Here is a 71701-nt window from a genome sequence, read left to right on the forward strand (position 1 = left end):
GTCTTAAGTATGACAGGGCTCAGCTGCGGGGGGCAGTATTGGCGGTAGATCAGCAGCTTCAAGACTGAGTGAGTCCCTAGTGTAGCAGGAGCTGAGCTCAAAGATAGGACTTTATTAGACTCCCCCAGCCATGCTTGGGCTCCATCCTGGGCTCTTCCTGCAGAGGGGGAGCTCTGGCTCTCACACTCAAACACAGGTATGCTCTGTGTGCACCTGGGATGGGGGAGGTGGGGTCTGCAGGAGGGCCCCTCCTACCTCCAAGTTCCCCCTCCTCCTCAGCAGGCCCTGTTAGGATCAAGCTTCAATGGTCAGACTCCATCTTGCTTTGGAGAAGGAGTCCTGGCCAGCTGCTGCTGCACATTGTCCTGTCTAGTGTGACATGGATGTGCACCAGTGGGACAAGAGCAGACCCAGCAGAGACTCCTTCCTCCAGAGCATGCTCCTTAGCATTCTTGTCAACCCTGGAGTACCTTGGTTGGAAGCCAAAGCACCGGATCTGGCTACCTTTCCTCTCCCTACCTCCTACCACTCCATACTGGAGCCCCAGCCAGTCCGTGCTCTGTGTCCCATGTTCTTTCCCCACTGCACAGTCTGCTCCCTTGAGGGACATTCTTCCCCCCTTCTGGGACTAGACCCAGTGTCTTTCAAGGCTCTGTTCAGCTGTTACCTTCTAATATGCTCTTCCACTCCATACTAGTTCTGCCAGCTCTCAGCTGTGTCCCAGTGTACGCCGAGTGTACCCACATTGCTGCTGCCACACTCTATGGCTTATGTCTGTCTTGCCATCAAGACTGTGAGCCCACAGGAACAGGGCTCTGCCTTATTCTCTTTAGGTCCTGCAGAGCCTGGCGTAGCTCTTGTGCTCAATTTTCATTCAGTCCGCTGGGTCTTAAGTGGAGAGACCAAGGGCCATGTCTGAAGAAACTGCTGGCTGCTGGCAGCTGAAGAGAGAGTCCAGGTACAAAGCAGAGCCAACGAGGCAGGTATCATCTTCCTTAAAGGGAGGGGAAGGATGCTCCACTGGAAAAGAAGCCCCATAGATGGCTGACCTACACCCCCCATTGAGCATGGACCACAGCTGGTGACTTGTCTGGGTGCACATCTGCCTACTGAGGGAGACCACCCTATGCCTTCTGGCTGGCCCAGGTTGGGCAGTATAAACTGAACCATCATGCACCTGGGAGCTGGGCCCTGGGAAGCTCTACCTGAAAGCAGGTCTTGACAACAGCAGGTAAAGGGCTCTGGAGGTGAAGCGTGACAGAAGAGACTGGACATCTGAGGAATTTTCAGGAAGCAGATTTATTGACTGCAGGGTCCAAAAGGGCTAGTGCCTAAAATTTCTCCCCTGGACCACGAGTGAAAGGAAAGCGAGGAACCGGGAGATGGGCAAGCAAGAAATGAAAGATAGGAGACGGTAGGGTCCTTGCTTAGCATCTGGGTGGCCAGCTTAAGTGACAGCTGCCATTTTAAGGCTTTCCCACCCAAAGGCCTTTCTGAGAAAGACTCACCACTCAATCATACCAACCCCACCCTTAATGGCCCACATTAGGACCCGCCAGGCTCTAATCCCTGAGCCACCCCCAAAAATGTCCCAAACCCAAAGCCTGTATTGCCTCTCCCCATCTAGGGAGAGATAGCCTTTATCTATCAGCTCTGACAACTAAACTCTCCTGTGTATCTCTGCCTGGTCTCCTTCTTTCATTTCTCGCTCATCTATCTCCTGGTTCTTCGCTTTCCTTTCAGAGACCAGACAGAGATGCACAGGAGAGTTTAAAGGGCATCTCTCCATAGATGGAGAGAGGCAAAACAGGCTTGAGTTCTGGGATTTTTATGGGACAGGCTCTGGGATTAGAGCCTGGCGGGTCCTAATTCGGGTGGATAAGGGTGGGTGGGGTTGGTATGATAGAGTGGTGAACCTTTCTCAGAAAGGCCCTTGGGTGGGAAAGGGCCATTCTTAGGATGGCGGCTGTCACTTAAGATGGCCATCCAGATGCTAAGCGTGGACCTTACAATGACTGTTTTAGAAATTCTTTGAACTTTATACACAATGGGGGGAGGGGGGCTAGGTGGTCACTTGACAAGTGCTTTACATTCCATCCTCTAGACAGAGTTTCACAAGTTTTTTTTTTTTTTTCTGCAAACCAGGCATTTACAAGAAGAGGAAACTACCATAATGCCCTTCTGCAGAAGTTTTTGCTGATAAAAAGCTTTCTGATAAGCTAAGAGGAACTTACATGCCACAAAAATGGTGAGGGTTTTTGGTTTATTTTGGTAAGGTCTTCTGGGTAGAGCTCTCTGGCCTGCTTCAGAGCTTTAGCATTTCGATACCCTGAGGCCATAGACTTTGTCCTGGAGTGAAGTGGATGTGTCCCGAAGATATTAACATTCCATTCCCTTTGAATCAGCTTCCATCTTCCTGGTGAGATCTTCTAGCTACACTGCCTGACCTTTGTTCCTGCTTCACTAGAATGGGGGTATCCGTGGTTTCTGGCTGCTATAGGGAAGGAAGAGCCTCCCAGAGGCACAGTGAGCTACCCACCCCAGGAGCAGGGTTCTGAAAAATTCCCCGGTATAGGGCTTCCTTCCCAGTGGGCTGTGTGCTCTCAGCAGAAATGTTGCAGGACCTTCCATTATGGGGAAGGTCTCCCTGGGCCTTTCTCAATGAAAGCCACTTCTTCAGGAATAAGCTGGAATCTGTTCTCAGACAGCCAAGTCTATAACTCAGATGTGGAAACTTTCACATCCTAATTTAGGCCAGTTGCTAAAAGATTAAAATGTAGTTTGAGATACATACACATTATATTCATTGAACATATAGTAATTTCCATCATGTGTGATGTGGGGTTAATAGCACAGAACTCACAGAGCTACTGTAAAGAGTAAATCCAGCACAGGGAATAGGGCATGATTTAAGTGTTCAGAAAATGCTGGACATCCATAATAGCTAGTATTTATTTAGAGGTGAGTTAAAGCTATGTGATTTCCACATATTATCTCATTACTTACTAATGGGGGGCGGGGAGGAGTTTCTTAACCCAAAGGTCTAGGAGAATGTAGAGAGAGCTTGCAGGGGGGATCCCGGGTGTTGAGGGGGTTCCCTAACTCTAATACTCATTTGGAAACTCATGTGTTCTGTGTACTTTATAGCAAAACTATCTGTGGCTTTTAATTAGCTCCTCAAATAATGAAGAATGGGTTTCTAAATTATTTCTGTGCTGTTCAGCTCGTGCACAGGATGACATGTTCCCACAGGTAAATAATCCTATCACAGCAAGACTATGGTGTTTGTAACCAAATGTTTCCTGACCTTGGATAAAACTTCCCTCCCTTGAACTTTGCAAAAATATCCCTCAAGTCATTTCCAGTGTCAGAGGCAATGTGATCTATTTCAGGCTAAGGCGAGCACTTTCACCTCAAAGGCGTTGAGGCTCTGCACTTGGCAAGGGAGAGGATGACTAGAAGTAGGGAGGGCTAAGGGAATTCCATTTGGTGGCCCTTGCTTCTTTGGACCTGGGACTTGCGGTGCGCACCCTCATCCTGCCTGAGTGCTGCGCCTTTAAGGTCCACTGGGGGCGTGATGTCAGCGGCCCGGGAGCACTTTCAGAGGTGAGCCGGCAGCCTGCGCAGCGGGTGACTTGGACACCGGGTTAGGAGTAAGACCCGCAGAGGGCTCCAGACTCCCACTTTGATCAGAGCACTTGGCCCCCGAGGGCCATGTCTTGCAGGCACTGAGTGAGCACTGCCCTGGCTCTGGGAGGGCGAGCGGCGCTCCAGCAGCCATGAGCAGCTTCCAGCTGGAAGACTTTGCCGCGGGCTGGATCGGAGGTGAGTGCCGAGGGGACACTCGCGGACCAGAGCGTGAGCTACTGGCACTACACCGGCTGTTTGCACGTTGTTTTCTGGCTTTGGAAACTTTGCCCCCGCACTTTCCTTCACGCGCCGTGGCTGCCGCGACGCCTTGGTGCGGGGAGCGTCCCCGGTCCGAAGCCCTCGAGTCCTCTCGGGTGGTCTGGCTACTCAGTGGAACTCCTCGAGTTTCATGATTGACCCTGAGCTGATTTGCTTCAACCTTAGGATCCGAGGAGCTTGATCTGGTAATGATTAAGCAGTCCGTAGAGCTCACAGCCAATGGAGCCTCCCTGGCGGGCACCCACCCTTCAGCGACGGGTTTGCACCTGAATCTGGGGACGTGGCTAGCAGGAACTTGGCTGCGAGTTGGCGCTTGGCCCCTGAATCCTGGGCGCGGGATGGTGAGGGGTTGCAAGGTCCGGCTGGCTCTAGGGGGCGCCCGGATTGGAAGGAGCAGAGCGCAGGGAGAGGAGCTCCAGATTGCAGGTGCTCAGTAACAGCTGGCAGAAACCCGTCCTGTTCTCAGCAGTGGTCAGCCTTCAGCCAATGCGTTCCTTCAAGGTCCTTCCTGGCACTATTGGGCCTACTGGTCCCTTCGCCATCACTCCCTGAGCTACTCTGCTGGACCTCAGGTGGGTTGCTTGGGCCAGAGGGGCATCCAATTTCCTTGCTTCTCCCTTTTAAATACCTGTATTCCTCCTTTCTCAGGTATGAGGGAGTAAGTGTAGACGTTTGATGGACCTTGTTGATTGTAAAAAAAAAAAAAAAAAAAAAAAAAACCCTTTATTTTGACCCGCCCAAGATGAAAAGAGATGCTGTTTAAAAATATAAAAAAATTAAAAGAGATGCTTTTGAAAGAGATGCTGTTAAATTCAGCCCCTCCCCCAAAGGCACTAAGTAAAAAGATCAACAAACCAGATAAGACTCCAGGTCCTCCCCTCCCACCTACTCTGATCTTTTCCCTGGTAGCTGGCAACTGGTCCTGCACACACCTTCCTGGACAGAGGTAGCTTTTTCCACAGCACCCAGTCTGTTGGCACAGGAGCCTCTGGGTGGGGCTGAGAATTGCCTCTCCTAAATTGACCAGCCAGAGGCCTATTTGACATACCCAAGCCCTCTTTGAACAGTCCTTCAACCACTTGAAGGGGTAGACAGAGGGGGGAGACCCCTCCCTGTATGGCCCCTTTAGTTTTCAGTAGAGTTGCTGATGGCTGGGTTTGAGAACTGCCCTGGAGGGTGGGCTGAGGCAGAGGAACCCAGTCCTCTGATAAGACAATTCTGAGATTGCCCTTATTTTTGTTTTGTTTTGTTTGTTTATTTGTTTTTGCCTGCATGAAATGATGGTGAAGGTAGTCACATGAATGCTTACTAGGTGTAACTTTACTGAGGTTTATGCATAACTAATTGAAGTTAATTTTACCTATCATAAAATTCATTTCAAATGTACAATTGAATGATTTTTAGCAACTTTACCAAGTGGTGCAACTGTCACTATAAATTAGTTATTGAGCATTGTCAACCCCCAGAAAGATCTCTCAAGTCCATTAACAGCTGAGCTTTGCTTCCCTTCCTCCCCCTAGATAACCACTAATCTGCCTTCTATAAATTTGCCTTTCCTGGATCTTTCATAGCAGCTAAATCCTGAAAAGTGGGGTGTCTTGCATTTGTTCGTACATATTTCTTTACTAATAACCCTAAATGAAATGGGTACTATTACATTCTCATTTTACAGATTGGAGGTACAAAGAAATCCTAAGGCCATGCATCTAACATGGGCACTGGTATTCTGACCCAGACAACTGGGCACCAGGGTCTGACTGCCAGGGTGGTAACTCCCAGACTTGTCTATACTTGTTGTCTTTGTTAACAACCTTGTATGGAAAAATTTCCCCATAACAACCTCCACGTTTTATTTGGAGTTATATAAGTCTTTGAGATCCCAAGATCTGGAAACTACTGACCCCCAAATCCTATTTTTAAAAATCTGGCACCTCTTGCTTTCCAGATGGGTGGGCTGATGAGTGTGAGCAGGGAGACGCTGACCCAAGACCAGAGCTGAACTGTGCTCAAGGCAGACGGAAGCCAGCACTGGTTCTGGGGGACTTGCCTCCCAGCCTGAGGACCAGAGCTCCTTCCACCTTGCTGGGAGGGGTCCTGCAAAGTGGGACTGAAGGCTCCAGGTTTTCTTCTGACCTCCACCGACCATCATTTCTGTGCCACTGCCCAGTTCAGGGAGAAGGATGAGGTGAGAGAGGACAGGAAGATCTGGACCAAAGGATTAGCTAAATTCTCTGTCCCTATAAATACAGAATATTCCAGGGCCCTGACTTAGCTGACTTGGTTAAATCACTTCTGCTGGCAGAGCCATTGTCTCTTAAGTCACTGGACTGGAAAATTTATTTTGGAAGAACAGCTCCTGTTTGAATCTCAGTCACCAGCTTCCACAAGGGCTTCTTTATCTAGGCATCCTTGCTCTTCCCGGAATGGTACAGGCCTCTGTGAAGACAGGTTTTTTTTTTTTTTTTTTTTTTTTTTTTTAATGAAAAGGTCCATTGTATCCATCACCTTTGGATCTTTAAAAGAACATCATTCAAAAGTGACAGTATCTATGGTGCACATCTGTAATCCCAGCTACTCGGGAGGCTAAGGCAGAAGGATCACAAGTTTGAGGCCAGCCTTAGTGACTTACTGAGGCCCTCTCAAAAAAAAAAAAAAAAAAAAAATGGACAGGGGATGTGGCTCAGTGGTAAAGTGCCCCTGGATTCAATCTCCAGTGCCTGTCCCCAACTCCTTCAAATAAAATGAAACAAAGAAAAGTTGAATAACCTACAGATAACTTAAAAGTTGCTGGATTTTCTCTTCACCCCCTTGCTTTTTGAGTTGAAATTCACATAATGTAAAATTAGCCATTTGAAAGTGTGCAATCCAGTGGCATTTTTTGTACCTTTACAATCCTGTGAAACCATCACTTTTATCTAGTTCTAAACCATTTTCCTCATGATGATTAAAGTGAATCAGGACACACCTGAAGAATCCCTGGGCAGACAAAGTTAGTGAGGTCTCAAACAGAGACCTTAACATTGCTTAATTTGCAAACGTGAGTAAAACGACTTGGGCTATTTCTTGTAAATTCTTATATTAAAGAAAAGCAGAATTGATTCTTGATGATTCAGAAGTAATTAGCTAACTTACATAACTAGGGACTTTCCAACAGGACATACCTAAGACAGCACCTGTGTAACCAATCAAATACAGTCATGTGCTGCACATCGAAGTCTCATCTTGGTCAGTGACGGACCATGTAGTTGATGGTGGCCATGCCACGTAGCTAGGTGTGCAGTAGGCTGAACCCTCCAGGATCCAGGTTTGTGTAAGTACACTCTGGTGTTTGCCCAAAGATGAAACCACTTAACGATGCATTTATTGAGCCTGCACCCCATCATTAGAACTCACATGATCATGATTTCCCTGCTGCATCTCTGTATCTAGAAGCTTCCTCTGTCATTCTCTTGTGTGTGGAGCTTCTGAACCACTCCTTCCTTGCAGTTGTCCAATTCATAAATGTTTGTTTGCTCAACAAATGCTTTAAATTTTTATTGTGTTTCAGTTTACTTTTTAACATGGACAAAGAAAGTCCTGTACCCATTAAACAGCCACTCCCATCTCCCCTGCCCACAGCCCTGTAAACCCACTAATCTGCTTTTTTTTCTTTACAAATTTACAAAAATATTGTTCTAGATAATTCGCATAAGTGGAATTATACAACATGTTGCCTTTGTGTCTGATGTATTTCACTTAGCATGTGTTTTTTGAGGTTCATCCATATTGTAGCATGTTCAGTACTTCATTCCTATTTATAGCTAAATAATATTCCATTGTATGAATGGACATACCACTCTTGATTCATTGGTTGGTGGACATTGGGCTTTTGTAAATGATACTGACATGAACCTGCATGAATATGTACTTGTTTTTGGTTCTTGGATATATCTCTAGAAATAGAATTTCTGGGTTGTGTAGTAATTCTATAATTTGATGTTTAATTTATTTTAAGGAATCATCCAACTGTTTTCCGCAATGGTTGCACCCATTCACATTCCCACCAACAACATACAAGACTTCCAATTTCCTACATCCTTGCCAACACTTATTATTTTCCTATCAGGTATACAAGGGAATGTCATTGTGATTTTGACTTGCATTTCCCTGAATGTTGAACATCTCTTCATGTCTTTCTGGGCCATTTGTATATCTTCTTTAAAGAAGTGTTTATTCAAGTCCTTTTACCCATTTAACAATTTTCTTAGTTGTCAGAGTTCATATATTCTGGATACTAGACCCTTATCACAAACATGATTTGCCAATATTTCCCTCCATTCTGCAAGTTGTCTTCACTTTCTTGAGAATGTTTTTTGATGCACAAAAGCTTCTCATTTTTGTGAAATCCTGTTTATATTTTTTCTTTTGTTGCTGGTGCTTTTGGTATTATACTTAAGAGTCCATTGCAAATCCCAGGTCATGGAGTTTTTTTTTCCCCCTATGTTTTAGTTTAAGTGTTTTATTGTTTTAGCTCTCCCGTTTAGATTTTTGATCTATTTTGAATTAATATTTTGTATGATATGAGGTAGGGAACTAAATCAATTCTTCTGCATATGCATGCCATTTTCTCAGCACCTTATTTTTCTTCTCTGAGGTGCTTAAGTCAAGGTTTAGGTTGGCTCCATTTTCTCTGCCTTCCTTGGTACTTGGACTAGTGTACATTGGAAGCTCTGTAGCAACTGATCATCGACTGAATGAGTGAACCCATATACGTGAGTCCTCTGTCCTGTTCCAAGAGCCAGCTGATACAAAAAGGAGTCCAAGGTATGAGTGACCAGATATTATTCTTTGATCCACAGGTGCAGCCAGTGTCATTGTTGGCCACCCTTTGGACACAGTCAAGGTACAGTTCCCATGTTTCCCATTACATCTTGGAGCCTCTGGGTCTGTGCCCATTCTTTCTGATTCTCCTGAGATTCTCTAGTCCAGGGAAGGCTCTCTGCTTCCAGCTCAGAGGTCTGGGGGGTGCCAGAAGTCCTGGTTTGGAATGGCTCTCCCCTTTCTGCTTGATGGTGAATTTGTTCCTGTGAATGTCCCATCCCTGCCTCAGGTTCTCATGAGTTGATGAAGTAGAGGACAGGACAATGGCCAATATCCTCCTCCAAGTCCCTCTACAGCTGAACAATCAAGAAAGGCTTCAAATGTGAGGTTGCAATTGAGCCCAAAATGAAAGGTTGAATTTCAGATAATTAGGAAAGATGTATCAGGCACAGGGGACAGCACGGGTCTAAAAGGCACTGCAATAGAGATGTCAGGTAGGAACCATGCTTGGGAAAGGCCAGATGGCCAGTTTGGCTGATATGTCAGGTTCCTGATGCAGCTTTGGGTCAGAATCCAGGTAAATCAATCTTCAGAGAACTCAAATGTCAGGTTAGCACCTTGGACCTAGTTGGGAGTGGGAGCCATTGTCACTTGATCAGGCATAAAGGATGTGAAGACTCTCAAGATAGCAGGGCCATTCTGACATTGGGATTTATCTCTGACAGGGGACAGTGCTTGCCTTAGGTCACATAAGTTCAAATCTGAGGAGTGAGATGCTACAAAAGAGTGCTCTTTGACCCCACCCTACCTCTGTCTTCTGTCCCCAGAGGTGAACAGGACTCGGTCACCTGGGAACGAGGCCATACATAATGTCTTCTCACTCCTGACTTCCAGATCTCCCTGGGTTGTGCAACAATTTCCTTTCTCACTATCTTCCTCCCTGTATGATAATGGGCCCCTCCGAGGTCAGAGCTCAGGCCCACTCTCTTCTCAACTGAAAGATCATCCTATTTGTCTTAATATACATAGAAAAGCAGGGTATGAATATTCCATCCCTGCCTGCAGATTCTCATGAGCTGATGGGGGTGGGGGTAACAGAACACTGGCTAATAGCCTCTACCAAGAAGATGGCAGGCAGGGCCAGTGCTGGACAGTGGGCATTTGTGGTAGTGAGCCAAGCAGTATGAGCTTTCCATTGTAGACACAATGAGAGAGATAAAAGGCCAGACTTTAGAGAGGGACTGTATTAGGGCTGGGACTCAAAGTCCCAAGTGGACTTAGCCTCCAGGAAGCCTATCTCACTGGTCAGTGTTTTCTTTACATTTAGAGCCCCTGGAACAAACTGGGGCCCAATATAGGTTTCCCGAATGAAGGACAATGGCCCAGAGCCACTTTTTCAAAACCACCAGTCAGCTTGCTGTGGGTTTGGCCCCGGGATGAACAGCACCCCCAATACTCCTGGCCAAAGTGGTCAGAACTGGGCTCTGGAAAGGCCTCCCTTTTGGAAACCATCCTCGAGGCCATACCTTGTCCATGGTCAGCTGAGGTCCTCTGCTGTTTCAGTTGAGGCTTCCAAGATCAGTGCATTCTCCCATCTGCCTGGGTGTTCAGAGCAGAGGGACCCAGAGGAACAGGAGTTGGGACCAGGAGGCCTGGGGGTCAAGGTGGCTTTTCTGAAGGGGGTGGGGGCTGCTGCAGATAGATGCCAAGGATGGGGTCATCCTGGGGGCTCTGTCTGTCCAGCCTCCCCAGTCTCTTTTCTGGGCACAATGGCTGGTGAAAGATGGGCTGCTGGGGTCCATCTTTCAGGGGGCCAGAGGAAGAGGAGGCTGCAGGCCCACAGAGGTGGACGTTTTGTGGCCATTGTCTTTGCACACTCAGGACTGCAGGATGGTAGGTCCTTAGACTTCAGTGGGGAGTCCCAGGTTTCGCTTCCCCAGGGAAGTGAAAAGCAGCCTGGAGTGAGGCTGTAATGTGTGGAATACACACTAGGGCATCACGGGATTCTGTGTCCGGGATTCAGAGGGCCTTACAACTATCGCTGAGGCCAGGGGGAAGCTTCGAGGCCTACCAACTGAGCAGAAGCAGCAGCCAGTCTCAGGCTAAGAAGAATGTTTGCTCCAAGGAGAGCCTAGACCTTTGCTGCCCACCCTCATGAGAGGGTGGACGAGGAAGGAGCCTCTTGGATTGAAGAGGATAAAGAGTCTGACTTGTTCGAAGCACTTCTTTGCCAAGCACTTGTTTGAGTGCCTGAGAGAAAGCCATGCAGGGAGGTTGAGAGGACTGTGTCAGGAGCTTTGCTATTGTACGTGGGTGGGCCGGGGGTGGTGGGTGTCACAAGAGGAAGGTGCCAATGGAGCCAACTGGAGACACTGAGGGAGGGAGACTGGGCACTTGTCCACCCATCCAGTCCCCATCTGCAGAAGCCATTAGCTGACCACTAAGTCTGATGATTTAGCAGTGAGGGAGGCAAGTGAGGGGACAAACATTCAAAAGGGACAATAATTAGGGAACATGATACACGCACAAGGCATTTTTAGGCTGTTGTAGGTGCGAGAGAGACAATAACGCAAGGTGATGAGAAGGAGTCACTAGGGGCTTCTCTATATTGGGGGAGTCAAGATGGCTTTTCTGAAGGGGAGGTGGTCAAATGATACAAAAAGCCACCCACAGAGAACGGAGGTCAGAGTGCTCTGACAGAGGCACAAGCTGGTAGAAAGGCTTATGCAAGAGAGGGTGAGGGCTGCTTCAGATGCCAAGGAGGGGGCCATCTCAGGGGCTCTGCCTGTCTAGCCTCCCCATTCCCTTTTCTGGGCACAATGTCTGCTGGGGTCCATCTTTCAGTGGGCCAGAGAAGGTGGAGGTTGCAGGCCCACAGAGGTGGATGTTTTGTGGCCATTGTCCTTGCACATGCAGGACTGCATGGTGGCAGGTCAGCCAGTGTGTCCATTCTTCCCATCAGCCCTGCACACCCAGGCCCTGGCTCCCAGAGTCTACCCAGGAGAGCTCTGGAGTAAGTTCAGGTCTGGAGTGGACTGACCAGCATCTTAAGGCTGTGACCTGCTGTCCAGATGTAAAGCCCCCAAGACTCTCCAGAGCCAAGCCAAGCCCTCTGGAGGGTCCTCCACACCTCTGTGATATCTGAGGATGCCCACTGGGTTCTCTCTGGTCTCCCTGAGGACAGGCCAGGTATCCCAAGAGTGTATGACAGCGAGAAGGGTGAGCTTCCTAGCCAGTAGCTTCCAACTCTGCCCTGTTCAGAGCACAGCTTAGTTCAGAGCAGGGCACTGTCTTGAGAGAGAGCACCTGATAAATAAATGGCTATCCAGGATCTCAGCCCAGTGCAGGGAAGCTGCTATATACCTCTCCTGGACTGGGCCTTGTGAAGACTTGGAAGACTCAGATGCCATTCTTGATGACTTTAGGAAGAACAGGCTGTCCCTGACCTCCCCATACTTTCCAACTTGCCTAACTCTCCCTATTCTGTTCCATCCCAGGATGTAATTGACAGGCCAATTGACAAGGTGATCACTGGCAGGCAGCAAAGCTGAGCCTCGAAAGCACAGGCTTTGGAATCACGCAGGCTCTGGGTTTGAACCCTACTTTTTTTTTTTTTTTTAGAGAGAGAGAGAGAGAGAGAGAGAGAGAGAGAGAATTTTTTTTCAATATTTCTTTGTTAGTTTTCGACAGACACAACATCTTTGTTGTATGTGGTGCTGAGAATCGAACCCAGGCCGCACGCATGCCAGGCAAGCGCGCTACCGCTTGAGCCACATCCCCAGCCCCTGAACCCTACTTTTTGCCATTTCCTGTCTGTATAGCCTTCTGTTAGGGCCCAAATCCCTGGTTTAAATATAAGGCAAGAATGTTGCTCCTGGTACCCAGCAGATATTTCAAATTGGTAGCTACTATTTTTATCAACATTGTTCTATATAAATTAAGTTTTTCTCAGTTATGATATTGTGTGAAAATAGGTAGCTGGGTGGAGGAACTAGCCTCTGGCTCCTCAGTAGCATGAAGTTGGGATTTTTGGCATCTAGAATTGTATAAGACTAAACCTGTGTTGCTTCAGCCACTTCCAAAGCAATATGAAATTAATACAGAGAGTCAGCTTTCTTCATCTGGAAAATGTGGTTGGTATTTTGCCTCTCTGCATGGGTGGGATTCAGTGAGGTGACTTCTGCGAGATGCCCTGTGTGTAGTTGGTGCATACTAAATGCCAGCTCCTGCTGTAACCGGTGATCCTAGGGCCATGGGCTTTGCCACTTGCCTCAGGGCCATGCTGAACTCAACATGCTAGGAAGACCTTTGTTCATGGCTTTGAAATTGTCCTATGGTCCGGGTTCTGCTCTGGTTCAAGTCCTCCCATGTACCATTTTCTTAAGGAGTTTTAACACTCAACTTTAGTAGAAACTTGATCCTTCTGGGGACCCTATCATTGCGTGGATCCATTATCCAGGGACAATGGGACAGCATAGGATCTCAAACCAGCTTTTCATGGGGCATAGAGAAAGATCTACATCAAGTCATCACTGTCCTCATTGGGGACACCCCACCCTAAGGTAGACCTCTGCTTAGCAAGGAGAACATGACAACCCAGTTTCCATCTTGCTCTTTCTTCCCGGTGTCCCTCTTGCCACACAATTTAGAAGTGAGTCTCTTCATCACCACCCGGCCTTTCCTATCTGTGGTTTGTCTCCTTAGCATATCACCATTGAACATACATATTTACCTTTGAATTATTTTTTTATTGACTATTTTTTCCAGCCCTAGTAAGTTCCATGAGGTCAGAGACTTGGTCATCTCTATTGAGAATTTCCTGAGGTTGGAACAGACTCCTTAGCTGCAGACACTCAACAAATATTGAATGAGTCAATAAATACATTTCCTGTCCCTAATTATGAAAGTAATACTTATGAACAATGTGATACCCTTTCCTGCTTATTTTCTATGGCTACATGTGTTTATAAAAATATATGGATGCCAATCAAACCTTTGGCCATGCTACTCGTCATGATTATTGCTCCTGGGAGGGGCAGAGGGAGAGAGAGTGGGCCAAAGGAGGATTCACCTTTATCCGTAATATTAAAACTTTTTAATTGAGAGATTGTATTCATTCCATATTAGTTGTATACTTAAAATTATCTTTAAAACCATATAAGCTAAAAATAATGAAAGTCACCCTTGCTTATTGTAGGAAAGTTGGAAATGGAGAAAAGTTCCATGCCCCAAAGCATCACTTAGGGGACCACCACTGTGAGACGGTGTTCCTCCTGGGTCCTCTCTACTTGCCTTGGTGGTGAGCTCAGGAAGTTTGTGTGAAGAGTCTCCATCTTCCCTGGGTCTTAGCTCCTCAGTGTGCCTGGGTGCTGTGGGAACAGGGCCAGCATCTCCGCCTTTGTGACTCTCACAGCTCCCTTCCTGCATGGGTGTAGCATGCCATAGTTACCGCCAAACCATTTAATAAGCTACGCATCTTTAAAGAAGTGAAATCCTCTGAGACCAGGGTAGGAGGTGACCTGGAGAATTTTGTGGGCTTCCTCAGACCCTCTGTTTGTCATTTGCTGTCCCTAGTCACCAAAGCCAGCCTTCCTTAGAGGACACCATGCCTTCACCTTCAGCCCCTCAGTTAGCCAGTGCAGAGCAGCCATTGTGCCAAGGCTGTGCTCAACTCTGGGGACAAAAGGGGAAGGTAGACAGATGGCCCTGCCTTATTTGGGTAATCCAACATAAGCCCTATGTCAACAAGCAGATAAGGTCATTGCTATGGTCAGACCCAAGAGAACAGGAGCTGGAGGAAGAGTCTTTGAAGGGGAGGGAACAGTCAGAGAAAAGTCTAGAGGTGGGAGAGATTGGCTACTCCAGAGATTGGGAATGTGTGTGTGGTGGGCATGGAGGCCAAGGCATGGGCAGGAAATGGCCTGTGGGGTAAGGGGCAAGCTCAGGGGTCCCCTACCTTGTACCCGAGGTTTCTCTAGGTACAGGCAGAGTGTAGAATTTATTTTAAGTTTGGTGGGAGTCCACTGGACAGCTTTAACCAGAGTGACGTTGATGTTTGAACATGATCAGACTGATTGTGCAAAGAGACAGGAAGAGGGAAGGCCAGGCCTTTGTCCAGGTGAGAGGTGAAGGAGTGAGGACAGGGTGGTGATTCTGGGGGCAAGAAGAGCAGGTCTCCCAGGGATGTGCGAGGTGTGGGAATGACGGACAGAGGCTGATAGGAGAGAGCCCCAGTTGGATATTTGTACTCAATCGGCAGAGACCATACTTCAGCAGCCATTATTTTTGCACAGCTGACTGGCCATGGTCCTTCTTGTAGGCAAAGCAAGCTTCTGCTGCACTGAGCAGGACTGAGTGGGACATTAGAACAGGACAGTGTCTGCAGAAGACAGAGCGCAGGCTGGCCAGGCTGGCTCCTGACTGGGTCCCTTTGGGCAGGGTCTTCTTCCTCTGGGCATCTTTTGGGGCTATGGGGATGTGATTGATTTCATATGACCCCTGTCTTTGTCTGTCTCCACAGACTCGCCTGCAGGCTGGCGTGGGCTACGGGAACACCTTCAGCTGCATCCGCACCATGTACAAGAGAGAGAGTGTAAGTGTCCCCCCTGCCCCCCCCCCCGCCCGTGGGAGGAGGGATCCCTGCCAGGGTTTCACTGGGCTGGGGCCCAGGCCATGGCTCCCACACCAGTGTGTAAGGCAAGAGGCCACTCATTCCGCTCATCACCTTGGCCTGATTTTTCCTTCTCTTCTTGCCCCACATACTACATGTTACCCTAACTTATCCTGTCACCTACTACAATATTATTGGGGAAAAACCTGGTTCTGTGTAACCTCTCCGGAGAAATCCGAGGAATATAAAACGGCAGTGTGGAAAATTCCTGCATAAACAAGGTGACCTGTCAGTTTTTGAGTTGGAATGAGTGGCGGGGAAACCATGTGCCCACAGGTATGTATCCTGGTGTGCTTGGGGACACTGAGCTCACCATGTGACCCAAGCTTTTCTGATCAGGGGAGTGAGTAGAGGAAGGAGATTGAGAGCGAGGGAGGGAGGATGGGAAAAGGGAAGAATGGGGGAAAGAAATGACCCAACTATCCTATGTACATATGTGAATATGCCACAGTGAATCTCACCTTTATGTACATCTGTAATGCACTCCTTTAAAAAGAAACTATAAATAAATAGAAGAAAGATTGATAGGATAGAGGAAAGGGGTCAGGGGAAAGGAGAAAATGACGGAAAGTGGAAGTACTGAATTGGAGAAAATATTATTCCATGCATCTCTAATTATGTCACAATGAACCCCAATATTATGTATAACTATAAGGTACTAATAAAAATTTTAAAAAGAAAAAAAGAAAAACTGGCTAAAGTTTTGTAAAGGACACATCAGTTTCCTTCTTGAGAATTACCAAGTGAGATTCTAAGGCCCGTCTTTGAGAGATTTAAAATAAGTTTGAAAACTCAGAATGAAATGAATATATTTAAAATGAATACAGTGAAACATCACATCATGTACCACCACGAGAACAGGATCCTAATTAGAATAAGTTATACTCCATGTATGTATAACATGACAAAACACACTGTACTGTCACATACTAAAAAGAACAAATAAAGAAATTATATAAAGTTCATTGTGAAAATCAAAAAAAGAAACAAAGAAGACGAAGAAAGAAACAGAAAGTCAGCACAAGCTCTGTGGTATTCCTGCAGATTTTCCTTGGGTCCCAGGAAATGTGATCTATGTCGACTGCTCTTTTCTAGTACACTAGGGCTTGGGAGCCTCCTACAATACTGTGACATTGTCCACAGACAAAGGGCATCTTGCATCAGGATGATTTAACTCTCCCGATTGGCTGCTTTGAAATCAGGGCAAGCACTGCAAACCTAGTACTTGGTGTTCCAGGGTAATGTGGTGTGATCCCCAAGTCCCCTGAAAGTCAACCCTTGGGTCTGTCTCCATTTTGGCACCCATTCCCCACAGAGTCCACCAGCCAGTGTCCCAGTTCTGGGGCTTCGATGGGGACTGTAGGTGGTTTCTCTGAAGTGCCACAGCTCCTGGCTAAGCAGCGTCCTAAGTTATCTGAAGGACCTTGTTATGGAGGAAAAGCCAGAAGCAGAGTGTGTGTGTGTGTGTGTGTGTGTGTGTGCGCACGCGCGTGCACGCGCGCATATGTGTGTGAGGTTCCTGTATTTGGCAATTAGTGTGCAGCATATGTGGTCAGGATTATTGGATTAGTGCACAACCTAGATTTTGTACAGTGGCTTTTTAGAACATTCCTAGAACATTTTTATTTTGGCATCTGGGTTTTGCCTTGACTCTTCCAAGGGCCTATGAAATTTTCTGGGTTTCCTCAGAGCCCATGTGCAGTGCTCATTGAGAATGCAGTACAGAAAAGACCCTGACCCCAGCCTGCAGCACCTCTCCTCAGCCCCCTGTACAGGCATAGGGCCGCTCTCGTGTCCTTCCGGGACTTCCCTCTTCAGCCACTTATGTCAGGAGACAGTCATGCTCAGGGCCCTCATCTGCAGGTTGACCCATGTACTCCTGAAGAAACTCTCACCAAGGGCTTAGTGAATTGCACTGTAATTGCCTGTCAATTTGTCTGTCCCTTGCCCTTGCCCTCAACTGCCTTGTCCCTAGACCGTGAGCTCAGTGAGGGTGAAGACTGTTTCTTATTGTCCCCTAGGGCCTGGCACATGGGAAGTAACCAGAAAATGCTTTGAGGGTAAAATAAGGAGCTATGTATGGTGGTTAGCCACTTCTCCCTAGGTGCCCCATGGGCCAGCCCCAGACATTGCCACTGAAGCAGCAGGTGGCCTGGAGACCACCACACAGGAGACAAAACATTGTGCAGAAGTGGTTTCTCAGCTGGTTACAGTGGCTCATGCTATAATCCCAGCTTCTCAGGAGGCTGAGGCAGAAGGATCGAGAGTTCAAAGCCAGCCTTAGCAACAGCGAGGTGCTGAGCAACTCAGTGAGACCCTGTCTCTAAATAACATACAAAATAGGGCTGGGGATGTGGCTCAGTGGTCAATTCTCCCTGAGTCCAATCCCCAGTACCCTCCAAAAAATAAAAAAATTAAAAGAAGTGATTTCTCTTCAGTGGCAGGCATGCCTGCCCCTGAGTTTCAGCAGCCCTCTCCTGTCCCATCAGGTTCCTCTTCAAGGCTCTTCACCGACACAGTGGCTTATCAGAGGCCAGGGCAGTGTGGCCTGCAGGGGGCCTGGCCGCATCCCTGGGCCTCATGCTTCCCTCACTGGGTCTCACCACAGGTGTTCGGCTTCTTCAAGGGCATGTCCTTCCCCCTGGCCAGCATCGCTGTCTACAACTCAGTGGTGTTTGGGGTCTTCAGTAACACACAGCGGTTCCTCAGCCAACACCGCTGCGGGGAGCCCGAGACCAGTCCTCGCCACAGCCTGTCTGACCTGCTCCTAGCCAGCATGGTGGCTGGCATGGTCTCTGTTGGGCTGGGCGGGCCCGTGGACCTCATCAAGATCCGGCTGCAGATGCAAACACAGCCATTTCGGGAAGGTAAGAGGCCAGGGAAGGGGAAGCCTGGTGTCTGGGGACCTTGACTCTTTCCTGGGTGGCTGAATCTGGAATGGAGGTTTTAACATCCTTGTTATTGAGCAGGGCATTCATGTTATCATGTCATGTTCTAGAGATGTTCTAAAAGGCCACTGTACAGAATCCAGGTTGCACCCTAATCCAATAACCACATGTGCTGCACCCTAATTCCCAGAGACAGGAATCTCACACACATATGCACACACACACACACACACACACACACGCACACACACACGTGCACACACCTTGCCTCTGGCTCTTCCTCCATGTGTGTTCTCATTACTCTAGCTGTAGTAGTAACTGTCATGAGTCAAGTCTTTAGTACATGACAGGTTAGTGGCAGGTACCTGCTGAGAGCTCTGCATGTGTTCACTTAATTCATCTTTGTGACAGTTCCGTGAGCCAGGTGCTACCATTACCTCTGTTTTACAGATGAGAAAACTGAAGTTCCCAGAGAAAACTGTTTCTCAAGAACACTTGGTGACGGCGAGCAAAGACCAGCTACATTATTTGACAGCACCCCATGTCAAATGAAAATGAAAGGACTGATTGTTGAAAACAACAGCAAAAAAATAGTTAGGAATTTTACCATTAACCCAAGCATGGAGCCCGTGTGGCCGCACGGCTCTTAGCCTCATGACGCTGTCCCTGGCTGAGCTGGGACTCATACCCCGATCCATCCTACTCCAGAGCTGCTGGTCTTAGCATTGCCTGTCCCACACACCTGTGCATCCTCTCCCACCCTCCCTGGCTCCTGGCCCTCAGAGCCATTAGAGCTTCGTGTTCTGGCGAGTGAGTGTCATGGCTACTGCTTTAGCACAAGCACAGCGCCATGCTATTCAAACCCATGCCTGGGAGTCAAAAGCGGAGCCCATTCTTAAACAATAACGTTTTAGGGATGTGCTTCCAGTCCACCTCCTTCCTAGAACTGAACCTGTTTTTATTCATAAAGACTCTGTACAAAGAATGAGGTGGCCCAGTAACAAGTGCCCAACTCACCTTAGCCTCAGCTGCTACAAAATCCGTGTCTGTGGGCCGGGAGTGGGACCTCCTGGGTCTGTATCTCTACGCCACCTCCCGCTAGGGCAGAGACCCCCAGTTACAGAACCTCTCTCGGCTCCCCCCTCTACAGGCCAGGTGTGGGTAGAGTAAGGCAGGTCTGGTCACCAAGGGAGATATTTCTCAAGAAATACTGTCCTCCAGAAGGCCTGGGACTCCATTCCTCCTCTCTGGGAAAGAGCTTTCTGTCTTTTCCTGGGAGTGGCTTTGACAAAGCCGGGAGGAAAAAACAGAAGGTGCTTGGTGTGCAGAGTCCTGAGCATCAGCTCTGGAGGAGAGACAAGCTGGGCATCATGGAAGATAGACTTCAATACCTTGCGCTTTCCTTCTCAGATCTTCCACTAATTTTCAGTCTCCCCAGGCAGGATAAAACCCTTCCTGGGCCTCTGTCTCCCTTTCTGTGTGGAGGAAGTGCTGGACCTGAGGTCCCTCTCTGGATAAGTCCCCTCTCCCTGGAAGCCTCCTGAATGTCCTCCATATGACCCCTCCGCTCATAGAGGCTGGGGTTAACCCATGTGTCACAACTGAAGCACCCAAAACTCACTCAGGAACATCCCGACTCAATACCCAGCCCCCTGCCAGGTGATGTCCAGAAGAGGGCCCACACCTGCTCAGAACAGGAAGCTGATGTTCCCTGTCGGGACGGGTGGAGGGCCTGAGGCATGGCTGCCCCAAGGATGTGTCTCACCAGCCAGTGTGCACAGTCACCTTCAGTATGTAGGGTTACCAGGGTGACAGGGAACAGGCAGATCCTCACCTTTATCTACTTGAAGTAGTCAACTTAGTTTGATTGAAGGCCTATACCTTGGAGGAATGTTTCAAATTTGCTGATGTGGTCTGTCACCAGGAGTGAAAGCAAAGATGTAGAGGGATGAAGAATGTGGTAAGCAGAGTCAGCTCCCACACTGGCTGTTTTGTCTGCCCTCTCTTCTCTAGAAATGCCTTAGTCTCTGATGAGAGGAAACCTCTCCTTAAGTCAAAAAGCTGTTTGGGATCCAGGTGCTGAAAGAGACTCAGGGATGAGGCTCCTGTGCTCCTGAGAGCAGCGTCCCCCCCCCCTTCCTCACCTGCATCTTGTCCCTCTAAGTGTCCCTTGGCTGTGTGGACACCAAGCCCTCTGGTGACTGCAGGTGCCTGGCAGTGTCAGCCACAGAGAAGGGGTAGGAGGCTGACAGGAATAGGAGGCAGTCATTTTGGCCAGGAATCGCTCCAGAAAATGAGGAAGGATGTGGTCTTCTTGAACTTCTTTCTCAGGAACCCTCTCGGCCAGAAGTAGAACACTCAAAGACCAGCTAGGACCAAGGAGGTCACATCAGTGAGCCAGAGGTACCCAGGGAAGCTGCCCTCTTCTATTGTTGTTGAGACTCAAGACTCGTGGCCCTCCTATCAGATTTCCTCTTTTGATTGAAACATGAACACAGGGCATATTCCATGGTTTGCCTCCCTCTGCTGTTTGAAAGGCAGCAGCAGCTCAGGCACAGGGTGACAGATGAGGTGTCCGGGAGGTGGTCACAAGTGGTGGAGACTGTGGCCCACATCTACCCGAGGGCATGGCTGTCACTGCTCCACCTGACGATCATGGAGCCTCTGATGATCCTGTGAGGCGCTTCAGTTGGAAATTGTCAGGTGATTCAATTAAGAGTGACAATAAACACAAACGGAACACAGTGTAGCCCAAAGCTATGTGAATCGAATGGAATGAGGCTGGGGCCAGCTGTAAGCAAATGGTCTCTGCTCTGGGTCACCCTTCTCTGGGTGGTGACTTTGCTGTCAAGGGCATTTCCAGCAGCCTTGGGCACAGCTTGTGGAATCTTTCTTGGCTTGTGATTTTACCCCCAAATTGCCAGTCCAGGTCCAGAATAATGACCATGTGATGTGACAGTAAGTACTGAAGCCAGGTGCCAAAGGCCTTGGCTTCTCTGCTTGGAGACACGTGACAAGTAGACCAGAGGCCACATTGGGGAGAGAGCCCAGTTCATCTGGCTGGGGGCTGGCAAAGAGAGAGTTAGTGACTTCTTCCAGGGTGTCTACGGGTAGTGACCCAGGGTCTTTCATACTGGGGCAGCAGTGTAGAGCATGATTTTGCTGAAAATTTACAAACTACAGAGCATCAAAAGGAGAGAGAGGAAATGCTTATCTCCCAAATACAGCCCAGAAGTGGATACACACTGTCACCACGTTAATATGCTTCTTTTTCCGATTCTATATACTCAAGCTAGTGATGGCAAGAGGTTGTACTCATGCTCTATAGATAATTTTATATCCTTTTGAACTCAACATATTTTGTTATGAAAAGTACTGAAAATCAATGGGTAAAACTTAAAGTCAATGTGCAATATTCACACACACACATACACACACACACACACACACACACACACACACACACACATACTGGAGGGCCAGTATCACATGGTAAGAATTGAGTTTCTGGAGTTAACCACCTGCTTCTAATACTGCCTCCACCAATGCCTAGAAACTGGACGACTCACCTAACATCGCCAAGCCTCAGTTTCCTCATCTGCAAAGCAAGCACACTCACCGTAGCCGCTTCCTGGCTGGGATGCATGGGGATGATGTATCAAATGTGAACATCTTGGCATAATGTCTGGCATATTGAAAACATGAATTAACTGTACTGTTAGCTGTACTATTAGCAAATGTATTATTTTGTGTATATGTGGGGAAAAAACCCCACTTTTTTTTTTAGTTGTAGATAGACACAATACCTTTATTTTATTTATTTATTTTTATGTGGTGCTGAGGCTCGAACCCAGTGCCTCACACATGCTGGGCTCTACCCCTGAGACACAACCCCAGCCCAGTAAATGTATTATTTAACAATCTTCCTACTGGTGAACATTTATTACAGTTTGTCTTCTCCCCAAAACAGTGATGTGATCAGCAAGTTTGTTTATAAAGAATTGCCTTCATTGAGGGTTATTTCCCTACATGCTTGGGCTCTTTGTTTCATGGGAAGGGTGTGGTCACTTTTAAGATTGTGAAATTGTTATTCAGAAGGGCTTTAGCAAATCATACCAGCAGTTGCTGAGATTTAAAGGGAATTTCCACTTGGCACTGACTGCCATTGCACACTCAACGATGGTTGAGTGATCCTCGTGCAAACTCTTCCAGCTCACCAGAGTATTCTCCTGGGGCTTCTGCCACTTGGTAGGCAGTGAGGGCTGACCTGGGTTCAGTCGAATATGCCTATACAAGTACAGAAACCCTCTCTTTTAACATTATCATGACCTTCTGCGGGATGTGAGCCTAACTAGGTGCTCCGCTGGGCCTAAGCTAAAAGTTGGGTCTGGGTCCTGGGGCCTGCAGTTTCTTGCTGTCCAGGCCAAGTCCCACCCTTAGGGCTGATGGCCAGTGACATTCACTCTCGTTTTCATTAGAGTCCTAATTAAAATGCAGGTCACAAGACCCTCACAAAACAGGAGGCCAGATCTCAGAGGATCAGAGGACTCAGTTTTAACTACTTGCTGACTGTCCTGAGGACTTCCCCAGGCCCAGCAGGAGGCAAGGGGCTGTGTGACACACCTGTTGGAATTCGCTCTTAGAATCCTTCATTCATGAGCACTTGCTGAGCTCCTGTGCTGAGCCAGGTGGGGTGGGTAAAGCAGAGGTGCTGGGTGCACAGCCCTGCCTGAGGGAGCCCCTAGTCCAGTGGGGAACCAGATGTGTATAGAAATGAAAAAGGGCCCCCCGGAAGGCTCTGGAACCCTAAACTTGGATTCTACAGATCAGGAAGGAACCAGAAAGGAAACAGCTATGGTTGAGATTTTCAAGTGCTAGGAAGGATTTAGAGGTGGGATTCCAGGGCGAAGGGTCTTTCATATTGGGCAGCAGTGTAGAGCATGATTTCACTGGCAGGAAAATGCATGATGAGAGAGGGTACGGGATGTGGAGGGGATATGGAGAGAGCTGGGAAGAGCTTGGGTTTCTTAGCCAAGGATGGGCTGAGATTGCATGGCAGCAGATACACCTAGGACACCAGAATGACCGACCCGGAGCTGCACTGCAGGAAGATGGATCTGGCCTTCAGAAGGTGGGGGAGGGTGGTGGGAATAGCAGAGGTGGGCGGAGGTGGGCATGGAGGTGCTGCCCCAGCCCAGGGCCAGGGACATGGAGTAGCGTGGCAGCTGATCAAAGGCCTGCATGGTGTAAAACAAACAAGTCAAGCACGAGGAACCCGCAGGAGAGGAGCAGGTCAAAATTGACCCAGGATTTCAAAATCGGGCAACGATCAGGACAGGAGGTCTTCCCCACAGGGAATTCGGTGGCCGATGACGTGTGTATGAAAGTGCTGAGCCTGGAGTCGTGATCAGAAAATGTTTATTGTTGATGCTGATGTTTTGCAGCCTGGCTGGAGGAACACGATGGTCTGGCTGAGTTTGTGTTGGGTGAGGTGCCTGCGGGATTGCAGCTGCAAGTGTCAGGCTGCAGGCGGGCAGAGTTGTGCTAGGCCTAGAACTGACAGTTGAAGTCATGGCGTCAGATGCCAATGCCAAATGAGCTGCTGGGGAAGATGGCCATGACGAGAAGTCTTGGGAAAGGATTTCAGAGGAATTAGAGTAACAACGACTCTAACGTGAGCTCACTCATCATTGAGCCTGTACTCTGTGCTAATGCACGTTCCGTTATGAAAACCCCGCAGTAACTCTGAAATAGGCGCAATCCGTACCTTTATTTTATGGGTGGGGACATGGAGGCTTGGGTTGTGCGACTAGTTGATGCCTACCTGGCTGTTCGAAGGTGTGGCAGGGATTGATCCCAGGCCACGCAACACCGTGGCCCCTAGGAACAGAGCCCTGAGATGCTGGTATCACTGAAGTATGGGGAGTGGGGTAGGTAAAGAGGGGACAATTGCTAAAGCAGGGTACAGAGACAAAGGGGCAGAGGAGGAAGTCTCTTTTCCAAGTTTGGAGAGAAAAAGGAAAGAGAAAAAAAGAAAAAAAAATCAGATCTTTGAGGGCAAGAGGAAGGGAGTTGAGTGACATCAGGAGAACAGAATGGAAGGAGAATCAAATGGAAGATGACCTGGATGGAGAATGGGAACAGAGTGCCCAGGATTTGTGGAGAAGAAGGCCCTCCTTTCTGGACATACCAAGAGGAGATAAGTTGTACTGAATGATGAGTGGCAGAGAGGGCCTGCTGAGGGTGGCTCTAAGCAGGTGACATCATTAAATCTGTTATAGAACACAAAACCATTTGACCCAAGGATCTACATGGGGACAAAAGGGGGCAAAACCATTTCTCTGGTTTCCCTAAATCCTCAGAGACACCCAGCTGAGATAGTTATGAGCTATGTCTCTGAGGTCCCGAGTGCCTCGGTTTTTCTCTTTGGCAACATGATTTTATGACATCCATGAAGATGGGTGGCCACTGAGAAATGCACTCTTCTCCAGGCAGGCTGCCCTGCAGGAGGAACAGAGATGTCTTAAGTCATTCCCAATACAGGGCAGTATCTGCCAATGGTAGATCCCTCAGGTGACATGAATTGTTCCATTTAACTTCTAAAGAAGGAAGATTCTGGAAAGGCAGCAACCCTTGAAGCATGACAAGAGACACAGCCTGGAGATAACCCAGTATTGTATAGTCTGGGCCTTCTTGCCTCTCATGTAGGCTCCAGGCTGGCAACAGGAAGTGAGAGCTGGGACGCTGGCAGCCCAGGAGTGGAGGGAGGGATTTTATGGAGAGGCCAGGCATATAGCCATGCAGTTCAGAACAAGTCCTTGAGCTCTGACTGAGTCCATTTCAAAATATAGTCCCACATGGCTACCAGGGATCAATGAAGGTAAATACAATAATTATTTAACATTACCATCGTAACATATACATACAGTATATTATACTGTAATGTACGCCATTGTAAAACTCACTGTGTAGTGGCCCAGTGATGGCACATCATTTGTTTTTTAAATCAATTGATAAGAGCAAGCATTATCCTGGGTTCTGGACTTGATGCCAGTATTGGTCATTCTTGGCTCTGTGTGGGCACCGGTGATCTCCTGCAGCAGACCTGGCTGCAGGCCACGGATGCCTAAGGTTGGCAGGCCCAGCACTGTCAGGATCCGGAGTCATATCAGGACAGGCTAATAAACTCAGGAATGATAACTATTTGCCTTGTTCAGGAATGATAACTATTTGCCTTGAATAAATGCACTTGAACAACACAGGTTTTAGTAAAGTGCCATTTGCCAAAATTCTCTTTGGATGATCACAAAAGCCAAGAAGATGGACAGGCCACTCCTTGACCCTACTTTTATAGATAAGGAAGCAAAGACCCAATGAGGTGGAGTCCCCTGCAGAGGGTTGGGCAACAATAGCAACTGAGCAGGAACGGGAATCCCGGTCAGCCTCTAACGCAGGACTCTTTCTGTTACAGCATCTGCCTATCTCAGACCATTCAGGTCCTAAGAAAATGGCTGGACTCTTAGAACAGGCACTAAAGGAGAGTTTCCCAGCTGGTTATGTCCTGGGACAGTGATGCAAGGGGTCCACCGGTGCTGTGGCCATTAATTCAGGAAAACACTAGTGATGGGTTGGGGGTGTGGGGTGAAGAAAAGACAGACACACTTAGAGAAAAAGCTGGGGCCAGGGGAGCCCTGACCTCTGGTGGAGGAGCCGTGACCCAGAGCTAGCTCAGCATGTTTTTAATATAGGTTTCATCAAAAGGTTATTTGTGGGAATGGTTCAATAAAACAGGCCATCTGAAGGATGCGGGACTGGTGAAATATTAGGGTCATCTTGTTAGGATCAGAATTCTCAATCCCTGAGGGTTGGTGCCTGAGCTCAAGGTCCCGACTGACTGATACAGCTCTGCTGCTTTGCCTGGAGCCTCCTCGGGCCAGCATCACCAGAGCAGCTGGGTCATCTTGACCTTCACCTTTGCACAGGAAGTTCCCAGTGCAATGCATCCACGAGGCAATCAGAGACCATGATCCAAATCACCACTCTCCACACACTGGGCTGCTCAGCTCTAAACCAAACCCAAACCAAGGAGGTGATGATGGCTAGCTTTGTGTTGGAGTCCAAACCACTGCATCACTGGGTGCCTGTAGCCTCTTAGACCAGTGCTGTAGGTGGGACCATGACTTTGGAGTTCCTTTGAGTATCTCAAGCCTCTGGCCCAAGCATCAGATAGGGTGGACCTTTGCTAAATACTGAGCGTGCAATGCTTTGGGAGGGAGGCCTCAGTGCTGGAACCGACCCAGATCAGATGCCAAGGTGCATAGGGACTCAGGCCCTGGGTCTCTTTGACAGGCCATAGTGTATGATTCCTGTCACCAGGAAGTTTGCTGCCCCAGGAAGGGTAAAAAAATACATATGCTCAGAACCCAGCAGCATCAAAGTCGGATCCCCCCCACCAAAAGGCAAAATTACCTACAGGGGCACGTGCCTCCAGGGACCTTCTGGCCCAGCCAGGCCAGTGAGCAATGAAGCCAGATGGCCATGACATGTGGTCAAAGGAGCAGTGGCAGGGACGAGCCGATGAGGCAGGGGCCTGCAGGGGGCTTCTTTTAGCAACGTGTGGGCTTCTTCACTCCTCGTGGAGGTGAGGAGCAGGTGGGAGCCAATTCCACTGACTTTAACCGTCCTGCCAGTTTTGGTGTTGGGTGTAAGCTAGTCCTAGTTGAATTTGGGAAAAAAAAAAAGAATCCCAGGCCTCCTGAGTTTCTGAGGTATATAATTCATTCCTGTCACAGAAAAAGATAATGTGCCTTTGATTTAGAGAAGGCTATAAAAAAAATGGTCTCAGTGGCAAAGCACTCATGAGATATGACCAAACTTTGATTTATATTTCCATCATTACAGAATAAAAATTTCTAGATAGAGAAATGAAGTACCTTTACTTTAGAAGAAAATAAACTTTATGTCAGTCCTTTCACACACACATGTGCCCTGAAACCAAGCCCTGAGGAAGAGGTTGGAGACAGTGGTCCATGTGAGCTTCTAGCATCCTGTGACCTTCCCTGGGGTCCTTGGACAACTGATATGCAAGTCCAGAGACTTTTGTTGTGCACATTTCCAAGAGCTACCTTCTAAAAATTTTCCAAACTAAAATTGGTCCACAATTTTATTTTATTTTATTTTTTTTAATTATTTTATTGTTGGTTGTTCAAAACATTACATAGTTCTTATTATACCATATTTCACAGATTGATTCAAGTGGGTTATGAACTCCCATTTTTACCCCGTATACAGATTGCTGTGTCACATCAGTTACATTTCCATTGATTTACAAATTGCCTTTCTAGTGACTGATGTATTCTGCTGTCTATCCCATTCTCCACTGTCCCCTCACCCCTCCCCTCCCCTCCCCTCCCCTACTCTCTCTCCATCCCCTCTACTATAAATCGTTTCTTCCACTTATATAATTTTTCTCCTACTCCTCCTTTCCTCTTATATGTAATTGTGTATAACCCTGAGGCTCACCTTCCAGTTCCATGCAATTTCCCTTAACTCTCACTTTCCCTCCCGCCTATCATCCCTGTTTAATGTTATTCTTCTTCTCCAGCTCTTCGTCTCTACCCTGTCCTTGGTTACTCCCCTTATATCAAAGAAGACATTTGACATTTGTTTTTTAAGGATTGGCTAGCTTCACTTAGCATAATCTGCTCTAATGCCATCCATTTCCCTCCAAATTCTATGATTTTGTCATTTCTCATTGCAGAGTAATACTCCATTGTGTATAAACGCCACATTTTTTTAATCCATTCATCTATTGAAGGGCTTCTAGGTTGGTTCCACAATCTTGCTATCGTGAATTGTGCTGCTATGAACATCGATATAGCAGTGTCCCTGTAGCATGCTCTTGTTAGGTCTTTAGGGAATAGACCGAGGAGGGGAATAGCTGGGTCAAATGGTGGTTCCATTCCCAACTTTCCAAGAAATCTCCATACTGCTTTCCAAATTGGCTGCACCATTTTGCAGTCCCACCAACAATGAACAAGTGTACCCATTTCCCCGCATCCTCGCCAGCACTTGTTGTTGTTGGATTTCTTAATGGCTGCCAATCTTACTGGAGTGAGATGGTATCTTAGGGTGGTTTTGATTTGCATTTCTCTGACTGCTAGAGATGGTGAGCATTTTTTCATGTACTTGTTGATTGATTGTATGTCCTCCTCTGAGAAGTGTCTGTTCAGGTCCTTGGCCCATTTGTTGATTGGGTTATTTGTTATCTTATTATCTAATTTTTTGAGTTCTTTGTATACTCTGGATATTAGGGCTCTATCTGAAGTATGTGGGGTAAAGATTTGTTCCCAGGATGTAGGCTCCCTGTTTATCGCTCTTATTGTTTCTTTTGTTGAGAGAAAACTTCTTAGTTTGAGTAAGTCCCATTTGTTGATTCTGGTTGTTAACTCTTGCGCTATGGGTGTCCTATTGAGGAATTTGGGGCCTGACCCCACAGTATGTAGATCATAGCCGACTTTTTCTTCTATCAGACGCCGTGTCTCTGATTTAATATCGAGCTCCTTGATCCATTTTGAGTTAACTTTTGTGCATGGCGAGAGAAAGGGATTCAGTTTCATTTTGATGCAAATGGATTTCCAGTTTTCCCAGCACCATTTGTTGAAGATGCTATCCTTCCTCCATTGCATGCTTTTAGCCCCTTTATCAAATATAAGATAGTTGTAGTTTTGCGGATTGGTTACTGTGTCTTCTATTCTGTACCATTGGTCCACTCGCCTGTTTTGGTACCAGTACCATGCTGTTTTTGTTACTATTGCTCTGTAGTATAGTTTGAAGTCTGGTATCGCTATACCGCCTGATTCACACTTCCTGCTTAGCATTGTTTTTGCTATTCTGGGTCTTTTATTATTCCATATGAATTTCCTGATTGTTTTATCTATTTCTACAAGAAATGCTATTGGGATTTTGATTGGGATAGCATTGAACTTATAGAGAACTTTTGGTAATATCGCCATTTTGATGATGTTAGTTCTGCCTATCCATGAGCAGGGTATATTTTTCCATCTTCTGAGGTCTTCTTCTATGTCTCTTTTTAGGGTTCTGTAGTTTTCATTGTATAGGTCTTTCACCTCTTTTGTTAGATTGATTCCCAGGTATTTTATTTTTGGGGGGGATATTGTGAATGGAGTAGTTGTCCTCATTTCTGTTTCAGAGGATTTGTCGCTGATATACAGGAATGCATTTGATTTATGCGTGTTGATTTTATATCCCGCCACTTTGCTGAATTCATTTATTAACTCTAATAGTTTCTTTGTAGACCCTTTTGGGTCTGTTAGGTATAGAATCATATCGTCTGCAAATAGTGATAGTTTAAGTTCTTCTTTTCCTATTTTTATGCCTTTAATTTCTTTCGTCTAATTGCTCTGGCCAGTGTTTCGAGGACTATGTTGAACAGAAGTGGTGAGAGAGGGCATCCCTGTCTTGTACCAGATCTTAGAGGGAATGCCTTCAATTTTTCTCCATTAAGGATGATGCTGGCCTGTGGCTTATCATAGATTGCTTTAACAATGTTGAGGTATGATCCTGTTATCCCTAATTTTTCTAGAGTTTTGAACATAAAGGGATGCTGTACTTTGTCGAATGCCTTTTCTGCATCTATCGAGATGATCATATGGTTCTTATTTTTAAGTCTATTGATGTGGTGAATAACATTTATTGATTTCCGTATATTGAACCAGCCTTGCATCCCAGGGATGAATCCTACTTGATCATGGTGTATAATTTTTTTGATATGTTTTTGAATCCGATTCGCCAGAATTTTATTGAGGATTTTTGCATCTAGGTTCATTAGAGATATTGGTCTGTAGTTTTCTTTCTTTGAAGTGTCTTTGTCTGGTTTAGGAATCAGGGTGATGTTGGCCTCGTAGAATGTATTTGGAAGTTCTCCCTCTTTTTCTATTTCCTGAAATAACTTGAAAAGTATTGGTGTTAGTTCCTCTTTAAAGGTTTTGTAAAATTCTGCTGTATACCCATCCGGTCCTGGGCTTTTCTTAGTTGGTAGTCTTTTGATGGTTTCTTCTATTTCCTCTATTGTTATTGGTCTGTTTAGGTTGTCTATATCTTCCTGACTTAATCTGGGCAGATCATATGACTTAAGAAATTTATCGATGCCTTCACTATCTTCTATTTTATTGGAGTATAAGGATTCAAAGTAATTTCTGATTATCTTCTGTATTTCTGAAGTGTCTGTTGTGATATTGCCTTTTTCATCCCGTATGCTAGTAATTTGGGTTCTCTCTCTTCTTCTCTTCGTTAGCATGGCTAAGGGTCTGTCAATTTTATTTATTTTTTCAAAGAACCAACTTTTGGTTTTGTCAATTTTTTCAATTGTTTCTTTTGTTTCAATTTCATTAATTTCAGCTCTGATTTTAATTATTTCTTGCCTTCTACTTCTTTTGCTGTTATTTTGCTCTTCTTTTTCTAGGATTTTGACATGAAGTATGAGATCATTTATTTGTTGGTTTTTTCTTTTTTTAAGGAATGAACTCCAAGCAATGAATTTTCCTCTTAAAACTGCTTTCAATGTGTCCCATAGATTCCGATATGTTGTGTCAGTGTTTTCATTTATCTCTAAGAATTTTTTAATTTCCTCCTTGATGTCTTCTATGACCCATTGGTCATTCAGTAACCTATTGTTCATTCTCCACATTGTGCATGATTTTTCCTTCCTTCTTTTATCGTTGATTTTCAGTTTCATTCCATTATGATCAGATAGGATGCATGGTATTATTTCTACTCCTTTATATTGTCTAAGAGTTGCCCTGTGACATAATATATGATCTATTTTTGTGAAGGATCCATGTGCTGCTGAGAAAAATGTGTAACTACTTGATGTTGGGTGGTATATTCTATATATGTCAATTAAGTCTAGGTTGTTAATTGTGTTGTTGAGTTCTATAGTTTCCTTATTTAACTTTTGTTTGGAAGATCTGTCCAGTGGTGAGAGAGGTGTGTTGAAGTCTCCCATGATTATTGTATGGTGGTCTATTAGACTCTTGTACTTGAGAAGAGTTTGCTTGATGAACGTAGGTGCACCATTGTTTGGGGCATATATATTTATGATTGTTATGTCTTGTTGGTGTATGGTTCCCTTGAGCAGTATGCAGTGTCCCTCTTTATCCTTTTTGATTAATTTTGGCTTGAAATCTATTTTGTTTGATATGAGTATGGACACTCCTGCTTGTTTCCGCAGTCCATATGAGTGGAATGATTTTTCCCAGCCTTTCACCTTCAGTCTATGTATATCTTTTCCTATCAAATGCGTCTCCTGTAGGCAACATATTGTTGGATCTTGTTTTGTGATCCATTCGACTAGCCTGTGTCTCTTAATTGGTGAGTTTAAGCCATTAACATTTAGGGTTATTATTGAGATTAGGTTTGTTCCTCCAGTCATATTTGTTTATTTATGTTACTAAACCTGATTAGTTTTCCTCTTTGGTTACTTTCCCCCCTTTACTGTCCTATCTCCCACTGATGGTTTTCAATGTTATTTTCAGTTTCCTCTTCCTGTAATGTTTTGCCAAGGATTTTTTGAAGAGATGGTTTTCTAGCTGCGAATTCTTTTAACTTTTGTTTATCGTGAAAGGTTTTAATTTCATCTTCCATCCTGAAGCTTAATTTCGCCGGATACACGATTCTTGGTTGGAGCCCATTTTCTTTCAGTGTTTGAAATATGTTATTCCAGGATCTTCTAGCTTTCAGAGTCTGTGTTGAGAGATCAGCTGTTATCCTGATTGGTTTGCCCCTAAATGTAATCTGCTTTCTTTCTCTTGTAGCTTTTAAAATTCTCTCCTTATTCTGTATGTTGGGCATCTTCATTATAATGTGTCTAGGTGTGGATCTCTTATGATTTTGCACTTTTGGCGTCCTGTAGGCTTCTAGGATATGGGATTCTGTTTCATTCTTCAAGTCTGGGAAGTTTTCTCGTATTATTTCATTGAATAGATTGTTCATTCCTCTGGTTTGGAGCTCTGTGCCCTCCTGTATCCCAATGACTCTTAAGTTTGGCCTTTTAATGTTATCCCATATCTCTTGGATGTTCTGCTCATGGTTTCTTAGCAGTCTTGCTGAACTGTCTATGTTCTTCTCAAGTTGAAATACTTTGTCTTCATTGTCTGATGTTCTATCTTCTAAGTGATCTATTCTGCTGGTAGTATTGTCAATTGAGGTTTTAAGTTGGTTTATTGCTTCCTGCATTTCTAGGATTTCTATTTGTTTGTTCTTTATTACTTCTAGCTCCCTGTGAAATTGATCTTTTACTTCCTGGATTTGTTTCTGTAGTTCCTTGTCAATGTGATCTTTCATTGTCTGATTTTGCTGTCTCATGTCTTCCTTGAGAGTCCAGATCATCTGAAGCATGTATATCCTGAACTCTTTATCTGACATTCCATCTGTTGCAGCTATTACCTCTTCTAGGGTTGAGTTGACCTGCATTGCTTGTGGTCCTTTCTTTCCTTGTCTTTTCATGTTGCTTGCGTTTCTTTCTGCTTCGTGAAACTGTTGTGTTTTTGAAATTTTTCCCCCTGTTTATTTTTGTTGCTCTTGTATATTTGGGATATCTCTCTTGTAGGGCAGGTAGTGGCTGTGATCCTCCTCTAATCAGGGTGATCTATATACTACGCTGGTTGGTCGTAGGTCTGCCCGCCCTGCGGGCATGGGTGGCTGCTCTACTCTGCCCCCACTCCAATTGCGGTGACGTTCCTACCACGTCCTCGGATCGTTGGTCCTGATCCGGACGTGGGCAGCAGCTCTTCTCCACCCCTACTCCAATTGATGTGACGTGTCTACCACGCTGGTCGGCCTCCAAGCCTGTTCCGCCGGTGGGTCTCAGATCTGCCCACCCTGTGGGCCTGGGCTGCAGTTCTGCTCAACCCCCACTCCCAGTGGGGGTACCTAACTGCCTCTCCAACGGGTCTCTGGGCTCCTTCCGGATGCTGGCGGCGGCTCTGTTCAACCCCCACTCCAACCAGTGTGACGTGACTGCCTCGATGCTACTCGTCCACTACACTGGCCGGCTGCCGAGCCTGTCCTGCCAGTGGGACGCAGGACTGCCTACCTTGCAGGGTCAGACGGCAGCTCTTCACGGCCTCTACTCCAAGTGGGTTGACTTGGCTACCCTGCCGTCGGGTCTCTGGTCCTGTTCCAGGCGTGGGCGGCTACTCTCCTCGGCCCCAGCTGCAGTTGGGGTGTCGCGATACCACACCGGCGGGACCCTTAGCCTGCTCTGGGCACAGGAGGCAGCTCCACTCTGCCCTCCAGGCCCCCGCAGTACCCAGCAGGACCCGGACCAAGAAGCAGTCCCTGTAGGATCCCCAACCCTGAGCCAGAGCCGCTTCGGGAGCCAGGAGCCGGTCTCTCCGATCCCCGCCACTTTCTACTAGGAGCAGGCTCCTCAGGGCAACCGCCGCGGGTTCCCCAAACCCAGGCCAGAGCCGCCCCGGGAGCCCAAGCCTGGCCGCACCAGACTCTCCCTGCTCGGTGCCCAGGCCTGGCCGCACCAGACTCTCCCTGCTCGGTGCACGCTCCCCTTGGAGCAGAGTCTAAGACGCACTTCCCGCGGGCTCTCCAGCTCCGGGTCAAAACTGTTCCAGGAGACAGAGACCCGCTGCCCCTCGTCGCAAGTTTCACTTGTGGCTGGCCTCAGCTCGCGGTCCCCGCAGGCTCCGCGGCCCTGGGCTCAAGCAGCCACGAGAGCCAGAACACAGCCTCTCCGATCCCTGCCACACTCTGCTCGGAGCAGGGTCCACAGAGGTACCCCAGCCTCAGGCCCAGGCGGCCCCCGCCCGGGCCTGGCAGCTCCAACCTCTCCCAGCTCAGTGTACGCTCAGCCAGGGGCAGGGTCAAAGACACAGTCGCCTCGGGTTCCGTAGCCCCGGGCCAAGAAGGATCTCCCGCCCTGGGCCAAAGCAACCCGGGGAACTAGAATCTGGCCGCTCAAAGCCCGGCGCCCGCCTTGCCAGGGGTGAGGCCTGAAGAGTATTCTCCTCAGAGTTTCCAATCCCGAGCCTGAGCGATCTGTCTGCGCGACGCAGGCAAATACCAGCCTGGAATCACCTGTTCTGTAGTTGAATGGGCTGAGATCAGTAGAAAACAGGGATGATTGCATCAGCTCTCCATGATGGCGGCTGCAGTTCTCCTGCATGTTCCGACCGGTGTCGGGAAACGAACTGGACCGATTCTCTCCTGTATTTCAAAGCTGGAATTCAGCACTCAGCGCGGCCAGTGTGCCACTGGCAGGAGCCTGCAGAATCCGCTTCGCTGTAATCCCTCTCTGGTAACTCGCGGCTAATTAACTCGGGCGCGTCCCAGACTCCATCCACGGGGCGGTCCGCCGACCAAGTACTGCTTCGCTCCCTTCGGAGAAATCGCCCGCGACCAAGCCCCTGCAGCCGAATCCCGCGCGCTGGAATTTTGACCTCTAGATTCTGGAGCACTTCAATTTCACTGGGGATTCCCACCAAGGTAGCCTTCAGCCATTTCACCTCGTGTTTCTCCCACACAGTGGCGCAGCGTACTGGTGTGCTGTACTCCCTTGGCCGCCATCTTCATCCCACAATTTTATTTTAATTGAGTTAGCAAATCTCTGATTCAGCCCTTTCCTGCGGTTACCTGCCAAGGGTCCTGGGCCACACCTTCCAGACCATGGAGCACCTGGGAAATACTGCTGCTTTCTAGAAGAATACTCTCTTGTTCATTCTTCAGAGGTGATAGCTTGATCTGGTCAAGGATATTTATTGCTCCAACTATTGCTACTGAATTAAAAAGAAGAATTAGTGTAAATTCATTATTATTTTAGTCTGTGACCTTGAACCTAACCAATGATATGGTTGCAATGCATTTAAAATTTTTTTTTAGTTGTAGATGGACAGCATGCTTTATTTTATTTGTTTATTTTTATGTGGTGCTAAGGATTGAACCCAGTGCCCACACGTGCTAGGCAAGTGTTTACCACTGAGCTACAGCCTCAGCCACGCCATGCATTTTTATTTGGGCATAAAATAATGATGACTAACTTTGATGAAGTTGTGATTTGAGATCTCACTATGAGTCATCTACCACTATTGCCAGTGTAGATGGACAGTAAAAACTGCTTCCTCAGAGATTTTCTTCTGGGTGAGTGTCAGCTCCTGAGTATCACAGAGTTCTTTCACCCTGAGAATCAGGAGAGGGTGATCGGCTGTGGAATCTTAGCTGTTACTAAGTGAGCTGTGACCAAAATAGTTTGTTTCAAGTGTAGGAAGTGATTTTCGGGTCATACATGTGCACACAGCTGTCAGGACTCATCAGAACTCAGCAACCATGCACTTAAGAGCTACATCTTTTAAGACTGAATACAAATTAGACCTCAACTGAAAAACTGTGGGTTGGGGGTGTGGCTCAATGGTAGAATGCTTGTCTAGCATACACAAGGCCCTGGGGTTGATCCCCAACCCAATGAATGAATGAATAACACTAAAAGCAAACAAATAAAACAAGGATAGAAGGTCACAAGCTCAGGAGAATGATTGCTCTTCATGGAAAAAAAGGTAAGACTTATGAATGGGAAAGACACCTAGCCAAGGATAGTATACTTCAATATGCTCATAAGGAAATGCTCTTTTATGGAAGTAAAGTGGTATCTTCTTAAAAAACGTCAGTTGCATTAAAAAATAAAGACCATGAAAATGTTTCAGATCAAGGGAGAAAATGCTATAAAGAAAAACATTATTAGAGAGTAGATTTAACTATTATCAGTTTAGATGTTTTAAACTGACAACTCTGCTATGGTTTCATAAGACGGTATCCCTAGTCTCAAGAAATGCATTCGGAAGTATTTAGGGGTGAAGAGCCATGATGTATGTAACTCACCCTGAAATAGTTTACAAAGGAAAACTGTGTATATGTGTGAAAAATATATGTGTGTGTATACAAAAGAATTTCCTTATTGCTTACCTTGAGAACAAAAGGAAAAAAAAAGGATGTTTTGTCCTTGTTGGGTTTGGGTGACAAAGCAAGTTCAGGACATGTGTTTTTCCAACATCTGTGTCTCCAAACAAGGAGGACTTTACCACGGACCTGTCCTTCAATCAGTCACTCCTGAAAGCCACACCTACCCACGCTTGGGGAGCATGAGTGAGCTGAAAGGAGCTCTAAAGCCATATGGTTGCTGTGGCTTGGATGAGTGTCCCCCAAAGGGCCCATGTGTTAAAGGCTTGATCCCCACAGTGGTGCTATTGAGAGGTGGGGCCTAGGGAGGTACTTAGGTCATTGCAGGGGAGCATGCCCTCAAAGGGAATAGTGGGACTCTAACCCTTCCTTATTCTCTTTTGCTTCCTGGCGGATGAGGTGGGCACTTTTCCTCTATCATGCACTCCCACCATGATGTGCTGTCTCGCCACAGACCCAAAACAATGAGCCAACCAACCAAGGAAAGGAACCTCTGAAACCATGAACTGTAATAACCTTTTTCTCTTCATAAATCAAATGCCTCAGTCATTTTATTATAGTGATGGAGAGCTAACTGACACAACAATACAAACTTGAGTCAATACAGAGCTGTATCAGCCTCCTGATGATGATAATCACTAGGGTAGTCACTATGAAAATTATGTTGCTTTAATAGTCATAAGTGGGTAATTCTCAAGCAATAAATCCTAGATTTTTTTAATAAGAAAGATTGCTAGATTTTTATTGGAAGTGCATTCAATCTATAGATATGAGGAAAACTAGTTTCTTAATAATCAAAGAACATGGTATATATCTCAGTTTATTTAAGGCCTTCATTAATTCTCTTAATATTTTACAGTTTTCATAATGCCTTGCAAATACTTTATTAAATTTCTAAATATTTCAGATTTTTGATATTAGAAAAAGCATTGTTTTATAAATTTAACTGGTTGCCTAATACATAAAATGCAATTAGTTTTCTATATCAACTGCTAATATAATCTTACTAAGCATGCTATGTAATTCTTTTATTCTATAAGTTCCTTAGGATGAAAATAGAAACAGTTTTGCTTCTTTTTTTTTCCAACTTGTATGCTCCGTCCCTCCTCAACCCCCTTACTGCACTGACTGGGACCTCAGATTCAGTGTTAAATACAAATGATAGGAATGGATACCACTACTTTGCTCCAGAACTTAGGAGATATAATATTCAGTCTTCATGCTTGAGTATTAATGTAAGCGGCAAATTCTCCAGATGCCTTTTATCAGGTTGAGAAAGTTCTCTTATTCCTAATTTATGAAAAAGATAATATATCATGACTATAAGCAGTTTGTATTGGAAATGCAGGATCAATTTAACATTTGAAAAATCAATCTGTAATTCATCATCTTCACATTAAAAAGAAGAAAAAAAAACATTTGACTACGTCAGTTGGCACAGAAAAAGTTATTTGACATTCTAGAACACCTATCTGTAATGAAAATCCTAGATTTTTTTATGTTGCAAACTTAGAAGAATACAAGAGAATTTATTGTTTACCCTGGAGAGTAAAGGAATAGAATACAGATTTTTGTTGACAAAGCCAGTTGGTGATTTGGCAAGCGTTTTTTCGGTATCTGTGCCTCCAAACAAGCCAATTGTTATTTGCATGCTGTCGTCTTTTAATCAGTAACTCCTGAGGGCCAGCCACATTATTTCCATGGTTGATTCATGAAAACCTTGACTCCTGGTCAGGTCAGTGTTACCTGGAGATGAAAGTGGCCTGGCCAAAGTTCATAGAGTGACATCTATTCTGTGTCATGGGCAAACTTCCCAGAATGGCCCAGGCAATATCATCAGGGTTTGGAAAAGAAAGGGATGTCCAAAGACCTCTCAGTGGGCTTTCAATGGCCACATTGTCTGATCTTGCTCAAAGAAACTTGTGCCCTCCTGAGTGCACTTTACTCCTGATCACCTCCTATGGGACACACAGTGGAGGAGGTGAGTGAGGCTCAGTGTCCTGTCCACATTGTGTGGATGTCAGGGAGTCACTCACTTCTCCACACACGGATGGAAATCTGGGTTGACTGTGTTCAAGCACACTTTGCAGGCAAATAAAAACCTCCCTCTGACCTCACAGACTTCTGGGAAAATCCAGGTTGTCCTTTAACCCCAAATCTTCAGTGGGGACTGTGGAGTCATGAAGCCAAATGTTTGATCCTGAGGCATGTACGAAACCAGATTGGAACATGGTATACAGGGAATTAAACCCAGGTAGCAAAGTAGTGTCATGATCATGGGCAGACTTCATTCATGTTGTGTTAGTTTCTTGAGAAAGGTCACTCTGTCTTCTCAGGACTGGAAGGTCTCCTGAGCATGAGCCAAAGCTGTGCTAAAAGGTTTGAAGCAGGGAACAAGATGAACCTCAGGGAGGCAGGTAAAAAGTGACCCTGAGGACTAAGTAGGAAGGAAATTTTTTTCTGCTGGCTCTATAAACCTTAGAAGAAGCCAGCAGCATAAGCCAACATCTGCCAGCACAGAGGCCAAAAAGGAGCCACTACATTGGAGCCATGGACTTTGAAGGTCCAAGGGCTCCAGTGTTGCCCTAAACTGTTTAAGGGCACAGCCTGGCCAGAGCTGAGTGAGTCAGAGTGAACATGCCCAGCCCTGCAGCCATGGGGTCCTGCAACTGATCACACCAGACGCCTCGCTGTCAGTATCACAATCTCTGGACACTTATGGAGCCGACAATATGCTAACCACCAGGCCCAGCACTTTACATGTTTATCTCATTTAACTCACAACAGCCTGTCCCTGTTTTAAAGATAAGGAAACAGGCTGAAAATGCTGACTTGTCCAGATCAAAAGTTTGTACGTGGTGGAGCTAGGATTTGCAGACAGGACACTGCTCCAAATCTCATTTACTTTGGTGCTACATTGGGCATCAGACATGTATGCATACACAGACACAAACACACACACAAGAGAGAGAGAGAGAGAGAGAGAGAGAGAGAGAGAGAGAGAGACATACAGCACATTAGATTCTCTAGGCTCTGCTTCAAGAGAGAGCTTGGTGTGTCTACTTGTCATTGATCCTAGGCACTCTGCAGTCACATCTGCTTAGAAAGATACTACAGTGAGAGTTGACCAGAAGGCCCTGGGAATCCTAAGGCAGCTTGCACTTTATCACCTGCCTGGAATTGTCTGCAATCCAACTGTGCAGGTTGGCAGGGGCTCCTTGTTGGGTTTTCCAAATTCTTTTGTGAGCTGCCAAGAAGGCCGGAAGGTTTTGTAAAACCCCAAGGGCCACGTGAGTAGAACTGTCATGGGCTGCACTGGCTCCAGTACCAGGGATGGCCAGTTTCTCACCCCTGGGTCACATGCCATCTTCTCTCCCTGTCTCTGTAGCCAACCTCAGTGTGAAGTCCAGGGCAGCAGCTCTTGGGGAGCAGCCAGCCTACCAGGGACCGGTGCACTGCATCGCGACCATCGTGAGGACTGAGGGCCTGGCGGGGCTGTACCGGGGGGCCAGTGCCATGCTGCTGAGGGATATCCCCGGCTATTGTCTCTACTTTATCCCCTACGTGTTCCTGAGTGAGTGGATCACACCCGAGGCCTGTGCAGGTCCCAGTCCCTGTGCTGTGTGGCTGGCAGGTGGCATGGCAGGTAAGAGCAGCAGTGGCTGGAGCCCTGTCCCTGGGCCAGCCACTGAAATGCAACAGGGGACAGTAGCGGAGCCTACCGTGACCTTCTGAGCCATGGGGGAGGCGGGGCTCATCCAGCCACACATCCAGGAATTCTTGGTTAAGTGCTCCTCGGCGCCAGGCCTAGAAAGGTGGAGAAAGAGCTCAGAATGGCGGGTGCCCCCTCATCCTCTCATCCCCTTCACTCTGAAGCTGTGAGAATGGAAGTCCCCATGGGGGTTCAAGGACTCCCAGACAACAGAATGTTTTCTGAGCATGCACTCTACGTCAGGGACTGCTGAGCCAGGGACTGCTGAGCCACTGGCAGGAAATCTGTTCTCATGGCTCTTCTGCACTGACACACTGCCAACCTTCCTGATGTGTGGAAGTCACTGTGTCTAGAAGGTGGGAATCAACCACCCCATGTCACAGATGAGAAAACTCAGGGTCAGATATACTAAGTAGCCCACCCAAGGTCATACAGCTAGTTCAGGGATGAGTCTCACAGCAGGGACCCTGCAGTCAGAAAAACCCAAGTTCAAATTCACACTAACTCATTTTGTGATTGTGGATTTGCCACTTAACCTCCCTGTTCAAAATATCCCTATTTGATTTATGGTGACACTCAACAGCCTCCAGTGGTTTTCCAGGCCCTCTCTGATTTGGCTCCTGCTACCCCTCGGACTTTACTTTCTACTCCTCTCCCTTTACTTCCTCTTCTCCAGCCATACTCATCTCTTTGCTACAACTTGACCATGCCCTGTTCTCCGCCTTTGATGAGAGTCATTTCAATGGAGAGAAGGGTGTTAAAAACCTAATTTAAGGCTGGGAGCAGTGGTGAATGCCTGTAATCCCAGGGGCTCAGGAGGCTGAGGCAGGAGGATCTCAAGTTCAAAGCCAGCCTCAGCAACTTAGTGAGGCCCCAAGCAACTTGGTGAGACCCTATCCCTAATAAAATATGTATATATATTTTAAAAAGGGCTGGGGATGTGGCTCAGTGGTTAAGCACCCCTGAGTCCAACCCTTGGTACCAAAACAACACCAACAAAAACACTCCAAAACCTCATTTAAGTGGGATTAAAAGAGAATGGGATGAAAGAAATTAGAGAACCCAACTTCTGACAAATTTTGCTGTGCTCTAATGAGGAATCGAGAAATGGAGCTGTAGGCTATAGGCAGAGCAGCACGTGGAAGTCGAGAGAAGACTGCTTTTCAGGAAGACAGATGTCTTGACACATTCGATGCTGACTCACAGACCCAAGAGAGAAGAAAATCTCTACTCCTTCCTCCTTCTCCTCCTCATAACTAGCTATGTTTGAACTCAGCAAATACATAATACAGCGCACATCTTTGCCACCAAACAATTCTGTGCTCCCTTTTCTCCCACACATCTGAGGCCGGTCCCTTGCCCTGCTCCTGGTAAAAATGCATGAACACTGGTTGGCCCAGAAGATGAGAAGTTTCCATCTGCTCTCATTTCTGTTGAGAGCAGGTGCAAGCAGCCTGGCAGCAGACCTCATTTCACGATGCCCTTGTCGTGGGATGAGCGCACCAGGGCAGCCCTGAGGAAGCATCCCATTATCTGGCAGAAGGCTGGAAGGAGTTGAGATCCAGAGGCTTACAGGGGGCAAGAGGCTGAGGGGCCTGAAGGTCAGGAGCGGCAGAGGTTCAGAATAAGTGAAGGTGTCTTTTAGGAGCTGCTGAGCAGCAATTATTTAACCTAGCAAACCAGCTGCCCTGGACTTTGACATCCGTGCATTTTCTCTCTCCACCAGAGAATGTGCCAATTTCTGTGTTTACACAATAACCTGGCATTATTTTCCTAGAATCCTTTAAAGTCACAAAAGTGCTCAAACTGGGGCATGGTGCTTATCCAGTGAGGATGACTGTGGCGTGTGGTCCCAAAGTTCTATTCCACATATTTGGAAAAGAAAAGGGATTTTGGAAAAAAAAAAAAAAACAAACAAGAACAAACAAAAAGCCCTGTCCCTAATCTTTTATGCAATCCCCAGTTTGGCCCTTCTCGGTGAGAAGCCATCTGCAAGTGTTTATTCAGTTTCTCCAGGTTCAATGTAAATCCTGCCCGGGGGGGGGGGGGGGGGGGGGGGGGGGGTTGAAAACCTTTAGCAGCCTCACCCTGGGCACTGCCTCCTGCTGCCACATTCTTGTGGAGCCTGTCACTGTCTCACCCATCATAACAATAAACGCTGCCATTTGTCCAGCACTGACTGTGGACTGGCAAGTCCATGGTCAAGGCTTCATGTTTATCAGTTCACTGGGTCCTTGTTCCGTGAAGATAGGCACTGCTCTACTTTACAGATGAGAGGCTCTGAGCCCCACAGCAAGTGGCCGGGCAGGATCAGAAACAGATTCTGCAGATCCCAGCTCTGAGCTCTGCCCAGGTCCCCCAGCAGCTTAGGGAGCTTCTTCGTGGTGGAAATCCCCCCGGGGCGGGGGGGCAGCCAAGTCCCTCCAGACCCCAGACCCCAGCCAGCCCTGACACCTGATCTTGTCTCTTTGCAGGAGCGATTTCCTGGGGGACAGCGACTCCTATGGATGTTGTGAAAAGCCGTCTCCAAGCTGATGGGGTTTATTTAAACAAATACAAAGGTGTCCTGGACTGCATCTCCCAAAGTTACCAGCAAGAAGGCCTCAAAGTAAGTCCCAGTCCTGTGCCAGTCCCTGGGAGATGCTTCAGACATGTGAGGGGCATGAGACCCCAGAGGTGCTGTCAGGTACCATTTATCAAGTACCGTGAGCAGATGCCGCACCCAGCACCCAGCCTGTGCTGTCTTGTCTAGTTCTCACCTGGGGCTGGTGTGGGGGGGGGAGGTGTGCCTCCTACCTGAACAGGATCCCAGAGGACTGGTGACCTGCTGTGGTCACATGGCTGCTGGTGGTGGAGCTGGGGCTTGCACCTGCAGCTGTCACCAGTTCACTTCTCATCAAGATGTGATGAGTCCTTCTTTCCTCTGCCTCTAAGTGGGAGGTTCCAGAGCCCCCTCACATCCTTCCTGCCCTTTGATCACCTCTTCTTATCAGCTCCAGGCCCCCAGAATTATCTTCAGCTCCCCACCCCACCCAAGGCCGGACCCCATCACCTCTGGGCTCTGCTGTGGAGACACCTCTGACCCGGCTCCCCAGGACTTGTCTCCCCCATTCTTCTCCCTGTAGCCAAAGAACTTATCCCCTTCTGACCACCAGTCTATCCCCGAGCACAGACCACACTTCACATCTGGTGTCCAAGATTATAAAGAAAGTATCGCCCTCCAGAGAAACCACTGTGCCTGCCCTCCCTACAGTGGCCCCTTGCTCTCTTGGCCTGGCTGTTGGAGTGAGCAGACTTAATTTTAAGGTTGGGCCTGGTTATCTGTGAGCTGGGGGGATCCAAATTTCCCCCAGATTTACATTGAACCTGGAGAAGCTGAACAGACACTTGCAGAAAGTCTGCTCACCCAGAAAAGCCAGACTGGGGGCTGCAAAAAAGATTAGGGACAGGGTTTTTTGTTTTGTTTTGTTTTGTTTTCAAAATCCCCTTTCTTTTCCAAATATGTGGAATTAGAACTTTGGGGCCACACGCCAGAGTCACCCTCCCTGGATAAGCACCAGTGCCTCAGTTTGAGCACTTCAGTGACTTTAAAGGACTCCTTCTCACCATGAAGGACTTGGGTGTTCATGGGTTAAATAGAACTGGGCTTGTGAAAGATGCTCAGTTTCCTGCAGAACCCAAAGGGAAGAGTGGACTTTGTCATCAGCCTTAGTATTGCCAGGGTTACTTGCCCCCGAGCCTGGGTCTTCTCCATGGCTGCCTCACCCTGAGCCCTGCCAGATGCTCCACCCCATACTTCCAGGCCCAGCACGACTGCCCCCAGAATCCACTGCCCCTCTCCTGTCCTCCTGCATGGCGCTTCTCACACACCACAGTGGACAGCAGACTTTCTATACCTGTTCCTATTTCCTCCCCTACTTGGAGAAAGGTCCAGAGCTCTGGATGACCCACAGGAGGCTAGCTAGCATGCTGTGTGAAAGGGAGCAGGATCCAAATGCCCCTGAAGCTAGAGCAAAGGGCCCAATCCAAAGGACAGAACTACAAGGGGTCGGTGTGACCTCCAGCCCTTCCTATGAAATCATCAATTTCCTCTGTAGAGGAGGCTGCAGTCCAATTTGACAGAGGCTCTTGGGAAAAATGCCCGAGGGCTTTCTATTTTATGTGTTCACTATTAATTTGACAAATGCCTACTTTTAGAACAACCAATATGTGCCAAGTTCATTTCTAGGAGTCGGGCCTAGAACAGTAAATAAAGAAACACAGCCCATGCTCTCATGAAGCTAACTTCCAGGGAGCCAATGATGAAACCAGGTCCCAGGGCTTCATTAATATAAGCAGAGTGGGTAGAGTAAGGGAGGTGAATCACAGATAGAATGTTGTGTCCACCTCTGGTCACTATAGATTAGGACACGGAGGGTGCTCAGAATGAAGACCAGAAGTAAAACTTCATAGCACGTGAAGGAAAGGCAAGCACTGGGACTGTTTGATATAAAAAGATGTGATGTAGAGGGAATTTCATTTCTATCTGTGTTTGGGGAAAACTTGAAGCTTTTCTGTTTTATTTTCATTGTTACTATTATTATTTTTACAAGAGCTGCTCTGACAAAAGGGTCAAGTTTTTTTCTTTTTTCTTTCTTTTGTATTTTTTTTCTTTTAGCAGAGGCACAGTTTGTAATTCAAACAACAATTACAGAGAAACACAAAAGATATTCAAGTGGGGTGCTGTCTTCATTTTGAATGCTTTTGTCTGTTTCCCAAAATATTAATGTGCCATAATTCCAAGCAATCCATACAGGCCAAATTTACGGCTGATATTATTTCCTCCCCAAATTACAGGCTCCATAAAAAGTGGAGTCCTAGAAGGCACCGAGCCAGGCAATCTGGCTCTTAGTCTTGGTACCATTGGGTCCGCGGTGTTTCTTCACAGCAGGTTTGAAATAGACACCGGTGTACTCAGCTTGATTAACCACAGCCCCAGCCAGATGGTTCAGATTAAGTTTTAAATTTTTATTAATGGATTAGAGATAGATAATGTGTGAGCATAGGAAAATTCCAAAGGCACAGGGGGCAGACTGTCTCCATGGCCCCCTTAAGGCCGCTGTCCTTTCAAAAGCAATTGCTATCATGAGTTTTTCATGATGTATTCCAAGAAGACTGCCTGCACAAGCATATTTATGTGATTGCATATTGATGTGTGAGGGCATATACGGACATTTCCAATAGTGCAGTGAAAAGAGAAAAAACACAGTCCTGGACACCACAGGTGGTCAGCCTGCTCCAGGGGTCAGATATGATGAGTGGCAGCCCAGAGAGAGTGCAGGGCCAGGGCATGTGAGATGTTGCAGGCCAGGGAATGGCATGGACTTGATTTTGGCTATTGGGCAGCTATGGAGGCTTCAAGAGGAGTAATTTGGTCGGGCAGGACTACATGTTCTGAAAACGTGGGGTAAAGCCGGCAGCTCTGCCCATTGTTCTCATCTGTGGGCTTCACAGCAGAGCAGGTCACAGCTCCTGGACAGAGATCCCCCTGTGGGGCAGGAGGCCACACTCCAAGCTGGGCCTGCCTGGCCCAGCTTCACAGAGCAGAGCCAAGCCAAGGCCCACAGGGAAGCCTCTGTGGGCACCCAGCATGGAATTTTCCTCTTGGAGCTTGACCCAGTTCCTTGCTGTTATTCTGTCACTCTGGGTGAGCTTGTGGAATTCCAAAAAGGTTAGACATTGGAGAGGAGGGCTCATGTTACCAGGATCTGGCTTGCACCTTGCCCAAATGGCTCCAGGGTTTAACTTGCTCACCTCTGGGGACCTGGGTCCATCAGCTCCTTTATTGACCAAGCTGAATCCCTAGGTTGTCAAGACCACCTGGCATCTTGGCCAATGAAAATGACCTTCACCGATCCTAACACAGCAGCCCAGGGTCCAAGGGAACTAGAGAAACACAAAGGGCTGGTCACTGCTTTCTTCAAATGCCCATGTCAGTTTCTCAAACTTAATGACCTCTTTAAACCTGTCAGAGCAGGTTTAAATCTTGTGCCTGACAGTTCTCAGGTCATTCATGCTTGAGTGAGGATTGGCCTTGGGTGGTTGTTTCTGCCCACAGAACACATTAAAAGACAGATCCTTCCACACCTCCACTGGCCCAAGCCCTTATCTGTTCTCATCACTGTCTGCTTATGTTGTTCCTAAATGGGGCTCATGTTCTCCAATAGGTTGTAACTGCCCACATTTGCCAGAGCCCGCTCAGCACCACACAGGAAGACTCAAGGAGGGAAGCATCTGATGATGTCCCTAGGAATGTGAGATAAATTCAGGTGACAGAGCAGCAGAGGCAGAGTCTAGCAGCTCGTCAGGACAGGCCATGCCTCCTCAGCACTCATGCCAGCGTTTGAGGTTGAGTTCTTCTCACTTTTAGGTGACAGTTTTCCATAATGACAATGGTGGGGGTGGCAGTCAGCAGTGCTGGGTGCTCACCATGCGTCAGGTGCTATGTGAGTACTTCAGAAGCGTCTCATTCATTCCCTCAAATAGCAGCTCCATTTTACAGTTGGGAACGCCGAGTTCCAGAGAGTTTGCTACTCGTCCAGGTAACCCAGCTACTCATTGGGAAAGCGGTGACCTGACTCCATATCTGAAGTTTTAAGGACAGCTGAGTTTTTCACTTGCGGTTTTGGAGATGTCACATGAATGAAGCACCTGTCACCGTGGGGGCATGGGTGATGTTCTGCCTGCTTAGGATTTCCAGATTCCTGAGCCTGTGTGTGTGTGTGTGTGTGAGAGAGAGAGAGAGAAAGAGAGAGAGAGAGAGGGGGGGGGGAGAGGGCAAGAGAGAGAGAGGACAATCAAGCAAGTGTCTGCAGGGACTTGACAGGGTCTTAGGGACTCCGTGGTTTGCCTATGGTCCTAAGTGCCTGTATATCAGAGTGGCAGGGGAGGGAGGGCGGGGGTTCCATCAGACATGACATGGGTCAGGGCAGGGGCATGACTGGGGCATCCCATGTGGTCTTTGCTTGCACAGGGCCAGGGGCCAGGGTGGGCAGCACGACCAGCTGTTTCTCTGTCTCCCAAGGGTGGCACTGTAGAAGGTGTGTGTCAGGTCCTGCACTAACTGGGCCTCCTGTACGAAGGTGTTTTTCAGAGGCATCACTGTGAACGCTGTGCGAGGTTTCCCCATGAGCGCCGCCATGTTCCTCGGGTATGAGCTCTCGCTGCAGGCCCTGCGCGGGGACCAGGCCGTGACGAGCCCATGAGGGCCAGGTCATTGTGCTTCCTTCCCAGCCAGTTGTGAGTATGAAACTCCTCTCTTCATTGTGAAAATGCTGTGGCCTTCTGAATTTGTTTTTCTGTCACCTGTGGTAGGTCTGAGGCTGGCATTGCCACCCCTCTCACAGTCACTGGTGGTGTGCTGAGTCCTCAGCGACCGAGGTGGGCACAGAACTTCCCTGGTGTGGCCAGTTTGCCTCCCCTTGTTCCCATCCCACAGCCCTCGAGAGAAGTGCAGTGAGCTCTTCTGTTTCAATGGAGTGACCAGGCTCGGAAGGGAGGACTCCCAACAAGGCCTCCACTCCCTGCTCAAAGGGCACCACCTCCCCACCTCCCTGTTGAACTTCAGAGCCTCAGTGTGAGAGCCTCCCATAAGCTCCTGCGGCCCTAGAGGACAGGCTTCTGCCACCATTCCTGGCCTCCTGTACTCCCTGCTTTTGAAAGATCACAGAACCTGAGGGATATTCTAAAAACAAATCTGAGCAGGTGACTCCTTTGCTCAAATGCCCTCAGTAGCTTCCCCCTGCCCTTTAGACAGAGCCCATCTTTGACCCTGCCCTTCTGCAGCCTCAAATCTCACACCTTCCTGAACATCCCATCTTGTCCTCACCTCTAGGTCTTGCTCAGGCTGCATCCTCTGCCCAACTCCCTCTTCTCCCTCCTTCCCCCTTGTCTTGGCTTCATCAGGTCTTTGTCCAGCAGCCCCAGGTATAGAAATCTCCTCCCCCAGGATGCCTGCCTGATTTCTCAGCTAGGATGAAGGGTGCCTGCTGTAGACACCCCATGCCACCCGGGTGCGTTCCACCTGCCTGATTGCTGACCCGTTCCCAGCCAGGTGAAGGCCCCAGCACACTGCAACCACCCCCCTGTACTGCTAGGGCCTCCCACAGAGCTCCACAGATGGCCTCCCAGCAGCCATGACTACAAACTCTCCCAAGGAAGGTCTGCATCAGAGAATTCTAGAACACTTCCAGGACCAGCCCTGGGAGCTGACTTTAAATAAACTGCTTCCAATTTTTACTAAAGGACTGACATTCACAGATCTTCTGGCTTTTTGCTCCTTTTTTTTTTTTTTTTTGAAATAAAAGGAAAAGGGTAGTAACACATTTTGCATAACTAAACATCTTGGTGAAGAGTTATTGCATTTGGATAATGTCCAGGGCAGGGCGGGGTAGGGATATTGTCATGTTTACGTAAAGATGTGTTCAGATATCGCCACCACCACCCCCCCCACACACCTTTAACAGGTAAAGGTAACTTTTCAAAATTCTAAAAGAAGATCAACATATTTTTACTGTAGAAAAGATGGAAAATCCAAATAAAGTGGAAGTGCAAGATAAAAATACCTGCCACCACAGGAACTTGTTAGTATTCTTCCAAGTGTTCTTAATGTGTCTCCCCACGTTCCGATTGTACTTTACACAGTGTTTTATAACTCACTCTTCCTGTCTGATAGTTCAGGACTATTTTTCCATGTCATTAAATCTTCAGCTACAAAATAGTTTTAATGCCAGCCTCACGGATCCCAGAGTGGCTGGATGCTTGCCCAAGCTGTCAGACTGTGCCACGGTGACTGTCCCGGTGATCAGTGACTTCAGGAGGAAGGAGGAAGTTTCTAGTGAGCCAAGTCACGACCGCCCTGGATTTGGCCTTTCAGAGCAGTGCCCAACCCAATTGGAAGCTTTTCTTTCTGAAAGTGCTCTCCTCTGCAAGGGCCTTGGACATCTGCATTCCTTAGGAAAGAGGCCAGCCAGAGGGACGGGGAGGAGGCTCACAGCATCCAGTCTGGAGCCTCATTTTGAACAAACCTTGCTCAAGGTGTTCAGCTTTGTGTTCTATTTTTTTTTTTATTGGTTGTTCACAACATTACAAAGCTCTTGACATATCATATTTCATACATTAGAATCAAGTGGGTTATGAACTCCCATTTTTACCCCAAATACAGATTGCAGAATCACATCGGTTACACATCACATTTTTACATACTGCCATATTAGTGACTTTTGTATTCTGCTACCTTTCCTAACCTCTACTATCCCCCTTCCCCTCCCCTCCCATCTTCTCTCTCTACCCCATCTACTGTAATTCATTTCCCTCCATGTTTGTTATCCCATTCCCCTCATAACCTCTTATATGTAATTTTGTATAACAATGAGGGGCTCCCTCCATTTCCATGTGATTTCCCTTTTTCTCTCCCTTTCCCTCCCACCTCATGACTCTGTTTAATGTTAATCTTTTCTTCCTGCTCTTCCTCCCTGTTCTGTTCTTAGTTGCTCTCATTATATCAAAGAAGACATTTGGTATTTGTTTTTTAGGGATTGGCTAGCTTCACTAAGCATAATCTACTCTAGTGCATCCATTTCCCTGCAAATTCCGTGATTTTGTCATTTTTTAGTGCTGCATAATACTCCATGGTGTATAAATGCCACATTTTTTTTATCCATTCATCTATTGAAGGGCATCTGGGTTGATTCCACAGTCTAGCAATTGTGAATTGTGCTGCTATGAACATCGATGTGGCAGTATCCCTGTAGTGTGCTCTTTTAAGGTCTTCAGGAAATAGTCCGAGTAGGGCAATAGCTGGGTCAAATGGTGGTTCCATTCCCAGCTTTCCCAGGAATCTCCATACTGCTTTCCAAATTGGCCACACCAGTTTGCAGTCCCACCAGCAGTGTACAAGAGTACCCTTTTCCCCACATCCTCGCCAGCACTCATTGTTGTTTGACTTCATCATGGCTGCCAATCTTACTGGGGTGAGGTGGTATCTTAGGGTGGTTTTGATTTGCATTTCCTTGACTGCTAGAGATGGTGAGCATTTTTTCATGTACTTGTTGATTGATTGTATGTCCTCCTCTGTGAAGTGTTTGTTCATGTCCTTGGCCCATTTGTTGATTGGGTTATTTTTATCTTATTGTCTAATTTTTTGAGTTCTTTGTATACTCTGGATATTAGGGCTCTATCTGAAGTGTGAGGAGTAAAAATTTGTTCCCAGGATGTAGGCTCCCTATTTACCTCTCTTATTGTTTCTCTTGCTGAGAAAAAACTTTTAAGTTTAATTAAGTCCCATTTGTTGATTCTTGTTATTAACTTTGTGTTCTAAACAAGACCCAAGAATACCAAGGCCTTCTACCAAGACCTAGATTTTAATTTACCAAGTAGCTCTAAGATTTCAGGCAGGTCATTTCCAGACAGCTAGAACACCCTTTTGACAGAACAAGATGACGGCTATTACAGGACCAGGCAGCCCTGCAGTTCCTCAGTGGAGGGACAGTGAGTGTCTCAAGAGTCCCTTGGGTACAGGTGCAGGACTGATGTGGAGATCGTTTCTAAGTGCCTGCCAGGGATAGAGGACCCAACATCTCCATTCTCAGGGAGGAAAAATACTTTTTGCCATTTGTCCCCTGCCTTATTTCCCTCTCAGGTACAATTAGTGACCCAGGGACAACATAAAACCCAATAAACAGTATGTGAGGTTTCTGTTTTGTGATGGATTTTACTTTTATCATTTACATGGAGAAACCAGAGTCAACAGACAATTCAAGAAAGACATTTGGCAGTCGAGATGGGCTCCCATTCACTGGCCAGCAGCCAGTGAATGGCTTTTCTGAGGTCTCTGAGTCCAACTGGGCATCCCTGCCCATCTCTCAGTACCTTGAACCTTCCTGGAATAATGCTGATCTGTTCTTTGCTTGACATGCATGCTCCAAACCTCAGTGGCCTACTTTCAATTTCAGCAAAATTCATATCCAAGGAAAGGAGACACATTCTTTCTATAATATCTTTTTAAAAACATTTACATATAACCCCAGACGGCCCCCGCCCCCACCCTTCAGCCACATACATGTGTTTTCATGGTGAGGCTTGGCCCACTGCTGTTCCATGAGTAGTCACAAGAACTCTCTGAGTGGGTTGTTTGACCCCAAGATCCAAGATGACAGCCTTAAAAGATAATGTTCTTATCTTTGCTCCTTTTCTCCCAGGACTGGTGTCATCTGACCAGGGTCTCATTCCACTGCATGTTGGGGCTGGCAGCATCTGCCGAACCAGCAAGAGTAAATTTACTGGAGAGAAATCAGGACCCTGGCCATGCAGGCTCTGTGCCAGTTGGGCCTCCAGACAGTGCACTGGCCTCGAGATGCCTTCCTTCATGACTACAGGTTCTCTGCCCCTCACCCCAGCCTGGGGCCCTGAGCTGTTGCTTTGGAAGAAACCAGTGGACCATTGACCAAGCAGTGACCATCTATATCAGCTCCAGATCAGTGCATGGTAAAAAGTCAGGGCCAAATAAACCCTGCCCTCGCAACTGTCATAAACTCATTGGGGATTCACATGGAGGAGCTGGAATTGACTCTAGGTTTTCAAATAAAAGCATTAAGAACCTCTTCAGGTTGTTTCTGTGTCAGATGCCTCTGGCTGACTTCTACGAGGCACCAGCCACCCTCATTCCTGAGTCTCTTCAGGCCCCTGGAGATGGCATGGCCCAGAGAGAAGCCTGCTCCACGCAAGTAAGTCAAGGAACTAGGGATGGCTGTCTGGCTCCCGTTCTCCCAGGTTCCTGAGGTCAGCAGTGAAGGGCACCGTAGTTGAAAAGGGCCATGAAGAGAAAGACAGGTAGGTGTTCCCCAGCCTGCGCCTTAAGGCTCCAGAGATGGTGACCCTGAACTCAGATGGGTGGGTGTTCTCTGGGCCTGAGTTTCACCTGTAGAATAAAACAAAACAAAACACTATGTCGACACTCTGGTTTCCAGAATGATTTCACTGTTCTGCGTTTTATTTCCTATTAGAACCACATGGGAGACCTGGCTCTTTTGCTATTGAAGTGGCATATCCATGATGTCACTCCCAATTCTGTGTCTGAGGTAGGCAAACCTCGTCCAGCAGAGAGCCCTTTCTCACTGAGCTGAGAAAGGATCCTCAATACCGTGCAGCCACCACCAGTCAGTCGGAACTAGAATGTAAGATAGATCCACTTGCCATCCTTGGCTTAAATTCAAGACAAGGGAATATCCCTGAATTCCTTTTTAAAAACTCCCTTAGAAAGTCTCCCTTGGTTTCTCCACTACCCTGGCCCCACTCACCACCACCTTGCCTTTTGGTGATTTGGATCATGCCTCTGAAAATCTCCAACACCAGACCCAAAATGAAGCATGACTGCACACAAGGGAGTTGAAAGTGTTAAGTCTGCCCAGCAGCATCCTCTTGCCCAGCAGAAGGTCCTCCCTTTGGAAGGAGCCCCTCAGCTTGTGCTCCTCTGTCTCTGTTCTGCGCCACCCCTGGTCCTCCTCAACTAGACCAGGTCCTGGTGCTAGTTCTGGTTGCTCAGATTAATTGGAAGCAGTGTTGGGTTCACAAGGTCATCCGGGGTCTTCTACTGAACACCGTAATGAGTCTGCAATACAACAGCCTTATTCAGGTGTCCAGACCCTCCTCCACTAATCCCTCTTGACAATCCTCCCATGGTCTCACCGTCCCTGCTGTCCAGCCCAGGGAACATCACTAGCAGAAATAGTGATGATCATTTCAGTGGAAAAAAGAGAAAGTTGTTGGGACACCTAAGTATGGAGTCTCAAGAATTTCTATTGACTTCTCCCATAAATGCCATCAGAATGGTTCTTCTAGACTCCCCTTTCATTGCTCTGTCCCAGGTTCCCTGTGATCCAGTCATTTTCCCATCCCAACCAGTATCAGGAGCATAAGGGCATTCGATTGTTTGTTGAAGGAATGACTGAGTGGCCAATGGACCCTCTGGACAGCTGTGTCTGCCGTCCACCCTCCAGACCCCCTTGCCTCTGTGCTTTTCTCTGGCCTTGACACCCTCACCCCCATCATCTCCAGGGACAGGAGAGTCTGCATTCCAGACCCAGCTAAGGTATACCACCTAGGCCTTCCAGGTTTCTTCCTCTCCCCTCCAGCAGCTTCCGTGTCCCTGGTATCCATATAACCCCAGCGGTATGAGACACCAACCTGTGCTAGACTCACCCTTGTGTGCCTTCTTTCACTCCTATCTGTGCCCATTTGAGAGATGGGCCACAGTCTTCCTTATCTGCACACTTGTGAACCAACAATTATCAATAGTGTTCGAAATGAAGGAAGCACAGATTTATGGGCAAACCATGGAACATCGTAATTCATGGAGAATTGTCTGTAATAATGGAAATTTAGAGATCTAGATGCCCAACTGATAGGGGGATTTAAATCAATGGAGATGCAGCCATACTCCAGGCAAGTCTCACACAGTCACAGAGAATGAGACAGATCTTACACATATTGTAATGGCAATATTGTGTCAGCAATGTAACAAACATGGAAGGGAAGGAGCAGAATAAGTGCATGTTACTCATTTTCTTTTTACAATATGAATTATGTACGCACAACTGCACGGGCAGTGAAGAGTCCAGAAGGATATGCACCAAGTTTAACAGTGGCTAATTCTGGGATGTGGAACTGGGGAAAGCTTGTCAATTTCTACTTTGATAATCATCTCTTTGTACATCAGTTAAGTGTCTCAGTTCTTACAGTGAGCTTATATTGTGTTATATTTTTTTTTAGATTAAAGCACACCTTTTTGCAGAGTACTTGCTGACACTTGTTTTTCAGGTCCCCAGCTGGTTATGACACACTGCCCACCCCTAGCAAGGCTCTGAGTGACAGCCCTTTGTCACCTCTGCCCCCCCCACCCATGATGGTCAGACACCACTTCCAACACATGTTCCTGTTCCCTTCCTCCACAAAAAGCCACAGGTCTTCCATAAATGCCATTAGAATGGTCCTTCTAGAATGGTCTCCCAACGTAGACAATCTCAAGATAGCCAGTCACTGGGAGGAGGGGTCAGCCAGCAGTGGCCTCTGCTTCCTCTTAGATTTTTCTGGAGAAGGTGATTTTTTTTGTTAAAAAAAATTGTTTGCTCTTTTTAGTTTTACATGACGGTAGAGTGTATTTTGACATACTATACATACATGGAATATTCCCATTCTTGTGGTTGTATGTGATGTGTAGTTACACTGGTTGTGTATTCATATATGAACATAGTAAAGTTGTATTCGATTCATTCTCCTGTCTTTCCTATCCATCGCACTCCTTTCCCTTCATTCCCCTTTATCTAATCCAGTGAACTCCTATTCTTCCCTCCCCATCCCTTATTGTGAGCAGGTGATCTTGTGGAACACATAGGGTCAACAACATAGGTCTTTTTCTTAATCAACATATCAGCACCTCTCTCTCTTTCAAAAAAAAAAAAAGTTTGAATCTGCAGCCCAGAGCTGCAATAGACATGGGGTGACAACATCAAAGACCCTGCCCTCAGGAAGCTTAGTATTCGGACAGGGGCAAAGGACAGCAAGTAGACAGTAAATGCTCAGTTAGGAAAGATGAGGGCTGATTATATTAAAGAAAAGGAACCAGAGTTGCTAATACCTGCAGAGCACCCCAACCCTCAACCAGCTGCTAACACCTCTAGGGATTTGCTCCTCCCTACACTGAAGTAGCTAATGATCACCCTTCTGCTAGGCTCTTTCCTGCCCTTGGGCAAGTAAACAGGGTAGAAAGTGGAGGTGTGGAGGGGGAGAGGAAATCTGACATCTATAAAAGAGATAAGACCACTCCCTCCCACAACACCTAGCTCTGGGCCTCCACTTCTCCCCAGAGGTCTGCTATCTCTGGGCTATCTCTCTTTTTGTTGTTTTTTTGTTTTGTTTTGTTTGGGGCACTCCCCAAGCCTATTCTGCATTTTATTTAGAGACAGGGTCTCACGGAGTTGCTTAGTTGCTTTTTGCTGAGGCTGGCTTTGAACTCTTAATCCTTCTGCCTCAGCCTCCCCAGCCACTGAGATTACAGGCATGCAACACTTTCTACTCTTGACTTGGCATTTCCCGGGTGTTTAATCTTCAACTCTGGGGGAACAAGGACCCGGTCCTGATTTCCAAAACCAGTATCAGTATCAGGCATTGATTTCTGTGCCATCATCTAGAATGTCTTTAAACAAATGACATGTGCTTTACAGAAATGCTAGAAACAGCAGAATTTCAAGTGAGGCACCAGTTTTGGTGTCTTGTCCAGGAGTTGAAGGGCTTCTGCCTTGGCCAGGGAGCTTTACTGGGAATAGCATTCGCCGTTCTACAGCAGTGATCTCAACAGGGACCTTTCTACTCTTAGAAATTACTGAAGACCTCAAAGAATTTCTCCTTATCTATCAATATTTACCAGAAACGAAAATTGTATATTTAAGAAATATTTATTCATTTAAAGTATAAAAACCTATTACATGTCAATATGAATAAAATAATTTGGGAAAATATTCCTTCCAAGCAAATATAATGAGAAGGTTTGCATGGGTTTCCATTTTTGAATGTCTGGTTTAAATAGAAGGCAGCTGAAGTCCCCTATCAGCTTCTGCTTTCAGTCTCTGTGAGGTCAGTAGACTTTGGAAAATTCCTTGTATGCTCATGGGGGAATGCCAGTGAAAAAAGGTAACATCTCAGGATTTTATAAACACTGTTTTGACCTCATGGGCCCCTTTGAGAACCACTGTCCTACAAAACAACAATAAAAAACCTGTCACCCAAAGGCTGAGAATAGCTTCCTTGGCTGACACATTGCAGAATCACCACTTGGTGGCAGCAGAGGTCAGCTAAACTCTCCCAGGTGCCTGCTCTGCAGATGCTGGCCTTGGCCTTGGCCAGGTGATGAAGCCCTGGGACTTTTACTGTTCCCTGTATTTCAATTTCCTGTAGTGTTGTCTTTTCCTGTCCCTGTGGTGGACAGAAACTCAGCTCTGCATTCCTGTCCCAGGTTTGTTTTGGCTACCAGCATGATCTCAAAAAAATTTGGCCCCTCTGGTCTGTTTTCCCATCTGTAAAATGGTCACACCTTTTCCCCTTCCCTATTATTCATTAAAGAAATTATTATTCAGTAAGAATCAAGGGAGAGCAGCAGACTACCAGGGGAGCCCAGCCCAGACCAGACCACCCACACCAGCCCACGTGGGACTCAGGCTCACAGTAGGCCCAGATCTATCCCTCTACCCATGGGGCAGACACCTGCTAGAGCCTAGCCTCTGGATCAGGACCACCCTTTTGACCACCAGACTACTGCGGGAGGTCAGGCCCTGCGGCCCAAACCTACCCACATCAGCTTACATGGGACCCAGGCTCACAGTAGGCCCAGGTCCACCCCTCAACCAGCAAGTACCTGCGCTAGCCCAGCCTCCAGCACAGGACTGCCTCTTCCGACCAGTGGACTACCACAGGAGCCCAGGCCTGGCCCAGATACGTCCACAGCAACTTGTGCAGGACCTAGGTCCAAGGTAGGTCCGAGTTTGCCCAGCCCCCCACCTGAGACCTAAGCCTAACCCACTTCCATCTTGGGACACTGCAGTCATCGCCATAGCCTTCCCCACACAGTAGCCCCTAACTTTGACAACAGACAGGGCCTACAAGCAGCTGCATCTCAGAGCAGGCATCCCAAAGGGAGTGTAAGGCCCACTCTTGCAGCTCCTTCTCTGTGAGACATTGCTTCCACCTTGGGGCACCTTAACTATTATCTCAAGTTACCTCTACTATTGCTGCCACCAACCTTAGATGCAGTAGCATACACTGAGGGACACCAGCAGGGTCTGGAAGCCCAACATCAAGGTGAGGTACAGACAATCTGCATGGGTACTACAAGAATATAGGGAAGAAACTGTAATATCTCAGATCCACACTGCAAGAAAGGAAGATACACAGACAACATGAAAAAAACAAGGGGGAAACGTGCCCCAAACAGACCAGGACACTATAATAACAGAACCTACGGACAGCGAAGTTGATGAAATGTCAGAGAAGGAGTTCAGAAGGTTCATAATTAAAATGATCTGTGAATTAAAGAATGGCCTAAATGAGCAAAGACAGGCAAAAATTGATCATTCCAACAAAGAGATAAGACAGCAAATATAGGTAGCAAAAGATTACTTCAAGAGAGAGAGATAGAGACTGAAGAAAATCAGTCAGAAATCCTTGAAATGAAGAATACAATAAATCAAATAAAAAACTCAATGGAAAGCATAACCAATGACTAGATTACTTGGAATAAAGAATGTCAGATAATAGACCACAACACTATAATTTTGGGTGACTTTAACACACCTCTTTCCTCACTAGATAAATCCTCCAAACAAAAGCTGAACAAAGAAACTATAGAACTCAATAATACAATCAATAACTTAGACTTAACTGACATATATAGAATATTTCATCTTTTTATGAGAGAATATACTTTCTTCTCAGCAGCACAAGTATTCTTCTCTAAAATAGACCAAATCCTATGCCACAAAGCAACCCTTAGCAAATGTAAAAAAGTAGAGATACTACCCCGCATTCTATCAGATCATAATGGAGTGAAATTAGAAATCAATGATAAAATAAGAAATAAAATCCACTCCAACACCTGGAGACTAAATAATATGCTACTGAATGAACAATGGGTTGCAGAAGACATCAAGAAGGTGACTAAAAAATGTTTAGAGGTGAATGAGAACACAACATATTGAAATCTCTGGGACACTCTGAAAGCAGTTCTAAGAGAAAAGTTCATTGCATGGAGTTCATTCCTTAAAAGAAGAAAAAGTCAACAAATAAATAACTTAACATTACATCTTAAAGCCCTAGAAAAAGAACAAATCAACATCAAAAGCAGAAGACAGGAAATAATTAAAATCAGAGCTCACATCAATGAATTTGAAACAAAAGAAACAATTGAAAAAGTTGACAGAACAAAAAGTTGGTTCTTTGAAAAATAAATAAAATTAACAGACCCTTAGCCATGCTAATGAAGAGAAGGAGAGGGAAAACTCAAATTACTAACACATGTGATGAAAAAGGAAATATCACAACAGACACTACAGAAATACAGAAGATAATTAGAAATTATTTTGAAAACTTGTACTCCAATAAAATAGAAAATATCGAAGACATTGACAAATTTCTAGAGTCATATAATTTGCCCAAATTGAATCAAGATGATATACACAACTTAAACAGATCAATTTCAAGTGACAAAATAGAAGACATCAACAAAAGTCTACCAACCAAGAAAAGCCCAGTACAGGATGGATACACAGCCAAGTTCTACAAGACCTTTAAAGAAGAACTAAGACTAATACTCTTCAATTTATTCCAGGAAATAGAAAAAGAGGGACCACTTACAAACTCATTCTAAGAGGGCAATATCACCCTGATTCCAAAACCAGGCAAAGACACATCAAAAAAAAAAAAAAAAGAAAGAAAGAAAACTTCAGACCAATATCTCTAATGATCATAGATGCAAAAATTCTCAATAAAATTCTGGCAAATCAAATACAAAAACATATACAAAAGATTGTGCACCATGATCAAGTGGGGTTCATCCCAAGGATGCAAGTTTGGTTCAACATACAGAAATTAATCAATGTAATTCATTGATTAAAGATAAGAATCAAATGATAATCTCATTAGATGCAGAAAAAGCATTTGACAAAATACAGCACCCTGTTAGGTTCAAAACACTAGAAAAACTAGGGATAACTGGAACCTATCTTAACATCATTAAGGCTATCTGTGCTAAACCCTAGGCCAACATCATTCTAAATGGAGAAAAATTGAAGGCATTCCCCCTAAAAACTGGAACAAGACAGGGATGCCTTCTTTCACCACTTCTATTTAACAGTTCTTGAAACACTGGCCAGAGCAATTAGACAGATGAAAGAAATCAAAGGGATACACATAGGAAAATAAGAACTCAAATTGGCACTATTTGCTGATGATATGATTCTATACCTAGAAGACCCTAGAAGTTCCACCAGAAAACTTCTAGAACTAGTAAATTAATTTAGCAAAGAAGCAGGATATAAAATCAACACCCATAAATGAAAAGCATTTCTGAATATCAGTGACAAATCCTCAGAAAGGGAAACTAGGAAAACTACTCCATTTACAATAGCCTCAAAAAAAATACTTGGGAATCAACTTAACAAAAGAGGTGAAAGATCTATATAATAAAAATTACAAAACCCTAAAGAAAGAAGTTAAAGAAGACCTTAGAAGATGGAAAGATCTACCTTGCTCTTGGATAGGCAGAATCAATATTATCAAAATGACCATACTTCCAAAAGCACTGTACAGATTTAATGCAATTCTGATCAAAATCCCAATGATATTCCTCATAGAAATATAAAAAGCAATCATGAAATTCATCTGAAAAAAATAAGAGATCCAGAATAGCTAAAGCAATTCTTAGCAAGAAGAGTGAAGCAGGTGGCATCACTATACCAGACCTTAAACTATACAACAGAGAAATAGTATCAAAAACAGCATGGTATTGGCACCCAAACAGATTGGTAGACCAATGGTACAGAATAGAGGACATAGAGACTAACCCACAAAATTACAATTATCTCATATACCACGCGGCCTGCGCAGTGGTTTCATTAATGAGGTTCTAGGCATAAAGTTAGTTAGAAGAGATCGAAATAAAACACACAGACCAGTTACCTTATTTATATTGCTAGGTCCGAGACGGCTCCCCTCTCTGGTTCCCACCTCTAACCGCCCAGCAGGGCAGCGAGGATTACTCAGGGCTAGCAGGAGAGAGAGACAGAGTGAACACACCTGGGAGTAGCTCTTTATTGGGGAACAAGAGATTCAGGGGAGAATTCCATCCAATGAAGGTTGAGGGGGGGCTGCACTCCAAGGTCAGGGTCAGTGATTGGGTCCCCGGGGTCAGTGGTCAGGCACACCCCCACACGGATGGGCTCTCTCATCAGGAAAGGGTCGGGAAAGCTTCGACAGAGCCAAAGCGCCTCAGGCCCTTAACAGGAGTCACCCAATCACGTGTCAGAATGGCTTCCCACATAGGTGCTGGGAAAACTGGAAATCCATATGCAACAAAATTAAATTAAACCCCTGTCTCTCACCATGCACAAAACTCAACTCAAAATGGATCAAGGACTTAGAAATAAAACCAGGGACCCTGCATCTAATAGAAGAAAAAAGTAGGCCCTCATCTCCATTATGTGGGATTAGGCCCCAACTTCCTTAATAAAACTCCTATAGCACAAGAATTAAAACCAAGAATCAATAAATGGGATGGGCTCAAACTAAAAAAGTTTCTTCTTAGCAAAAGAAATAATCTGTGAGGTGAATAGAGAGCCTACATCCTGGGAGCAAATCTTTACCCCTCACACACCAGATAGAGCACTAATGTCTGGGATATATAAAGAACTCAAAAAGCTAAACACACACACACACACAAAAATACCCCAAGCAATAAATGGGCCAAGGACCTGAACAGACATTTCTCAGAAGATGTTGTACAATCAATCAACAAATATATGAAAAAATTCTCATCATCTCTAGCAATCAGAGAAATGCAAATCAAAACTACTCTAAGATATCATTTCACTCCAGTCAGAATGGCAGCTATTATGAATACAAGCAACAATAAGTGTTGGTGGGGATGTGGGGACTTTGCTGGTGGGACTGCAAATTGGTGCAGCCAATATGGAAAGCAGTATGGAGATTTCTCGGAAATCTGGGAATGGAACCTCCATTTGACTCAGGTATCCCAATCCTTGGTCTATACCCAAAGGACTTAAAAATAGCATACTACAGGGACACAGCCACATCAGTGTTTATAGCAGCACAATTCACAATAGCTAAACTGTGTAGCCAAACTAGATGCCCTTCAGTAGATGAATGGATTTAAAAATTTGGCATATATACACAATGGAATATTGCTCAGCAATAAAAGAGAATAAAATCATGGCATTTGCAGGTAAATGGATGGAGTTAGAGAAGATAATGCTAAGTGAAGTTAGCCAATCCCAAAAAACCGAATGCCAAATGTTTTCTCTGATATAAGGAGGCTGATCCATAGTGGGGTAGGGAGGGGGAGCATGGGAGGAATAGATGAACTCTAGATAGGGAGGAGAGGTTGGAGGGGAAGGGAGGGGGCAGGGGGCAGAAATGATGGTGGAATGTGATGGTCATTATTATCCATAGTACATGTATGAAGACACAAATTGGTGTAAATATACTTTGTATATAACCAGAAATATGAAAAATTGTGCTTTATATGTGCAGTAAGAATTGTAATGCATTCTGCTGTTATCTATAAATTTTAAAAAATTAATTAAAAAAGGCAAATCAGTGGTGTCATTGAACTAGGAAAGGGGGTGGTAGTGTGAAGGGGAGGAGAGGAGGGAAAATGTGGGGAGGGAGAAAGAAGGAACGACAAAGGGGCATGAGGACTCTTTGTGATGATGGATATGTTCTCATGGGTGTACACATAGGTCAAAACTTATCAAATCGTATACATTTATTTGCCAATTAATAAAGCTGTTAAAAAATACCAAAAAAAGAATCAAGGATAAAAGTGGTTTTGCAGATTGCAAAATGCAAAACAGAGGTCAGGGAAGGCACAGAAGATGCTGATTTTTCTGGTTGCTTTCTGTCTCCTTCTTCTCTATGAGTCTAGGCTGTTTGTTTTTATAGGAAGCAGACCCAGGGTGCCTGCAGTGGTGTTCCCTGGGCCTGCTGTCTTAAAAACTATGAATGTGCGGTTCCTAGGCCCCTGGACTTCCAACATTCAATAAGCACACTTGGGATTGACACTGTCTTCGGATGCTCAGAATGCCTGGTGGATCATTGACTAAAGTTCTTCAAGGATCTGATGCCCACAGCTCTGCTCTTCTGGATTGACATTAAAGAAGTTCGTACAAAACATTTGCTCCTGTAGAGGAGTCCAGACCATGAGCACCAGGGAGCTAGAAATCTGTCTAGAGAGGAACTGCTTCCCTTCTCCACCTGCGCCTGAGCCCACTGGGTTCAGTACCCATCGCCAGTCACATGTACTGAAATGGCACCCCCTTTCTCCACAGAAAAGACTTAACTGTGCTTCTCCAGAATCTTCACCCAGTCTGATTTCAGGACTGTCAGCAAAAGAGTCTCTGCAAAAGAGTTCAATGTAGATAAACTTCCTATTTTCGGGTCGCCCTGTTTTACATGGCCACTGGCCAAGAAGATACCAGCACTCCAGGTGCTGGACACCCCCTTACTAGTTTTTCACAAACGTATCCAGTATAGTACTTTGAAGAAGTGTACAAACAAGGCCTCTGGCCTTGAGCTGGGCTTCACAGAGATGTGTACATTTTCAAAATAAGTTACAAATTGGCCCATGGGAACAGCTGGCAGGGGGAGGAAAGAAAGGGGAGAAGAAGCTCTCCCCTTCTCAGGTGTTGTCCTTGAAGGGTTAACTTGCCCAAAACATTGAAATAAAAAGCTGCTTTTATGTGAACTTCTGCAGACTGTGAACTTCTGAGCCCCTCCCCTTACATGCTGGGTATAAAACTCCGAAACTGCCTGAACTCGGGGTTCAGGGGATTAATTGATTACAGCAAAAGCTGTGCCCTCTGAACCTGGCTGCAGCCAAATAAAACTGTTTCCTGCTATCTTTGGTGCCTTGCCTTGTTTGTCCCTACAACAGTACCACCCGATATTTCTCCTGTCTCCTCTCAACACTGACCATATCTTTCCCTTCTGCTCCTCAAGATTGTGAGAACAGCAGCAGCTTCTCACCCAGAGCGCTGAGCTCAGCACCTGGCACTCGCTGCATGCTTATTAGTGGTTGTCAAGTGATTAAAACACCTCTCAGGTGTGCAGAAAATAAATGAAGCTTTTTTTCCCTCTACCTAAATTTAGGTGTTTTTTTCCCTCTTAATTCTCCATCTATCTGATGGCAGAAAAAGTAATTTTGTCATTTCAGGGTAAAACTTAGAAATTGCAACTGCTTAGTTCACAATTTTCTCCTTCCCCTGGAGGTGACCTTAGATTCTGGGATTTGGGATATGGGGAATGATCTGGATCTTGGGAGGTGCTCCGTCCTACCCTGGGCTGCTTCCTGAGTAGCCCTGGGCCCTGGCTTTGCCTCCATGGTGGCTTCTAATGGCATCAGCTTTACTCGCAGCTGTCCCCTGACCTTGTGGTCCAGGCTTGGTGTATCAGCCAACTCTGAGGCCTCTCTGCCCTTCGGGAAACCTTGGCCTCTCTACCGACACTTCCTGGGGATTGTGTGCAGGTAGCCCTCCCTACTTCACACCTGGGAGGTGTTGGGTGGTGGAAGCCATTCTCTTTTCAGATTGTCAACTCTCAGGACATTTAGGACATGCAAATCAGATGCCCTCCACTCTGTGTTCCTCCAGCCCCTGAGGCTGTGCTGGCAGCAGACAGATAGACCCTCTCCAAGGCACTCAGCAGCTTGCCCACAGCCTCACTAAGACTTCTCTTCTGTAGACATATCCCTAGGACTAGGAGCTTTTCCTTTGGAAAAGCAAAGGCCAAGAATTAATGTCTGTATTAATAATAAAAGAAAATGGTCATAATAGATACAGAAAAAAGCATTTGACAAAATCCAATATTAGTTCATGACAGACAGAATAAAAGGGAACTTTCTCAACCCAGTAAAGGGCACTTAGGAGAAGCCCACGGCCACCATTGTACTTACAGGTGAGAGACTGGATGTTTCCACTAATAACCTGAAGCAAACACGGATGCCCACCTGTACAACATTGGACTGGGGGTTCTAGCCAAGGCAGTTAGGTGAGAAAATGAAATAAAAGCCATCCAAATTGGAAGAAGAGAAATAAAGCACTTCTATTTGCAGATGATAGGGTCTCATACATACAAAGTCATATGGATCAACTCTCAATTAACTATTGAGTACTATAACATGAGGGCTGAACTCCTTGGGGCTCTCTGTATTCCGCTTTGCAGGGACAGGAGGTCTTGGTGCAGGGTGAGTAAGGGCAGCAGGATAGTGAGATGTGACAAAGTCAGGAGAGAAATTGTGGGGTTTAGATTTCACAATGTCCTCCTGCTTCATGTCACATAGACGGACTGATGGTGGGATGGACTGATAGGCAGATGGGCCAACTTCAAGGGTAGCACCAGCTGGGCTTGCCTATGGCCAACAGGAGGAAACCCTGGCCTGCCATCTCCTGGGAACAACTCTGGCTGGGGCCTGGCAATCTGGACCAGGCAGTGGCTTTGTCACATGTGAGCAAGTTATGTTATCTCTCTGGGACCCAGTCCCCTCATTTGTGCAGTGGGAATAATTTATATACAGTAATTAAATAAATACCTCATGGGGTTATTATGAAGATCCAACTAGATATTCCACAAAGCAGAGTTCCTGGTATATGGAAAACACTTAATAAATACTAGTTTTTCTTCTCTTTCCCCAAGGTGGCTTCTCCATTAGTCTCAACTTCCCTGGAATCCGGGACAGAGTCATGACAGCCCACCTCTCCGCAGGGGAACCTTCCTGAGAGGTTGCTTGCAGGAGTGAATCTTGTGAGTTATACAACTTTTGCAGGAAAGCTGGAGAAAGCACCAAATGGGCAGGTGTCAGGCTGTGGAATCTTAGATCTCTCTGGCCATCTCCTCTGGCAGCAGCTGGAGTGCTCAGGTTGTGATGCTCTTTAGGTGAGCATCGCTGAGGTGGGCCTCTCCCGAATGACTCACTAAGGAAGGTAAACTGCTCTGTGTAACATGATGCAGGTGGGCCTGGTGCCAGTCACTCCAAAATCGCAGATGTGGGAGAAGCCACCACCCACGCTGTCATGTTGTGGCTGGCCAGCCAGGGAGCTGCTGAATCCTCTGTCCCTCCTGGAGATACCCAGCCTGGCCCTAGAGCCGGTAAGTGAGTCTTCAGCTTGGAGAAAAGCTGTCTTGTTGACACAGCTCTCCAATCTCTTGAAACCATTCTGAAACCAAAACAGCTCAGCAAACTCAAGGTTGCTGTGACTCATTTGGCTCCACGGGAACCTTGACCACTTTGTGTGAATGCTCATGTGTTTTGCTGCAGAATATTGATGTGTTTAATTAGGAACTTTGCCCTGGGCCCTGCTGTGGGTACTGTGTAATATGTGGTGCATGAATTATGTATTTGCTTTGAGTTCTGAAACCCATCTGACCCTCCAGTTTCTGAAAAAGAGAGCATGCACTGGTATTAATCCTCAGGCAATGGTTGGAGGAAACACCACACACATATAAATAGGAGTAGAATGGAACATATGCAGGGTTTGAAACCAGAGCCTGCTGTGAATGACTCCCTGCTCTAGCTTTTATCAGATGTGGGATCTTGGAAACATCATCAAACCTAGAAAGCTTTGGTTTCCATAATTACAATGCAAAAATAATAATATCTACCTCCTATCATTAATAGGAGATTAAATTAGATGCTACATACTTTGGGCACAGAGCAAGTGTTTAAATATTAAGCATTGCTAATGAATAGCAATAAATGTGTTTCTTGCTAGACCTTTGGCTCAGTAACTGCTGTGTGTCATGCACAGAAGGGAAAATGCTGGGGAGGAAAGTCATCTTATTTGTGGGAATCCACAGGCAAGATAGCCCCATGTGGACACCCTGTTCAGTGCCTTGCACAGTCAGGAACCCAATGCTGGGAGCCCCCTGCATGAAGAGGGAGAGCATTGAGGACTCTGAATAGTGAAAATCTTAGAGATTATGTGCCATTGTCTCATTTATGGTACACTTCAAAAACTGAAATTGAGCAACAAAAATATCACTGATGGTAAATTTGAAATAAATATTAATGTAGAACAAATTAAAAAGAAGATTCAAAGTATAAAAAATTCTATTCTTTTGCAGGGTTCAGCTGCACACATCTATAAATCAGCCACTCTGGAGGCTGAGGCAGGAGGATCACAAGTTTGAGGCCAGCCTGGGCAACATCAAAAGAAACTGTCTCAGAATAAAAAATAAAAAGGACTAGGAATGTAGGTCAGTTGTAAGAGTGCCCTGGGTTCAATTCCTGTACCGCCCCCCCCCCAAAAAAAAAGAGGCTGGGGATAGAGCTCAGTTGGCAGAGTGCTTGCCTTGCATGTACAAGGCCCTGGGTTCAATCTCTAGCATGACAAAAAAAAGTATTATATTCTTTTGAGAAAAATAATAGGTGAATGATTAGTGATAATTAATGATATCAACATTATCAATAATAACAAGTTATACAATAAGCTCTAGATTTTGATTTCCAATCATTTTTAATATACCTGTACCAATTTCACTTAAGTATTTACAGAATTGAAAACTTAGAACTTACGTGGATCAAGTTTTCAGGAAGAAAAAATAGAGGAGATGCCGGGGATACACTACTACTAAGAGTTGGAACATGAATTCCCCTACCCACTATTATGAGAGATACTCCAAAAATTACCTCGATGGCACTTGTACCCATCCACCCCCTATCACCACCGCATAATGTTTCCCACTCCTCTTGGCAAGCTGTGTCAGCAGATGAGACTACAGTCAATAGGTGTGCGTCCCTGGCAAAAACGCTTGGTGGCCTTCAGCACTGAGGGAGGACACAGTTTAATACCAGTCGTCTTCTTCATAAAGTCTCTTGATGGAGAAATCCAGTGTGTTATGGTGTTATGCATATATATCTATATACGTATTCATCCAGAAATAAATGAGAACTTGTCTTTTTCTATCTCAACTAAGGTTAAGATGTTTATGACTGAATATTTGAATATCATCATGGACTTAAATAATAATAATAACCCATTCTCCTGACCTGAGCTCCCTTGGCTAAAACCCCATCTCAATCACCTCTCTGCAGGAGGGGGGTGGCTACAGGCAGAAGGTAAAACCTGTTCCCACTGTCGCCTCGAAACAGATACACAGCTGCAGGAACTGGGCTACAAATCTCACTCTTGGCCAAGGATATTTGCGGAGCAGGTCACATCTGGACATTGGTTGACATTGTAACTGATAAGAACAAAAGTGAAGCCAGGCAGTACCTGTGAGGGACTCTCTCGGGCTGCTCTGAACTTCCTATGTTATTGTGATGAAAAGAATCCAAGTACAGGGTAGCTCAACAGGGAGGGGAAGCAATTCTAATTTTGGCAAGGAAAATTCTCCACAGTAGACTTTGTCCTTTAAGAGCCTCTAAGTCCTGGGGCTGCAGATGTAGCTCTCTGGTAGAGTGCCTACTTAGTACCCCCAGCACTGCAAAAATTAAAAATTAAAAAAAAGGAAAAGCCTCTGAGTTTTTCCCATCCCTGTAAAACAGCAGGTTGTACAGAAAAGACTATTCTAATTGTTGTTAGACCACTTGATAGTGACCTTAACCCTGCCTCCATCTGTCCGTCACTCAGGCGGGAGGGCTGGTGGTCTGCCCCTTCCTAGGGGGCAGGTGGTGTGAACCCTGACCTGGGACTGCCTTGAGGTGTTGGAAAGGCATCCATGGTATTTTCTGGGTGCTTTCTCTTCTCTAGGTGTGCACGTTCTTGATCTGGACATCAGGTCCCACTGTGCTCTTGCATCTGGAAGGCCTTCATCCGCTTGGACCGTGTTTCCATACCACCTGCTCCATGCCAGCTCAGCACAGGCACCCAGGACATAGACCATAGCAGTGAACCAAAGAGTTCTCTGCCCTGGGGGAGCTGGCAGGTGAGCAGAGAGAAATGGTCAGTGAACAATAAACATGGTGAATTAATAGAGAGGTAGCATCTTGGAAGAGAAGGCAGCAAGCTGGTGGAACAGAGGCCAGGATGGGGCTGGGGTGGGCAGGAAGGAGAATCAAGGTGAGATGGATAGCCATAGCTACACTGGGCCAGCCACATGGCCTTGTTCAAGGCTCCCTGGAGTTGACCGCATTAGACCCTGATCCCAGCCAGGCCCTGAGCCAGCACATAATGGGTGTTATGGTTTGGATGCGAGGTGTCCTCCAGAAACTCACGTGTGAGACAATGCAAGAAGATTCAGAGGAGAAATGATTGGGTTGTGAGAGTCTTAACCCAATCAGTGATGCAATCCCCTGAAGGGATTAACTGAGTGGAAACTGAAGTGGTGGGGTGTGTCTGGAGGAGGTGGCAATTGAGGCATGGCTTTGGGTATATATTTTGTACCTCAAGAGTGCAGACTCTCTCTGCTTCGAGATCATGGTGATGTGAGCTGCTTCCCTCTGCCACACTCTCCTGCCCTGATGTTCAGCCTCACCTTGAGCCCCGAGGAATAGAGCTGGCCTTCTATAGACTAAGACCTCAAACCGTGAGCCCTCAAATAAACTATTCCTCCTCTATAATTGTTATGGTCAGGTCATTTAGTCACAGTGGCCAAAAAACTGACCAACACAGTGGGTGTTCACTGAAAGTCGTTGAGCTGACTAGACAGGATGAGCCCAGGGTTTATCTGCTTCATGCTCTGGGGCACTTTCCCAGTTCAGCTTCAAGCTCTTCACATTCATCCTCCAGCCACCTTCCTGAGAAGGCTCCCAGCATGTACGTGTGTGTGTGTGTGTGTGTGTGTGTGTGTGTGTGTGTGTGTATAATGTGTAATATATATATTCAATTTTTAAAATTTATTTTTTCTCTTTACATGATGGTAGCATGAATTTTGACATATCACACATACATGGAGTATAACTTCCCATTCTTGTGGTTGTGCATGATGTGGAGCTACACGGGTGGTATATTCATATATGAATATAGGAAAGTTATGTCCCATTCATTCTACTGTCTTGAACTCACCAAATGGAGGCCTTCTCCCCTTTGAGGAACAGAGACTCTGGGCAGTGCCCTGTGCCTCCCGGAAGGCAAGTGCTTAAACTTTCCCTAGTAGCAACCCTCAAGACTGCCCCCACATCGTCCTGCAGAAAAAAAATCTTGACACCACACACCTCAGAGCATTAATCTCCAGGATATATAAAGAACTCAAAAAACTTACCACCAAAAAATTAAAAAATAAATAATAACCTAATCAACAAATGGGCAAAGAAACTGAACAGACACTTCACAGAAGGGGAAATACAGTTGATCAACAAATATGTGAAAAAGTGTTCAACATCTCTAGCAATTAGGGAAATGCAAATCAAATGTACACTGTGACTTCATCTCACTCCAGTCAGAATGGCAACCATCAAGGACACAAGCAAGGGCTGGGGTTGTAGCTCCGTGGTAGAGCACTTGCCTAGCACGTGTGAGGCACTACGTTCAATCCTCAGCACCACATAAAAATAAATAAACAAAACAATGTTATTGTGTCCATCTACAACTAAAAAAAATTTTAAAAAGAATACAAGCAACAATAAATGTTGGCAAGGATGTAGGGTACACTTATGTAGTGCTGGTAGGACTGAAAATTGGTGCAATCACTCTTGAAAGCAGAAAACTTGGAATAGAACTAAGAAAACTTGGAATAGAACTATCATATGACCCAGTCATCCCACTCCTAGGTTTATACCCCAAGGACTTAAAATCAGCATACGAGAGTGACACAGCCACATCAATGTTTATAGGAGCTCAATTCACAATAGCTAAACTATGGAACCAACCTAGGTGTCCTTCAACGGATGAATAGATAAAGAAACTGTGGTATATATACATAATGGAATATTACTCAGCCTTAAAGAAGAATTAAATTATGGAATTTGCTGGTAAATGGATGGAACTGGGGAATATTATGCTAAGCGAAATAAGCCAATCCCATAAAACCAAAGGCTGAATGTTTTCTCTGATATGCAGTGCTAATTCACAATAAGTGTGGGGAAGAATAGAGGTATTTTGGATTAGACAAAGGGGAATAAAGGGAGAGGAGGGGAAATGGGGATAGGAATGATAGTAGAATGAATCGGACATTATTGCCCAATGTGCATATATAATTACGTGACCTGTATAACCCTACATCATGTACAACCAGATGAATGAGAAGTTATCTTTCATTTATGTATGATGTGTCAAAATGCATTCTACTGTCATCTATAACTAATTAGAACAAATTTTAAAAGTATAATTAAAAAAAATAACTGTACCCTTCAGTCCTGGTCATGGTTCAAGAGTCTCCAAGTCTATGCTCAGAATCATGCATCTTTTCGTTATGGGTTCTTTGATCCATTCTACCCCCTGACAAAGTCCAGGCAGCAAGGAATGAATAAGCAATGAACAAGCACTCCATGACTAGCTTGTGTTCTTTCCCCATAATATTTATTGCAAAATAAAGACAAAATTTTAAACAAATGACCACAACCGATTTCGATTTAGAGTAGCTTACTTGATATTTAATTTGCAACAATGTAAAGAGAAAGTCTTAAAATTCCATAAATAGAATAAATAATATTTCATTTTCACAGTTGGCCTTTCACCCCTGTCATCTTCTCTTTCTGGAATGTTTCCAGGAGACTCCTCAGAAATGTCTCCATGTTGCCTGGTGTGGTTTGGTTGCATGGCTGTTCACAGGAAAAAAACTGCAGATAGAAGTGGACAAGGATAGAGTAACTCAGCAATGTGGAACCAAGGAGCCCCGAGACCACCTGCCCAGAGCCTGAGAAAGGACAGCAGGAAGGGGCTCAAGATCTAGAGCAAATAGGCGGGGAGGTCCAGGCTGGCTAGCATTTCATGAACACATTGGATGTGCTTGGCTCTGGGCTAGGACTTCAAGGGTCTTTTCAAATATACATGGGGCCAGTAAATCCCCCCAGTTAGAAAGAACCTTTTCCTGGAATTTTTTGAGGGCTAAAATGCATCATTAACCATTTCAGTTGTCCTTCCAAGGTCATTTTATAACATAATAACTAAAAGTCAGACTTTGGGGAGGTCACATAGACCCAAGTTCAAATCTCAACTCTGCTACTTAGTAAATAGATAGCATCAGGCAACTTAGTTAACTTTCCGAAGCTTCAGTTTCCTCCTCTCTTCAAGGGAGGGTGATAAACCTAACAATTGTCCTAAGGCAGGTACTCAGTAAAAGAGTACATATTAAGCACTTAGAACTAGATTAGAAACACATACAACTAAACAGAGCTCTGGGCTTTCAGGCTTCTGTGCTCTCCGGCAAATGTGAATATAAAGGAAGGCAGGGAGGTCCGGCAGCGCCCACCCCAGCAACTAGGACTTATGCTGAAGAATGTATTGGTAGGCATCGAGGGCAGGTGGTGATCTGGGTGCGTTTTCCTTTAAAAATGTTTTTTAACCAATTAAGAATTCTCCTTTAACTTATAGGCCACCACAGCCATTTGGTTAGCAAATGGAATGTTTAAGATAATTTAGGATTGCGTGGGCTACAGCCCTGATTCTCCCGATTGTAGCTTCTAATTACAATCAGGATGGATTCTTTCATTATCCAGTAAGCAGGGAGAAGAAAATGGCCATGTTGGTGTCAGCGTTTCTTTTTCTTTTTTTTTTTTTTAAACTAGGCAACAATGAACTATCTGGGGCAGATCTCATTTTGATTCTATTGTTTCTGATTGAATTTCATGGATCTCCCTTTGTCAACCTTGAGCTACAATTCTAACCTGATCATCCTTTCTCATTCAATCAGAGCTAGCATTAACATTCACACAAAAATCATATTCACATAAACTCACTGGACACTTGTTGTTCTTTAGGATGGCAACCGATCTTTTCACCCGAAGGAAAACCTGCGAGAATTTTGTTTTCTGTGTGGCATTGG

At 45.9% G+C, this 71701-nt stretch overlaps 2 protein-coding genes across 2 annotated transcripts in view; one reads left to right on the plus strand and one right to left on the minus strand.

The window, feature by feature from the left end:
* Positions 1 to 3768: 3768 nt before the first annotated feature.
* Positions 3769 to 51444, plus strand: SLC25A48 (solute carrier family 25 member 48). The gene is made up of 8 exons (XM_081304594.1): positions 3769 to 3825; positions 8748 to 8791; positions 15230 to 15301; positions 17988 to 18246; positions 39641 to 39898; positions 42439 to 42572; positions 47086 to 47242; positions 51202 to 51444. Exons 1-7 carry the CDS (start codon positions 3780 to 3782, stop codon positions 47206 to 47208), a joined length of 936 nt encoding a protein of 311 aa, XP_081160720.1. The 5' UTR covers positions 3769 to 3779; the 3' UTR covers positions 47209 to 47242; positions 51202 to 51444.
* Positions 51445 to 70376: 18932 nt separating this feature from the next.
* Positions 70377 to 71701, minus strand: part of IL9 (interleukin 9) — a gene marked incomplete at both ends in the record, with an annotated part of 3043 nt that continues 1718 nt past the window's right edge. Inside the window, 2 exons of the mRNA XM_081300826.1 lie at positions 70377 to 70496; positions 71616 to 71701. The exon at positions 71616 to 71701 is cut by the window's right edge and continues 46 nt beyond it. Coding sequence (XP_081156952.1) covers positions 70377 to 70496; positions 71616 to 71701 — 206 coding nt within the window. The remainder of the gene's footprint in view (positions 70497 to 71615) is intronic.

Source organism: Spermophilus citellus (assembly GCF_964194105.1).
Source record: "Spermophilus citellus genome assembly, chromosome: 1".
NCBI classification, from domain to species: Eukaryota; Metazoa; Chordata; class Mammalia; order Rodentia; family Sciuridae; genus Spermophilus; species Spermophilus citellus.

Excerpts from the sequence above, each read along its gene's own strand:
- SLC25A48 (XM_081304594.1), top strand. The coding sequence starts at position 3,780 with ATGAGCAGCTTCCAGCTGGAAGACTTTGCCGCGGGCTGGATCGGAG. Across the intron at positions 8,792-15,229 it reads ACCCTTTGGACACAGTCAAG|ACTCGCCTGCAGGCTGGCGT; the intron begins GTACAGTTCCCA and ends CTGTCTCCACAG. Across the intron at positions 42,573-47,085 it reads ACCAGCAAGAAGGCCTCAAA|GTGTTTTTCAGAGGCATCAC; the intron begins GTAAGTCCCAGT and ends TCCTGTACGAAG.